The sequence below is a fragment of the Girardinichthys multiradiatus genome, chromosome 24 (assembly GCF_021462225.1).
Source record: "Girardinichthys multiradiatus isolate DD_20200921_A chromosome 24, DD_fGirMul_XY1, whole genome shotgun sequence".
NCBI classification, from domain to species: domain Eukaryota; kingdom Metazoa; phylum Chordata; class Actinopteri; order Cyprinodontiformes; family Goodeidae; genus Girardinichthys; species Girardinichthys multiradiatus.
The window spans coordinates 23905335-23977423 of record NC_061816.1 but is presented as its reverse complement, the minus strand read 5'-3'; the positions used below and the strand labels follow the sequence as shown (position 1 = coordinate 23977423).

The 72089-nt window shown below is 41.8% G+C and overlaps 3 protein-coding genes across 4 annotated transcripts; all 3 read right to left on the bottom strand.

Annotated features, from left to right (window-relative positions):
- Positions 1-22372: 22372 nt before the first annotated feature.
- Positions 22373-24627, bottom strand: LOC124861834 (putative claudin-24). The gene has a single exon (XM_047355781.1). The coding sequence runs from the start codon at positions 24167-24169 to the stop codon at positions 23501-23503; it is 669 nt and encodes a 222-aa protein (XP_047211737.1). The 5' UTR covers positions 24170-24627; the 3' UTR covers positions 22373-23500.
- A 6983-nt stretch (positions 24628-31610) lies between these two features.
- Positions 31611-42661, bottom strand: LOC124861291 (protein downstream neighbor of son homolog). 2 transcript variants are annotated; one of them, XM_047354878.1, is made up of 12 exons: positions 42145-42661; positions 41672-41737; positions 41377-41577; positions 39529-39707; positions 39323-39398; positions 39150-39252; positions 38914-39022; positions 38651-38782; positions 38361-38559; positions 34751-34820; positions 33807-33937; positions 31611-31993 (listed from the first exon to the last, which is right to left on the bottom strand). In XM_047354878.1, exons 1-12 carry the CDS (start codon positions 42475-42477, stop codon positions 31850-31852), a joined length of 1743 nt encoding a protein of 580 aa, XP_047210834.1. In that variant the 5' UTR covers positions 42478-42661; the 3' UTR covers positions 31611-31849. The 2 variants fall into 2 exon arrangements, with proteins under 2 accessions (XP_047210834.1, XP_047210833.1); XM_047354877.1 differs by having other exon boundaries at positions 41672-41740; positions 42145-42660.
- Positions 42662-50254: 7593 nt separating this feature from the next.
- On the bottom strand, positions 50255-68513 carry runx1 (RUNX family transcription factor 1). The gene is made up of 8 exons (XM_047354876.1): positions 68097-68513; positions 65122-65273; positions 64927-65037; positions 62145-62301; positions 58677-58781; positions 55491-55694; positions 51474-51620; positions 50255-51397 (listed from the first exon to the last, which is right to left on the bottom strand). Exons 1-8 carry the CDS (start codon positions 68122-68124, stop codon positions 50850-50852), a joined length of 1452 nt encoding a protein of 483 aa, XP_047210832.1. The 5' UTR covers positions 68125-68513; the 3' UTR covers positions 50255-50849.
- Positions 68514-72089: the final 3576 nt, after the last annotated feature.

Genomic DNA, 72089 nt, shown 5'->3' with positions numbered 1-72089 from the left:
ATTTTGTCTTAATTGAGTCCACAGCAGAAGAACCTGTCTCACAAAGGTAGGATGTGGCAAAAGGGAGAAGTATGGCCAGGGCTCTCTTACCTAGCAGTGGATAATCTTTCTCCACTCCAATCCAAAATGCAGCCAGTGTCTTTGACTTAAACTGTAGCCGCATTGTTGAATTAGAGGTGACATCAATTAACTGTTCCTCCTCTAATGTGCTGAAGTTTGTAGGTGGTTTTGCACAGAAGGGATCACGGATCCATTCATATTCTTTGGAATCCTGCACCAGGAAATACAGGTCCTTCTCAAAATATTAGCATATTGTGATAAAGTTAATTATTTTCCATAATGCCATGATGAAAATTTAACATTCATATATTTTAGATTCATTGCACACTAACTGAAATATTTCAGGTCTTTTATTGTCTTAATACGGATGATTTTGGCATACAGCTCATGAAAACCCAAAATCCCTATCTCACAAAATTAGCATATTTCATCCAACCAATAAAAGAAAAGTGTTTTTAATACAAAAAACGTCAACGTTCAAATAATCATGTACAGTTATGCACTCAATACTTGGTCGGGAATCCTTTTGCAGAAATGACTGCTTCAATGCGGCGTGGCATGGAGGCAATCAGCCTGTGGCACTGCCGAGGTCTTATGGAGGCCCAGGATGCTTCGATAGCGGCCTTTAGCTCATCCAGAGTGTTGGGTCTTGAGTGTCTCAACGTTCTCTTCACAATATCCCACAGATTCTCTATGGGGTTCAGGTCAGGAGAGTTGGCAGGCCAATTGAGCACAGTGATACCATGGTCAGTAAACCATTTACCAGTGGTTTTGGCACTGTGAGCAGGTGCCAGGTCGTGATGAAAAATGACATCTTCATCTCCATAAAGCTTTTCAGCAGATGGAAGCATGAAGTGCTCCAAAATCTCCTGATAGCTAGCTGCATTGACCCTGCCCTTGATAAAACACAGTGGACCAACACCAGCAGCTGACATGGCACCCCAGATCATCACTGACTGTGGCTACTTGACACTGGACTTCTGGCATTTTGGCATTTCCTTCTCCCCAGTCTTCCTCCAGACTCTGGCACCTCGATTTCCGAATGACATGCAGAATTTGCTTTCATCCGAAAAAAGTACTTTGGACCACTGAGCAACAGTCCAGTGCTGCTTCTCTGTAGCCCAGGTCAGGCGCTTCTGCCGCTGTTTCTGGTTCAAAAGTGGCTTGACCTGGGGAATGCGGCACCTGTAGCCCATTTCCTGCACACGCCTGTGCACGGTGGCTCTGGATGTTTCTACTCCAGACTCAGTCCACTGCTTCCGCAGGTCTCCCAAGGTCTGGAATCGGCCCTCCTCCACAATCTTCCTCAGGGTCCGGTCACCTCTTCTCGTTGTGCAGCGTTTTCTGCCACACTTTTTCCTTCCCACAGACTTCCCACTGAGGTGCCTTGATACAGCACTCTGGGAACAGCTTATTCATTCAGAAATTTCTTTCTGTGTCTTACCCTCTTGCTTGAGTGTGTCAATAGTGGTCTTCTGGACAGCAGTCAGGTCGGCAGTCTTACCCATGATTGGGGTTTTGAGTGATGAACCAGGCTGGGAGTTTTAAAGGCCTCAGGAATCTTTTGCAGGTGTTTAGAGTTAACTCGTTGATTCAGATGATTAGGTTCATAGCTCGTTTAGAGACCCTTTTAATGATATGCTAATTTTGTGAGATAGGAATTTTGGGTTTTCATGAGCTGTATGCCAAAATCATCTGTATTAAGACAATAAAAGACCTAAAATATTTCAGTTAGTGTGCAATGAATCTAAAATATATGAATATTAAATTTTCATCATGACATTATGGAAAATAATGAACTTTGTCACAATATGCTAATATTTTGAGAAGGACCTGTATCTCAGGAAATGTTTCTGAAGGGCAGAGATGTGTGCTCGCATGCATGAGATCACTGTGTTCTGCAGCTTGTTGTCTTCAATGAATAATTTCAAGTTCTCAAATGAGTCCACATGAGTCGCTGCTGCCAAATCTCAAGTTTTCTGATGAATGATATGATTTTATCTGCCAGATGTGGGAGGTGTGTGTTTGTGCCATGCATCTGCAAATTCAGTTCATTGACTTTTAAAAACATGTCACTGAGGTATGCAAGTTTCATCAGGAACTTGTTACAGGAAAATTTGTGGGCAGGTCCACAGCCTTCTTCCTTCAAAAAGATGCGGATCTCATCTCGCAGCTCAAAGACCCTGGACAACACTTTCCCACGTGACAACCATCGGGACTCGCTGTGAAACAACACGGCTTTGTTCTCAGAGTCCATTTCCTCACACAGTGCCGAAAAGAGACGGGCTTTGACAGGTCGTGTTTTGATGTAGTTGACTATGGCGATGACATCGGTCATTACTTCATTAAGCTCGGAACTTAGCTGTTTAGACGCCAGTGCTTCGTGGTGTATCATGCAGTGTGTCCACTGCACATTAGCGGAGACGCGCTTGATGAGCGCTTGCAGCCCTCCTCGTTTCCCAGCCATAGCTTGCCCCCCGTCAGTGCAGATCCCCACACAGTCCTCCCATTTCAGATTGGCCTTTTTCAAGTATGAGTCAATGATTTTAAACAGTTCCTCTGCAGTAGCTCTGCCAGGAACTTGTTTGCAGAAAAGCAACTCCTCCCTCATGTCATCTCCATCTATGAATCTGACGTAAGTTATCAGTAAGCAGTCTTTGTTACTGTCGATGGCTTCATCCATCTGCAGAGCAAAGCGGCTGTCACGCACCTTTTCATTAAGTTGCTCCTCTATGTCCTTTGAAATGTCATTAATGCGCCTACCGATAGTATTATTAGACAGAGGAATAGCCCGTAGTTTGCTGGCTGCTGTGTCATCAATCATAGTCGAAACTATGTCCATAGCACAAGGAAGTATTAATTCCTCCGCGATTGTGTGCGGCTTTTTACACTTTGCCACCCGGTAAGCAACTTTATATGAGCTGAGTTGAGCGTTTGCCGGTACATTTGCAGCTTTAGTAAAGAGACATTGCTGGGCACGGCAGTTTACGAGTTTTTGTCGAAACAAATCAACTGCCTTATCTTTGTGCTCTGGATGTTTTGTCTCCAAGTGGCGTCTGAACTTGTTAGGCTTCAAACTGTCACAAGCTAATACTTTAAGACAGACAACACACTCTCCTCATTACCCACCATTGTGCAGGTGAATCCCAAGGCAAGATATGATTTGTCATATTTTCCAACCATTGGCTTTGAAGAAAGTTGTTTTGGAAGCAAATTTGGTGATTCTTCATTTTCTTTTTTACGTTTTTGTGGGAGTCCCGCAACCTGTCCATTATGCTAACAGTGTCCAAGCATTCTTTTTTTCAGTTGCAATGACGCTGAGCCCCCCCTAGGGGGCGCGCCCCCCACTTTGGGAACCTCTGAGCTAGGCTACGTTCCACAGTCAGCACAGAGGTTGAAGGGGCAGCTGCGTCCTTCTTTGCTGATTTTGGTCTTTTCTCCAAGCGGGTCACTTGGTTGGTCTCACTCTTGTGCAGGTAGCATTTTTCATCAGGGTGTGGTTTGATTTTGTTCCCTTGTTGGATTCTTGGTATCTCTAAGTAAGGGGGATATTTCAGCTTCTTCTCATTCATCCTTTCTACTAACGCCAGCTCTCTCTTCCTCCGACTCTCTTGCTGGCTAAGGGAAGTAACAATGACTATTTCAGTCGGTGAGGCATCTGTCAGCAGATTCTTGACTACATGGTGTGCTGTTGCAACGGCTACTTTTTCTGCCGACTCCCATGGCAGGTCATGTGATCTCAGTCTGTCTAGGCATATTGTTACCCTTCTCAGGCCGTGGTTGATGGCAGCATTCAGTCCTTCTTCCAGGACTACCTACATTTTCTCTCTATACTCTTTCAAGTCTTCTCCCTTTTTCTAAGTGGCAATGGGAGAGTGGATGACAGCATAATAAGTGAGGTCGGCCCCACTAGTTAGATGCACTTTGCTTGCTTTGTTCTGGCTCACTTTTCTTCTCAACTCTCGAACATCTTTTTTGAAATCTTCCCCTGCCTGGGCTCTAAACCTTTTCCTGAATTTGGTATTGTGGATCTTAAAGTTGTCATTTGTGAAAACTAACAGTCCGTCTCCCTCTATGTCCCAGGGGTCTCCGATAACTTGGTAGAGTCGGGTCCCATTTTGCAGGGAAATTTGTCTTGCATCTAGTGGCATCGAGTCTAGGACTTTCCTCATCATGTCTCTGTCTGACTTCTGACTAACCTTTCTTGGCTCTTTTTCTTTGACCTCTGTCTTTTTTGTCATTCTGAGTTGGTTACTGGCACTATTTTCTTTGGCTTCTTGTTCACATTGGAAGGTAAGGTCTCTTACTTTACTTTGTGTGGGGTCATGCTCCCTGTGGCTTGGGGTTTTGGCCATACGTTGGAGGGTTTCCCTATGGTGCTCGAGGGCTGCTGATAAGAGGGCTCCCTGCGTGGCAGTCTAGCAATTCTTGTCTGGTCTGAGCAATCCGTTGAAGGATGTCACCCTTCGGCCTTACGATGTAGGAGTAATAATTGGTCCTTGGCTGGGTTCAGCTTCTCTTTGGTCTTGCTCTTGTTCTTACTCATGGCCCTCTTCTTCACTCTCTGTTCCTGCTGTTAAGTCATAAGTTGGTACCTCTGAGTCAGCTCTGTGATTTTTTATTTGCTCCGGTCTGCTATACTCACCACATTCTTCAAGCAAACTATCTTTGTCGTCATCTTGGATGGCTTGCATCTTTTCTTTGAACTGGGTCATTTTTCTGATCTCTTGTTCATAATCTCTCAGTCTTGCAGTGGCTCTGGCAATGGGGTTTGTGAGGTACCCATTCAATCCAGTGTCATTGGCAACCATCTTTACAATCGGGTCATATTTTTCGGATGGACTGTACAGTGAGATCAGCTTCCCCGGTCCCCACTGTTCAAGGAACCCTATCCACCAGCGTAACCATCAATCAATGTCTTCCTTCTTCTGGACTACCTTGGGGCATGGCATCACGACCAGTGTAAATCTATGTTTTATCTCTGAACAATAGTATACTTCATCTCTTTGGAAGTGGTTAGTTAGCTGACTCACCAGTGTTTCTTCTGGTTGCTCTTGGTTGAAACTGAGGAAATTTTTATTTACTGATGAAGCCCATGTTTAATATCCGTCCCCACCTAGCAGCACCTCAGTAGGGAAAAGCAGTGTAGCTCTAACTGTGTTGATGTCGGTTGTTCTGTTGACCGGAGTGGTCCTTCAACTCCCTGCTCCGTCAGTTCCTGCATTTCAATCTCTTCGTCCATCGCTATGTCTTTGTCATCTCGTGTTGTCCGTCTCCAAAGCCTCTCGAGGTACCTTCGAGTAGGGATGGGTTTAGACCATTTGGCTACTAGCTTTACTGTCTGGGTATGGTCAGTCTACCCTCAATAAAGCCCTATCCTCACCTGCACGCTATGCAGTTACTACGAGGGTTGTGACTGATGGCCTTATCAGTCTCAGACAACCTTACTCCCTTTCAGGCTGTCGGTCCAGGGTGCTCAGGCAGACTCTCTGCTGAGCATCCTTCTTCTGGGGCCCCTTTATCTCTTTCAGGGTCCCTGTTTGGGTGCCACCTATCGTTGTCCGATGAGCTAACCCCTCCCTCCTACTTCCCCATGTCTAAAGGGATTGTTCAATCCAGCTCTCCATCTAACGGGTCCGGACTTCCCTAAACCTGAAAAGTCTTACTAAGCAGGTTTACTGAAAGTTCTGTTTAAGCTGGTGTCGGGAAATGACTCGCCTAGCCTCTGACAGCAGTCATCCACACCTTCAACAGTCACTTTTGTTCACGGCTGCTCATTCCCTAATTTACAACTGGCTCTTGGTATATGGGCTAGGTTAATTTTAGTAGCTCAGCACGAGCCCCGAGGGCACTGTTTTAACAAACTTGACTAAGGCAACCTACAAAAAACCTCCTAAAAATATCTTAGAACCAGGCTACAAGACTTTTTACCACCAATGAAAAACCAACAATGCGGTGACTCAAATAATTGAATGTCCACGATTTAACTAGAATTTTATATGCTTTCTTTAATTAGTAATGCTTTTGCAGGGGTCAGTAACAGCTTCAATTCGGCAACATGTAATAATTTCAATAATAGAAATAAATCAATCAATTCAGCCTGTCTTACCGTGATGCTGAAACTAGTGGGTTTGGAGAGGCTTTGAAGACGGAGACTCATCCATGAACCTGATGGAGAAGAATTCTTCTGGTAACAACGAGTGGTTTCTTGAGGAGAATACGACTTAATCTTCAGTTTTCTTCCTTTAAGTGGCAGGTACTGATGCTCCAAACTTTGATGGCTAAACTGGTTCTTTGTTGTTCTTTGTCCCCAAAGGCAGTGGTTTCCAGGGGCTGAAGGGTTGAGGGAAAACCGGAGACGCAAATGAGTTTGATTCAGGACTTCCAGATGCCTGAATCTTGGAGCAATCAGCTGTTCAACGATCAAGTTCACTTCTGTTGTCTGGATAAAAAGCTTTCAGATGAAATCAGATTCTTAATCTTGAGGCACAGTCCTTCAAAGGCAACGGGTTGATTCTCTGTTAAATGCAGTCGATCAGCTAGGCTGTGTCTCTGGTCCTCTGATTCCTCTGTGGCATCTCTCCGATCTTGTTTGCTGGTCTTCTGCGAGGAATACAATTAACTAGTTCCTCTATTCTTGCCCATTTTATATAGAGCATTTCCACCAAACTCTTTGTGCTCATTGGACAGTGGTTGTTGCCATGGCTGTCCCATTGGTCACCCGTGACATAAGGTGATCTTTTTTATTTTCTGGAATTTCCCTCGTGTCCATATCAGACATGCCATCATCACCTCAGTCCTAAGCTGTCTGCTGGCCTCTTCTTTGCCCGGCGCCCCCGGATCAGTCATCAGTCTTGTGCTATAAGCTACAGCTCTCACTTCCCCAATCCCTGAACATCTGCACTATCCCTGTCTCACTCAACGTTACACTTCCTCTTAAACAGAGGCTTTAATTCTTACATGGGTGCTGCTCAAACTTTTAGTTACAGCATTTACTTAATTTACAGTTTAAAACCATTACTTAAACTTCATCCTTTTTATTCATACACCACACATTATCTCTTTCATATATAGCTGATTGAGAATGTCAAACCTTAAAGTTTTTTATTTTTTTATTCTAATTCTCAGTTCTTAACCACATTTCAATCATACATCTTTTAACTTGTTAATCAAAGATTACAAATTTTATTCAATACATGTGAAAGAATATAAAATCATCATACATCATTTCTTTGGATATACTTATTTATATTTTTGCAAAAGATAAGACAGATAACATGTGGCAGATATGTGCCTCCACACAGGCCTCTCCAGTCTCTCAGCTCCAGAATATGAGAACAAGCTTGTTTCACTCTCCACTGCTTCAACTGTGTATTTATAATAATTATTACATGGATTACACATAAGGATATAAGGACATTTATTGTAACTTTTATGGAGTTAACTGTGAACAGTTAATGAATGTTGCATGGATTACATGGAAAGATCTCACCTTATTTTGACAAGGTTATATTAATTTTTTCCTTCCCTCTTCGGATTCATGCAGCGTGTTAATTTACACTGTACCTTATATCAGGTCCTGACAAAAACTATGACTGGCTTGGTTCTGCAGGTTCTTTTTTTCTCCCTTTGGAGAAGGAAAGGAAACCTAATCAGTTCTATGTTGCATAGGAATATTAAAACACTTGTTTTCAAAGACATCACTGGCTAAAACATTTTCAACTTTTGAGAGTAATTGGTTTTGTTAAACACATTTTCCTTGGTAAAACAAACCTTTAAAATGAGAATGGGAAAAAGTGGGTTATTTTTGAAGGTAAGAAAGAATCTGATTGGACAGTGGTATCACACAAAAAATTTAAACAGATCTAAGCCAATGATGGGTTCCAGTCATTTGGTGGCTTTGAAATGCAATAATACTCAAAATTTCTACTCTGGGGGACACAGATTGGGGCTGAAGAGGTTTGTTTTGGAACCAAGGTTAGGATTTTCATAACGGAATAAAGACAAGTAAAATCCTTCATTTTAGGAAAAGAAAAAAAATAAAGGCCCTCTCAACACTAAAGAGGATGGTCGGCTCAAACTCCAGTCTACTTGTTTCATTTCTTAGGGTTTAAAGATTAAAAGAATACATGGGAGTACAAAGGTACACAAGGTAATTTCAGATTACTAAATTATAAAATATTGGAACATTTATCAGCATTTGGATTATTAAAGAGGGGTTCTAGTAATATGTTTCTCCCCAACTCTCAAAATTTAAATAGCCAAATTAAGGAAAATTATATGTGTCCTCCTTTTGAAACGCTATGTGGAAAAAAGTCCAGTTTGGAGTCAAGTTTCTTAAGTCAAACACTGCAGTTTTTGTTTGTTTGGCTATACCATAAAAATGTCAATGCCGGCTTAAAATACTTCTTTGCATTTAACCTGAGCAGAGAAATTCTGGAATACAGCTGCAATCAAATTGAACCAAACAAAAAGAGAACTATAACAACAACTCTCAGGGTTGTAGTTATTATTATTACAGAATACAAAGAATTGACAAAAGGTTTCAGCATCAGGGAATTTGGATTCATTTAAGAAGAAACTGTTGCTGTGCTTCTAAATAGTTTGAGATCTCTTTGGATTATGTGCACTCATCTTAAAAAGGATCCTGACGATTGTCATAACAAAATTGATCAATTACATCATTAAAAGATATGGCTAAGAAAACATATTCTGAAAACAGATTGTTAAAAATTTCTTTGAATTCTTGAAGCTTCAAATTTGGCCATTTGTCTGTCTTTGATGTTTTGTCTTTGTTTTGTTGGAATGAATGTTTGTTTATATGTTGCATGACACAATAATCCATGTTTAGAATAATGTTTCTAAATCCCAGATTGATTAAAACCTCGAGTTTCCAGGAGAGTTAAGAAGCAGCTTGTTTCTGAGGTAGGTGCATGTTAACAGTTTTGCAGTTTAAGGTTCACTAAGATGGGTTGGAATGAAGAAACTGTGGGTCCGCCATCAGAGGTTAGTGCTGCCTGACTCGGCCCACCTACCAGGTTGGTTCATGCCTTTGCTCCCATGGAAATGCTCAGCACCTCCCTTCCTAAGTTTTCACACTGTTTAAGAGACAAAAGAATCAAAATGCTTGTAGTGATTGTTGCCTTAAAAACATGTTTTTTTTTTGTATTATGATAAAGGATGTAGCATGACATTTAGATGTATGTGTTTTACCATTAAAAGGTTAATGAAATAGTTAAAACTTTTTTTTTTTATTATTAGTTTTGCATACAGAATCATTGGTGATTTATTAGATTGAAAGTTTTCCCTGGTGCCATTAAGCTAACTGACAGTCCAAGATATGCCAAAAGTAAGGAATATATTTTTGATAAACAATCAGAGTTATGATTTCATACTTGACAGGAATTATTTATTAGATTAAATTTGTAGAGTGTATGCATCAAAATTACATTAGATTTCCATTAATCTAATACTTATCTTCATACAAGACTAATCAGGATGATATGTGACTTAATTCTAAGTAAGATATTGATGAACTGTACAACGACTGAAGTTTTGTTTTGTTGTTAATGGAACTGAATTGCAGTTAAAAACATCTGGATTTTATTTATGTTGTTTTCGTTAAATTCATAGGGACACATAGTTATGTCAGAATTCATTTCTTTGGTTCTATGTAATGTGATCTTGGTTACTAGAACATTTTTGTTTAAACCTTTTGCTGGATTGTCGCATGGGTTGGACCCTGCGCCAGAAGGGGGGAATGTCAGAATAAAGTAACATGGGGATATTGCCAAGATCATTTTTTTCCACATCTTTGTGTGAAGATAGGATGTTGTTTTACTGTCAAAACATGTCCACTGTGTTTTCTCAAGTTTCACAGACGGTGAAGGCTGCATTACCAGAAACAGCCACTTCCACCCTCCAGTCCTTTATTCCTGGCGACTGGATTCTGATCAGAGAATCTAGGAGAAAACAATGGAATTCCAGGCGCTGGAATGGCCCATAACAGATCCTACTAGTCACCCAGGACACAAGTCATCTTCCAACTGGATCATCCACGGCCTAAAAGATGTGAGGACAGCGGACCACCACAAAACAAAGAACTGTAAGCTGATCACTGGCGAGTGATTGAAGAGGTGGTTGAAGAACACTGTTCTTACAGGGGCACGATCTCTTGGGCAGTGCAACGTCGTCTCAGAGTCTACTTAAGGCCATCGCATTGCCTGAAAGTTGGAAATCATAAGGTCATTTGCCTCACTGCACACACACCACAGTGAGAGACTGTGGAGATATATTATGTGTGTGCATTATTATTATGTTCATAACCAGTGTGGGAAATGAAATGTATAACCTGTGTTAGTATAAGACATTGTGGCCTGCGGAATTGTTATTGCACAAAACTTGGCCTTGAGTGTGATGAAGCAGAAAATACGGAGAGCTGAAGGAGTGTGTGAAAAAGTAGAGACTGACTTATTCCCTGCTTATATCAGTAGATACGAGTGCAGGTGCTGGGAGACAGTAAAATGTCCTAATATGGTAGGCAGAAAAATGTGTGTACGCAACTATATGTGAGAAAAAACTGTAAACAGGGCGATGCCCATTTTCATGTGTTTTCATAAAAGCCATGTGCCCAGTGAGAAGCTCCGAAGTCGTCTCGGTGTGTGTTCTGATCACATGAGAGAGCTTCCCTGGTCCAGGTACTTTTGAATTCAATATAACGGTGTCTGAGTGTATTATTTCAATAGGTGTGAATTCTTTCAGCTTACGGTGAATAAACGAACACGCTGAAGACCTCTCGGAGGGGGTGCTTCAACAAGACACATAGGAAACATACAGGGAAGACCTCTACACATCGCACATAACCTTTCTCTCGATGATGGACTGGCGACGTCTGCAACAGAGAGACAGTCAAACATGCACCATGATGCTTATTCTCCTTAATTTCTTAACATTTGTGGCTACTAGGCGCTCCTTTGCCTGGACAGCAAGGGTCAGCCAAATTCTTTTCTCCCACTTTGACAGCGAAACTGACTCTGAGGAGGAAATCTCGGATGCTTTTATCTAACTTTCATGTTTATTGCTTGATATCTATCATTATGGTATAAATTTGAAATGTGTTCATTTCCACCGTTGTTTAGTTGGACTATGGAAGCCTAACTTCCAGCAGGTTAGAGTTCCTGTTTCTAAACATATTTCTAGAGGAGCTTCCTACGACCGCTCACCTGTACCAGACTGGTAACAGGGCAGCTTAAAGCACAGAAGCCACTCAGGAGAAGCAGCAGGATTTTTGAGTTTTGTTTATGATTTGTTTGCTTTGAAAAAATAAAAACTGTTTGCTTTCAGTACCAGAAGAAAGGACATTCCACTTCAAGGTCATGATGCAGCTACATGGAAGATGGTGTGTTCTGATGCTAATGATTGGTATTGCAAGTATTTTTATTACTCTTGTGTTCATTTGGGGAAGGGTACAGCAAAGATAATTTGTGGCTAATCTGAGTAATTACACCAATAGTACTCATCAGCTGATTCGAATAAAGATTAATCACTTCTCTGACTACCATGATCATGCTGAAAATGTCTGGTGGCAACTGATGCATCAAACCATGAGGAAGATAAGAAATGACAGTTGCTATGTTTGTTGTTTGATTTCACGTGCTATTAATGATCAACCATTTTTAGTACATGTTCCTATTGATACTACTTTCTTTTCAAATAGGCAACATAACCAGCTGGTGGAGGTTATTTTTCCTTGGGTGAGGAATTATATTTTAAGGCAAAGCAGAAATGTTAGTAGATTTTCTAGTGAGACTAATTTAATATGTGCTACTACAGGAATTCGTTATAGATTTTGGGGTAATAGGAATCAATTGGATATCCAGATATAGGTACAGATATTTGTATCGCACAGGAGGAAAACACACCTTATTTCCTTGGGAAGACAGAAGGTTGCAAAACTATTATATCTGTTTCATGTGCTTTAATAAACAGACATAAATTTGAGTCATGTCCTATCAGAACTGCTGCTTATACTATTTCAGGATCTTTGGTCCCAGATCCCTTTGTGTTAACTCTTAATCTTACAGCCTTACCGAATGGAAGTCAATTGTATGGCATGGCAGGTAAATTAACCAGGGTTCTTGTTACTTTTCCTAGTAGAGATGGGTACTCATGTCCTAAGAACATGGTTTGGAAGTGTGGAAATAGATCATATCTGTATCTGCCTGCTAATTGGTCTGGAGTATGTTATCTAGCTCATTTACTACCTACAGTCACAACTTATAATTCAATCAGCCCATTATTAGAGAGGAAGGGTTCACTGTTCTGACCTAGGAGCAGCAAGCTCTTAGGACATGAGTTTGCAAAGTAGAATGGCTTTGGATTATCTGTTAGCTGAGAGGGGTGATGGTTTTGAAGAATTTTCCTTTTAATTGTGATTACCTTGTAATCAGAAGAAAGGAGTTGTAATGGAAATCCTTATATAAAGTGTTCTAAGGTGTTCCAGAGTGTATGACCTTTAGATTACCTCTCTTTCTTCAGAACATCTGTGTTAGAGGAGGAAGCTGTAAAAACCAGTATCAGACGTTTAATGGTTAAAACCCATTCCTTTTGGGTGATGTCTCAGGAAAAGCAGATGGTCTGTTACCCCTGACCCGAGGAGAGTCTAGGCCATAAAGCACAAACTCTTTTAAGTTGAGATAACACCCACACACTCTTTAAATACTGTGTGTAAATGTTGACACCACACTGAACCCAAAGACAGATGACTATGATGACACAGAAAAGGTTTATTTTACCGAGCTACAAAATAAAGACCACTACTCCATGACATGAACAAGGCTTGTTTTAATTCTTTTACTTTTATTACATTTTGTTTTCTTTGATTTATTACAGGTCCTTCTCAAAAAATTAGCATATTGTGATAAAGTTCATTATTTTCCATAATGTCATGATGAAAATTTTACATTCATATATTTTAGATTCATTGCACACTAACTGAAATATTTCAGGTCTTTTATTGTCTTAATACGGATGATTTTGGCATATAGCTCATGAAAACCCAAAATTCCTATCTCACAAAATTAGCATATCATTAAAAGGGTCTCTAAACGAGCTATGAACCTAATCATCTGAATCAACGAGTTAACTCTAAACACCTGCAAAAGATTCCTGAGGCCTTTAAAACTCCCAGCCTGGTTCATCACTCAAAACCCCAATCATGGGTAAGACTGCCGAACTGACTGCTGTCCAGAAGGCCACTATTGACACCCTCAAGCAAGAGGGTAAGACACAGAAAGAAATTTCTGAACGAATAGGCTGTTTCCAGAGTGCTGTATCAAGGCACCTCAGTGGAAAGTCTGTGGGAAGGAAAACGTGTGGCAGAAAACGCTGCACAACGAGAAGAGGTGACCGGACCCTGAGGAAGATTGTGGACAAGGGCCGATTCCAGACCTTGGGGGACCTGCGGAACCAGTGGACTGAGTCTGGAGTAGAAACATCCAGAGCCACCGTGCACAGGCGTGTGCAGGAAATGGGCTACAGGTGCCGCATTCCCCAGACCTGGGCTACAGAGAAGCAGCACTGGACTGTTGCTCAGTGGTCCAAAGTACTTTTTTCGGATGAAAGCAAATTCTGCAAGTCATTCGGAAATCAAGGTGCCAGAGTCTGGAGGAAGACTGGGGAGAAGGAAATGCCAAAATGCCAGAAGTCCAGTGTCAAGTACCCACAGTCAGTGATGGTCTGGGGTGCCGTGTCAGCTGCTGGTGTTGGTCCACTGTGTTTTATCAAGGGCAGGGTCAATGCAGCTAGCTATCAGGAGATTTTGGAGCACTTCATGCTTCCATCTGCTGAAAAGCTTTATGGAGATGAAGATTTCATTTTTCAGCACGACCTGGCACCTGCTCACAGTGCCAGAACCACTGGTAAATGGTTTACTAACCATGGTATCACTGTGCTCAATTGGCCTGCCAACTCTCCTGACCTGAACCCCATAGAGAATCCGTGGGATATTGTGAAGAGAACGTTGAGAGACTCAAGACCCAACACTCTGGATGAGCTAAAGGCCGCGATCGAAGCATCCTGGGCCTCCATAAGACCTCAGCAGTGCCACAGGCTGATTGCCTCCATGCCACGCCGCATTGAAGCAGTCATTTCTGCAAAAGGATTCCCGACCAAGTATTGAGTGCATAACTGTACATGATTATTTGAAGGTTGACGTTTTTTGTATTAAAAACACTTTTCTTTTATTGGTCGGATGAAATATGCTAATTTTGTGAGATAGGAATTTTGGGTTTTCATGAGATGTATGCCAAAATCATCCGTATAAAGACAATAAAAGACCTGAAATATTTCAGTTAGTGTGCAATGAATCTAAAATATATTAATATTAAATTTTCATCATTACATTATAGAAAATAATGAACTTTATCACAATATGCTAATTTTTTGAGAAGGACCTGTATATTATTATTGTACTCTGAGTATTTTTCCCACAATATAATCTGCTTACCGCCCGTGGGTTTTTCGCTCACACAAAGTGTTTTCTTTTATATGTATTTAATCATGACTTATTCGTGATAAAAAAGGGGGGACTGTTAGGGTTTGAAAACTTTTGTATTGTTTATCACTCATGTCTGCTCTAAGTGCCTTTCCCTTCTACATGCCACAGGAAGGGAGATGGGGACAGGAGTGAGCTATGCTTTTATCAGCAGCATCTAAGGGCTGCTCAACCAAGTCCCATTCTAACCCTCTGTTTAATATCAAGACACATGAACCCTAACTTTTCTGACCCCACACACACACACACACACACACACACACACACACACACTGAATGTTTGTTGAACTGTGTGTGAACCAGCATGTATAAATAAAGAGAGAGGGGTGCCAACACTTTGTAGTCTGCACTGCAAAAGTGAGCTACCCTTGCTGCAAGTAAATCTGACTCTGTATCGTTCTTGGCTCTGAGTTGACTAATTAATACCTAACATTAACCACCTTCTCTAATATTTTATAAAGGAAGGGCAAATACAGGCTAAAGTTAGACAGAACATTAGGATATATGTTGTTTATCTTGAGAAGAGGTTAGTTCTCAGCTGGGTAATAAGGATGTGAGATGCCATGTGCAGTCGTACATGAGCAGTAGATCTTACAGGTACAGTAGTCCTACTGGTACAATAGCGTGCTTAAAGGCAGCTGGGACACAACCTGAGAATATAGAGGTGTCAATTAAATTAACAATAACTGCACCCACAGAATAGAAAACCTCCTTTAGCAGTCTAGCAGGAATACTATCAGCTGGACAATATAAAGGCTTCAGGTGCTTTCCGAGTTCTGGGTGATGTATCCAGGTTCAAACTGATTTAAAACAGCAGCAGACACAGGGGTATAGCAGGATCTGGGGTAGAATGTGAGGGAGGAACCAGCCAGAATGCATCACATGGATACAGGAGAAACTTAAGTGATTTTTTTAAAAACTTGAGGATTGTTGGCGTTTTCAGACACAATATTAGAAATGAACTGAGCCTATGTGTTTTTGACAGCAGCCTCATACTCCATGGAAACATGAAGCCTGCCCTTCTTCCATTTCTTTTCAGGGTGCCAGCATGTGCGTCTGAGGGTGCAGGTGTCATTAAGCCATGGTTCTTTTAGTTTTAAAAAGGCGTGACAACATCAAGAATGTCCGTATAGACAGTGTTAGTCATCAACAAGGTGGTCAACATTTATATCCTGGCAATCCTCCAATAAGGAAAGCAGGGTTTGAGAAAACCGCAGTAAACTGTGAGGCTGTCGATGCATTGATCAGCTTACAGGCGCGTGCGGAGGTGAGCAGGTTAAATGCAGAAGATAAAAGGCAAAAATCTAATAAAACTGGGAGCGATCAGAAGTGATCAGAAAAACCAGAGTCACATATCTCAGTACCATGGCTATCCAAACCAAAAGTTATAACCGAGTCTAGCTCACTAGCTGAGTTAAAAGAACAAAAGTTACGTATGTAACTACGGTTCTATGAATCCCGGATGACCGCCAGAGGTGGTGCTTCAAGCACTGAATGATCATTCTTGCGCATGCGCAGGTCGAGAAATTAATAACAACATGGTCACATGTGACCTACCGGTGGCTCACGTGAGTCTATATAGTCACATGACACCGGAAGTCCAGTCCCGACAATCTTCTCGCGAGCACGTGGAGACCGAGGGACCGAGCACTCTGGCGGTCATCCGGGATTCATAGAACCGTAGTTACATACGTAACTTTCATTCTATTTCATCCCTACTGACCACCAGAGGCGGTGCTTCAAGCACTGGATGACGCATACCAACAGGTTCCCGAGGGATCCTACGGAGGCCCCAAGGAACACAGCAACACCACTAACCTCAGCGGGACGCAGAAGGTGGTTGCTCCAGTATTCCCTGCAGGGGATGCGGCGTGGCGACGTTCACCCTGTAAAACCTGGCAAAGGTGCTTGGCGCCGTCCAGGAAGCAGATTCACAAATGGCCTCCAGAGGCACCCCGGTCATGGCAGCTCACGAGGTGGAGAGGCGCCTAGTGGAGTGACAGCGCACACCGCTTGGCAGGGGCTGATCCTGCAAGGAGTAAGCCACAAAGATCATCTCCACAATCCAACGTGCCAACCGCTGTCTAGAAAGGGCCTGACCCTTCCGAGAGCCAGCATAACAAACGAAGAGACAGTCAGTCCGATGAATGGGTGCCGTGGAGCGGACATACGCCTCAAGCGCTCGGACAGGGCAAAGAGGCTCAGAGGGGGCACCAGGATTAAATCGGGAAAGCCGGAGAGGCAGCACACTGCCAGCCACTGCAGGCACCTTTGGCACAAAGGAAGCATTAGTCCACAGTGTAACAACGGAGCCATCCGGGTTCCACCGACAACATGATTCAGACACAGACAGAGCATGCAATTCCCCCACCCGAAGCAATGGCCAACAGGAAGGCGGTTTTCAGGGAGAGCCACTTGAGATCCGCCCCTGTAACGGGCTCAAAACGGGGGAACTGAAGAGCCGCAAGCACTAGCGACAAATCCCACGTAGGGGCCACAGGGCGCCTGGGCGGACACAAGCGCCTGGCACCCTTCAGGAACAGCGCGACATCCCCATGCCGGCCAACAGAGCAACCACCAAACCCAACATGCCAACGGGAAATGGCTGCTACATACACCTTCAAGGTGGAAGGGGATCGCCCTAGATCCAGCAACTCCTGAAGAAGGACAGCAAATGGGAAACAGGACAGCGAATAGGGTCCAGTCCCTTACCACGCACCAGCCGGCATAGACTGCCCATTTAGCACCATAGGCGGCCCGCGTGGATGGTGCCCATGCACCAGTCATGGTCTGTCCAACCCTGCCTCCATAATGGGAGAAGGCAGAGCCTGCACCTGTAGAGGCCAAAGCCAGAGTTTCAGGCGGCCCGGATTGGGATGGAGAATCCGGCCTCCCATCTGGGAGAGGAGGTCTCTCCTGAATGGGAGGCGCATCGGCAAGCTGGAGCAGAGCCTGCGCAGCAGAGGAAACCAGGTCCTCCCTGGCCAAAAGGGGGCTACCAGCAGAAGCTTGTGCCTGTCCTGAAGAACCCTCAGAAGCATCTGGGGGTTCAGGGGAAACGGGGGAAAGGCGTAGAGAAGGGTCCGGGGCCACTCGTGCGCCAGTGCGTCGTAGCCCAGAGGACTGGCATTGTCCATCAGGGAAAACCAGAGGGGACAGTGAACTGCATCTCTGGGGGCAAACAAGTCCACCTCTACCCTGCCGAAGGTGGCCCAAACCCAAACACTCCCCTGGAAGTGGCCCCTGCTGAGACAAGTCCGCGGAGACATTCTGCAGACGCAGAATATGGTTTGCCCTGAGGCTGGCAAGGCGTGGCACCGCCCAGACCAGGAGCCGCCGGGCCAGGGACAGTAGTCTCAGAGACCTGGACCCCCCTTGGTGATTTATATGGAAGACAACCGTGGTGTTGTCCGACCGGACTAACACATGTCGTCCCAGCAGCCCTGGAAGGAAAGCACGGAGCGCCAGGAACACAGCCATCAGCTCCAGAACATTGATATGGACCCCGCACTGCCGCGGGGACCACACCCCCTGAGCCGCACGGTCTTGCCAGGTTGCTCCCCAACCCTTGGAGGAAGCATCCGTATGGACGACTTCCCTCCGACACGGAAGGGGGCTGAGCGGGACACCCGCCATGATGTAGGACCCGTTCTGCCACTGGGACAGAGACTGTAGGCACCGAGGCACAACCTGAAGCCGTCTGAGCCGGTGAGTACGCCACATCTGCAGGGGCCGAAATGAAAGAAGCCCCAGAGGCAACACGCTGGACGCAGAAGTGAGTATGCCCAGAAGAAGCAGCCACTCCACACACTGTGGAGCCCTGCCAAGACGGAAGCATGGCCAGGATACCGCCGACGCGCCGAGGAGAAGGACAGGCAATCATGGAACCAGAATCTAGAACCATGCCTAAGAAAATAGTCACCTGGGAGGGGAGCAGGCTGCTCTTCTCCAGGTTCACCCTCAAAACCAGCTGACATATGTGGGCGAGCACCGTCCGGGTGTCTCGGATCGCCTGATCGCGGGTTGCAGCACAAATGAGCCACTCATCCAAATAGGGCAGGATCCGCAGTCCCTGTGCCCGCAGGGGGGAAAGGGCCGCTGCCACACACCGGGTGAACACCTGACGAGAAAGGGAAAGACCAAAGGGAAGAACCCGGAACTGGAAGTGCCTCCCGTGAAAGGCAAAGCGGAGAAAATGCCAATGGTCGGGAGCAATGGGGACATGAAAATAGGCGTCTTTCAGGTCGATAGCCATGAACCAGTCTCCTGGGGAGACCGCCTGCAGAACCTCCCGGGTGGTCAACATATGGAAAGGCAGAACCTTGAAAAAAGTGTTCAGACTCCGAAGGTCCAGAATTGGACGAAGACCGCTGGTCTTCTTGGGAACCAGAAAATAAACTGGATAAAAACCCCCGGGATCCCGCTGGGGGTCCACCGGAACAATCGCACCCTTGTCCAACAAGGTGCAGATCTCCCGGTCCAGGGCCCCAGCCTTCATCGGGTCACGTATGACCATCATCTCGGCCCGGCTGGGGGTAGGGGGCCGGCAGCGGAACTGAAGACGGTATCCTCTGGACAGGGTGGACAACACCCACGAGTCCGGGGCGTGAACAGCCCAATAACTGAGCTGGTCTGGGGAGACCATGGTCCCTTTGGGCCCTAGTCGGTCTCGGTCTAGGAGCCGTGCTTGTGGACCCCAAGAAAGGGACAGGAGGGGGGAGGGAACCCCGGAACGAGTCCCTAGCTGCCCCAGCAACAACTGGCCGGCGGGGAGGTCTATGGAGACCCGCCAGCTGCTGCCGTGTTCTTGAGGCCTGGGCTGTATGCTTCAAGGCCTCCAGCGCGGCGGAACCAAAGAGTTCCCCCGGAACCACAGGAAGAGCCCTCAGCGTTCTCCTGCAGCCACACCTGGCACTGGACATGGACCAATGTAGAGAGCGTGCGTCAAAGCTCACGTGTCATCAGGGCGAAGGCCTGCAGAGAGGCGTCCAACAAGCCCTGAGTTGACTGGTCCAAGGGAACCGACTCCAACGAAGAGGAGAGGCCCAACATCAGATGGGAGAGTGAGTTCCCCATGCGGCCCATCCGGGCACCTAAGTCGTAGGCCCTACACAGCAAATCGTCCATGACACGGCATTGCGGTCGTGGACAACGGGCATTAGTCCTCAACGCCTTATCGGGAGGAACGATGAGGGAGGCAATGGCAGACTCGACAGGGGGCATGCAGCCCAAACCAAACTTGGGTGCCTCGTGCATGGCAGCTAGTGCCCTGCCATCCGCTGTCGGGCGGGAAAAGGCCCTGCAAGCATGCAGCTCCTGGACATATTCTGCTGAGGGAGGAACAACATCACGGCGCCTAAAGAAGGCGCTAGATGGAGCAGGCTGGGCCAGGGGAACGTCCAGCTGCAAACGGCCCAGAGCCGTTTTAATAGCTGCAGACACCGGCTCCCCCGCACCTCCCAGGGAGGCACCGGAGCCCGAACCTGAGGTCCAGGAGCACCGTTCTGGAAAGGCCTCTCGAAAGAGGCCACAACTGAAATAACATCATCCTCGCAATGCGAGGACCCGGCCTGTTCAGGAGGGGAAGGCTCACTGCAGTCACCATCCCCCCGGAGAGACTGAAGGAGGTCCATTCTAGAGGACAGTCCTGGGGGCCCTCGCCGCTTGGCTCTCCTCCCAGACGCCAAGGGCACATCCTCAGCAGACCGTTTCGTGGAGGCCGCACCTTGTCCAAGCGACAACGGATCCTGCTGGACAGAGACCGTCCAGTCAACAGGCTGTTCCACCAAGGATAGCTGGGCCAACCGCACCGCTCGGGGCAGAATGCTGCAATTAGAGCAGGCATGATCTGAAAGCGCCTCCCTGAGATGGTCAACACCAAGGCTGGAAGGGCACATGTCATGACCGTCCTCCGGCTGTAGGGTAGCCAAACAGGACGCACAACAAAGATTGTCCATGTACCTAGTGGACAGATGGGGTCGAACGGGCAGAAAAAACGCCGTCAAGACTCTGTCACAGCAACAAGCCGTAGGACTCAGCACGAGCAGAAAACGCCACTGGCGAGCCAAATCAAAGCGAGCAGCAATACTGCCGAAGAAAGTAAATAGACTCAGCACGAGCATAAAACGCTACCGGCGAGTCAGACAATCAGGAATAGCAACGTATAAGTGAATGAACGGACTCAGCACGAGCAGAAAACGCCACTGGTGAGCCAAATCAAAGCGAGCAGCAAAACCACTGCCGAAGAAAATAAATAGACTCAGCACGAGCAGAAAACGCTACCGGCGAGTCAGACAATCAGGAATAGAAACGTATAAGTGAATGAACGGACTCAGCACGAGCAGAAAACGTTACCGGCGGGCCGAACAAACTTACCAGAAACCCTGGAAAAAAAAGCAGCTTGCGCAGCCTCTGGAGGGCAGAATCATCCGCAGCTTCGATCATAACGATCACGAGGCTCCCAGCAGCAAGCAGCAAGAGGAACGAGGAACAAACAAACACAAGTCAACACCTGCATTCATCAGAAGAAGAAAGAAGGGACTGGGCTCCCGGTGTCATGTGACTATATAGACTCACGTGAGCCACCGGTAGGTCACATGTGACCATGTTGTTATTAATTTCTCGACCTGCGCATGTGCAAGAATGATCATTCAGTACTTGAAGCACTGCCTCTGGCGGTCAGTAGGGATGAAATAGAACTGATCATGTTTAAAAAGTCTCTGGCGAATGGCTTGGTATGCACAGCAAACATAAATAATAATTCACCCACAATTAAAATCCAGTCATAAATAAAAATAATCCCAGACAAAACGTTTGCAACATCCGGAAGAGATTCCCATTTCATCTTCACAAGTTGAAGATCAAAACAAGAAAAACTGTCAGTTGGAAGCTGCAGACACTGAAACCAGGATCCGTAACCAGTGTGACTTGTCTGCCTTTACCTTAACTCTGAGGAAAACTGAAAAACCTGCAGCGAAAGATGTTCAAAAACGGGCATAAAGTCCAGCATGAAGCCCACTCTTCATCAAAAACATGAAATCTAAGTTCCGCAAAGTGAAGAAAAAATTTATTAAGAAATAATTAATTTGTTTGAGAGGCAGTTACTATTCTATTCTGTCCTATTCTACTACTGTTTTCACCCACAATCATCTAATGGTTGCAAGGATGATGATCAGAAAAATAGAAGAAACAGTGATTTGCTGATGTGTGGATAAAAATACTTTGTTAATCTCAGAGGTCAGTTGCTCAAATAGCCACTTGTTACAACCAAGGTATGCAGGAAAACCATCTTTGAATGCACAACATATCAAACCTTGATGCAGATGGCATGCAGGAACAAACGATCACCTGTGGGTGTTTACATGGCAGGACACTCTGAATTAAAATTCAAAATTCTACAGCAAAATTTCTATTTCAGCCTCTCTTGACTAGTTCTGGAACAACAAAGACAACAAGGAGGTTTTCTGATAAGAATAAAAGTGAACATGTTATAAGTCTATTTAGTATGGATTATGTAGTTTCCAAATGGTCCCTGAATGTGCCATCCTGGCCTGTTCAAGAAAAGCATTTAAAAATACAGAAAATAGTGGCAGGGAACAGAAATTTAGGATGGAAAACTGCTCTCTGCTTCCATAGGTTTGTCATATTTATACAGTACAAACAGTTTAGGGCCCAACAGTAAACCTTAGGGTATCCCACAGATAGGTTACTTCGGACAAATCAGTCAACATTATTTATTTGCACATATTTATATTTATTTGTCAAAGGATGTGCCAACCAGCTTTCAACATATATCTTAAGCTATTTCATCAGCAATATATAATGTATTTTGTCAAAAAGCAATGAACATTTGTGCTCTTTGTGATGTATTGCATTAATTGTATGTTCTACTAGTTGCACTACAGACATTAAATCGAATTGTACTGGAAATGAGTCAAACTGTATTTCACATTTTCTTAAGTACAATGTTGCAGAACACAAGCAGTAGAGACACTGGCTGGGAATTGAACTCCAAGAGTTTATCCTAATTTTGATATATTAAAGTGATAAATATTTTTTAAGTTTGTTGACATGCAGTAATGGGGCTACAACAATAACCTCTGGAGAATCAGAATAAAACTGAATAAGTTCAAAGTTTGTTAAAGCAATATCATGTTGAACTCATCAGTTAAAGAGAGGATTTAAAGCAGTTCAATTTATCATTTAATCTGGTGACATTTAAACATTTTATTTGATTTCAGAACTGGACAAAAAAAACAAACAAACCCCCTTCTACTCAAAATTATTTATTGACTCTTGGACTAAAATATGGACTCTTTATTGATAATTTGTGTCCCTCTTGTGGTGAAACAAACATTAGACTAATTTTAATAATATTAAAATTAGTCTAGTAAACCTGGATGGATGTTTTTTTAATATGACTCCAGTACTAATTATTAAAGACAACTGTTAACAAGGCTGATCTATAGTGATTTGTGTATTATTTTCCTTTTCTGTTTTTCACTCATGCCCATCTTCTATGTTCCCAGGACTGATCTGCAGTTGGACATCAAACATATCTTCCAAGGTCAAAAAGGGGGTGAAAGCATCGTTGTACCTGCCGATCAATGCTGCTGATTAAACTTTCCAATTACACCACAATGTCCACATAATAGCTAGAGAGTGCTAAATGTCGTTAAAAATCTTGGTCAGGTGAATGGCAGAAAACAGGAAATAGCAGCTTTTTGTTTCTTTGGCTCCAACAAACTACAGATATTTCCACATGACATTTGATAGGACGTTAAGATGTGAAATAAGTCCACCTCTGTTCAAACCTTCACATCAACTCAGATTTCCAACCATGTGAAAGTTAAAAACTTTCTCCTGGTGGGTGCTCCAGATGTGTTCTCAGATGTATTCAGTTCTGATTCTGATGGATCGCTGTCTCTGCGACACTGGGACCAGCGGGATGTGGACAGGTAGGTTCTGGTTCTGCTCCTGCAGATACAAAGAAGAAATCAGCAGCAGCGTTCCAGCCAGCAGGTGCAGGACTCCAGCTGTCCAGCCACAGAACAGAGAATCACCAAACTCCCAGCGAGAAACCACATCCGGCACTGACTTATCAAAGAATCGCACCACAGTCAGATGAGCTATGTAGGAGACTGGGACCAGGACCAGGATCCCAGCTGCCAGGCTTAGCATCCCTCCTGCTGCTTTCAGGACCTTCTTGAGGCTTAGCTCATCCATCTGGCGGCAGCAGCTGTTGATCAGGTTTAGGCCCATGATGGCCAGCACCAAGCCCACCAGCCCAAAGCCCAGAGCAGCACACATCAGAATGCGGGCCAGTTTGATGTCTGGTGGCAGACCCAGTAGGCTGTTGTATGGCCGACATTCCTGGAGACCCAGGTCCTGGACAACACATGACTTCCACAGTCCCACTTCCAAACTCTCAGTGGGGAGCAGGTCTGTGGATAGGGTAAGCCAGAAGGGCATCATAGTAGTGCACAGAGAGCAAAGCCAACCCACTGCATATAACAGGGCCCCCAGCAGTTCTAGAGTCTCAACACTCTGGTCCATGATGGTCTCAGCTGCCAGCTGTCATGGAAAGGTTTTGGTCAGACATCAGCCCCTCTTGGAAAGGAACGCCACCATCCAGAGCGACTGAAAGTGTCAGCTGCACCCCATACCAGTCAGAGAGGACTCAGTGATTGGTTGAATGATAACAACAGTGTGGCTGTGAGGTGGCCTGCAGGCAGCAGACAGGATGGTACATCTCTGACTGAAAAGCATTTGAAGTCCCCCCTCCTCACCCGCTGCAGCGTCACCAGGCACGCCGATCATTTGCCACAGTGTCTGTTGACTCTTTGTTCTTGGAGAAAACAGGAAACAAGGACAGACAACAGGCAGCCTGATGGAGCAGACAGATTCAGGTTCACCAGTTTTTCTGGATACATTAGTTTAAGGTTTCCAAGCACCATTTTTACTGAGCTTAGCTCAACATCATTTGAGAAAGCTTTGAGGAATAAAATGACATGTTTCTGCTTCACAAACCTTTTAAGAAGATCAAATAAAATAAAAACCTTATATGATTTATTAGAAAAGAGATCAGAAAATACAGCTTCAACATGTTCCATCAAAATGAGATTTCTCCAGGTCACTTTCTGTTGTCTCTGAAAAGACTGTTTGACTACATCTGATTAACAGTAATTGGTAAAAATCCATCACTGATTACTAGTTCCTTTCAGTTCAGTTTTATTTATATAGCGCCAATTCATAACATATGTCATCTCAAGGCACTTCACAAAGTCAATTCAGTGGAATCATAAAGATTTCATATCAGGTAAATACATTCCAATTAATCCCAACTATTATACGGTGCAGTCGTATTATTCAAATTGGTTAAAAGGTTTTCTATTTAACGAAACCCAGCAGATTGCATCGAGTCAGTGACTTGCAGCGTTCACTCCTCCTGGATGAGCATATAGAGACAGCGGACAGTCACTGGCGTTGACTTTGCAGCAATCCCTCATACTGAGCATGCATGTAGCGACAATGGAGAGGAAAACTCCCTTTTAACAGGAAGAAACCTCCAACAGAACCAGAACCAGGCTCAATGTGAGCGGCCATCTGCCATGACCGACTTGGGGTTTGAGAGAACAGAGCAGAGACACAAAAAGAACACAGACGCACTGATCCAGGAGTACAGGTCCTTCTCAAAATATTAGCATATTGTGATAAAGTTCATTATTTTCCATAATGTCATGATGGAAATTTAACATTCATATATTTTAGATTCATTGCACACTAACTGAAATATTTCAGGTCTTTTATTGTCTTAATACGGATGATTGTGGCATACAGCTCATGAAAACCCAAAATTCCTATCTCACAAAATTAGCATATTTCATCCGACCAATAAAAGAAAATTGTTTTTAATACAAAAAACGTCAACCTTCAAATAATCATGTACAGTTATGCACTCAATACTTGGTCGGGAATCCTTTTGCAGAAATGACTGCTTCAATCCGGCGTGGCATGGAGGCAATCAGCCTGTGGCACTGCTGAGGTCTTATGGAGGCCCAGGATGCTTCGATAGCGGCCTTTAGCTCATCCAGAGTGTTGGGTCTTGAGTCTCTCAACGTTCTTTTCACAGATTCTCTATGGGGTTCAGGTCAGGAGAGTTGGCAGGCCAATTGAGCACAGTGATACCATGGTCAGTAAACCATTTACCAGTGGTTTTGGCACTGTGAGCAGGTGCCAGGTCGTGCTGAAAAATGAAATCTTCATCTCCATAAAGCTTTTCAGCAAATGGAAGCATGAAGTGCTCCAAAATCTCCTGATAGCTAGCTGCATTGACCCTGCTCTTGATAAAACACAGTGGACCAACACCAGCAGCTGACACGGCACCCCAGACCATCACTGACTGTGGGTACTTGACACTGGACTTCTGGCATTTTGGCATTTCCTTCTCCCCAGTTTTCCTCCAGACTCTGGCACCTTGATTTCCGAATGACATGCAGAATTTGCTTTCATCCGAAAAAAGTACTTTGGACCACTGAGCAACAGTCCAGTGCTGCTTCTCTGTAGCCCAGGTCAGGCGCTTCTGCCGCTGTTTCTAGTTCAAAAGTGGCTTGACCTTGGGAATGCGGCACCTGTAGCCCATTTCCTGCACACGCCTGTGCACAGTGGCTCTGGATGTTTCTACTCCAGACTCAGTCCACTGCCTCCGCAGGTCCCCCAAGGTCTGGAATCGGCCCTTCTCCACAATCTTCCTCAGGGTCCGGTCACCTTTTCTTGTTGTACAGCGTTTTCTGCCACACTTTTTCCTTCCCACAGACTTACCACTGAGGTGCCTTGGTACAGCACTCTGGGAACAGCCTATTCGTTCAGAAATTTCTTTCTGTGTCTTACCCTCTTGCTTGAGGGTGTCAATAGTGGCCTTCTGGACAGCAGTCAGGTCGGCAGTCTTACCCATGATTGGGGTTTTGAGTGATGAACCAGGCTGGGAGTTTTAAAGGCCTCAGGAATCTTTTGCAGGTGTTTAGAGTTAACTCGTTGATTCAGATGATTAGGTTCATAGCTCGTTTAGAGACCCTTTTAATGATATGCTAATTTTGTGAGATAGGAATTTTGGGTTTTCATGAGCTGTATGCCACAATCATCCGTATTAAGACAATAAAAGACCTAAAATATTTCAGTTAGTGTGCAATGAATCTAAAATATATGAATGTTAAATTTTCATCATGACATTATGGAAAATAATGAACTTTATCACAATATGCTAATATTTTGAGAAGGACCTGTACTTTCTATGGGAAAGGAAAGTGAAACATTAATGGTGATAGCTCCTTTAGAGGCTTCATCTAGGAGAGAAAGACAACTAAGGAGATGAACTCTGAGCCAGTTTTTAAGTCTAGAGTATGAAAAAGAGCACATTCAGTTAGTTACAGTAGAAGCTCAGACAGTAGCTAGGTTTAGGAGAGACAGGGTTAAACACTGAAAGACAGGGCCAAGTGGATCATCTGTAGAAGGTGAGTATTAAGTTTTTGGCAGCAGCAGCTTGGCCCATGTCCCCCTCCAGGAAGGTGTCACAGCTAAACACAGAACCAGGTCAGGCAGCTTGTAGAAAGAGAAAAATCAGAGAATAATGCAAAATTGGAGGGTAGTATGAGAATGTAGCGAAGAGAGTGAAAGTGGTCATTATGTCCTCCAGCAGTCTAAGCCTATAGCAGCATATCTACAGAACCAGCTCAGGATAACCTAAGCCACTCTAACTATAAGCTTTATCAAAAAGGAAAGTTTTAAGCCTAGTCTTAAAAGTAGACAGGGTGTCTGCCTCACGGACTAAAACTGGGAGCCGGTTCCACAGGAGGGGAGCCTGATAACTAAAGGCTCTGCCTCCCATTCTACTTCTAGAGACTCTAGGAACCACCAGTAAACCTGCAGTCTAAGAACGAAGTGCTCCGTTAGGAACATATGGAACAATCAGATCTCTGATGTATGATGGAGCTACAGGGGTTGGACAATGAAACTGAAACACCTGGTTTTAGACCACAATAATTTGTTAGTATGGTGGAGGGCCTCCTTTTGCAGCCAATACAGCGTCAATTCGTCTTGGGAATGACATATACAAGTCCTGCACAGTGGTCAGAGGGATTTTAAGCCATTCTTCTTGCAGGATAGTGGCCAGGTCACTATGTGATACTGGTGGAGGAAAACGTTTCCTGACTCGCTCCTCCAAAACACCCCAAAGTGGCTCAATAATATTTAGATCTGGTGACTGTGCAGGCCATGGGAGATGTTCAACTTCACTTTCATGTTCATCAAACCAATCTTTCACCAGTCTTGCTGTGTGTATTGGTGCATTGTCATCCTGATACACGGCACCGCCTTCAGGATACAATGTTTGAACCATTGGATGCACATGGTCCTCAAGAATGGTTCGGTAGTCCTTGGCAGTGACACACCCATCTAGCACAAGTATTAGGCCAAGGGAATGCCATGATATGGCAGTCCAAACCATCAATCTGGGCATGCAACAGTCTGGGTGGTTCGCTTCTTTGGGGCTTCTCCACACCGTAACTCTCCCGGATGTTGGGAAAACAGTAACAGTTTGGCTATAGCAGCCCGGCCGTGTATATTGACCCTGTCCCGACGGACAGTTCTGGTGGAAACAGGAGAGTTGAGGTGCACATTTAATTCTGCTGCGATTTGGGCAGCCGTGGTTTTATGTTTTTTAGATACAATCCGGGTTAGCACCCGAACATCCCTTTCAGACAGCTTCCTCTTGCGTCCACAGTTAATCCTGTTGGATGTGGTTCGTCCTTCTTGGTGGTGTGCTGACATTACCCTGGCTCTTGATACATCACAAAGACTTGCTGTCTTGGTCACTGATGCGCCAGCAAGACGTGGACCAACAATTTGTCCTCTTTTGAACTCTGGTATGTCACCCATAATGTTGTGTGCATTTCATTATTCTGAGCAAAACTGTGCTCTTACCCTGCTAATTGAACCTTCACACTCTGCTCTTACTGGTGCAATGTGCAATCAATGAAGACTGGCTACCAGGCTGGTCCAATTTAGCCATGAAACCTCCCACACTAAAGTGACAGGTGTTTCAGTTTCATTGTCCAACCCCTGTAGATCATTAAGGGCTTTATATGTGAGGAGGAGAATTTTAAATTCTATTCTGGATTTAAAAGGGAGCCAATGAAGGGAAGCTAAAATAGGAGAAATATGATCTCTCTTTTTTCTTAATTTTCATCAGAACTCTTGCTTCAGCATTTTGGATCAGCTGAAGGTTTTTAAATGCATTTGTGGATATCCTGATAGTAAAGAATTACAATAGTCCAGCCTTGAAGTAACAAATGCATGGACTAGTTTTTCAGTGTCACAGGTTATTTCTAATTTTGGCAATGTTCCGGAGGTGAAAGAAGGAAATCCTAGAAACCTGTTTAATATGGGATTTAAATGACATGTCCTGGTCAAAAATAACACCAAGGTGTTTTACTCTATTACAGGAGGTCAATTTAATACTGCCCACCTTAATTAATTAAGCAGTTTCTTTTTCAAAGATTCTGGTCCAATGACGACAACTTTTGTCTTGTCTGAATTTAGAAGCACATTTAAAGTCATCCAAGTTTTTATGTCTTCAAGACATACTTGTAGTCTAACTGGTTGGGCTCATCAAGATTCATGGATAAGTAAAGCTGAGTATCATCAGCATAACAGTGAAAATTTATCCTATGCTGCCTGATAATTTGACCTATTGGAAGCATATACATAGTAAAGAGAATTGACCCAAGTACTGAACCCTGTGGTACTCCACAATTAACCCTGGAGTTTGAAGATGATTTATCATTTACATGAACAAACTGGAATCTGTCAGACAAATAAGATTTAAACCAGCCTAGCGCTGTTCCCCTGATCCCTACAGCATATTCCAGCCTTTCTAAGAGAATATTGTGATCAACTGTATCAAATGGAGCACTGAGATCTAACAGGACAAGTACAGACACAAATCCATTAATAAATGTCCTGTTTACTGTTATTATTCTCTTTGCAATTAGAGAAAGTAAGTGCAATATAAATATTTGGTTTGAATTGAATATCTCTACCAGTGAAGCTGCAAAAAAATAACATTGTAGAGGAAAATCCTTTCAATTTGTTTCCTTTCTTCAAAATTCAGTTCAAATCAGAATTTATTAAGTTGGGTGTTTTTTCTTTGTTTGTTGAGCTTGCCTAATGTGCATTATTTTTGTGGCACTCAGTTTGTCCTTAATTATTAAAGAAATCTCAAAAAAATTAAAATCAACTGAGTGGAAAGAGAAATATATCCAGTCTGTTGTTGTCTTGTTTCTGTTAAACTGGAGAGCAAAGTATTTTGCAGACAGCCTTTGACTCTTGTCTAACCCAAAGTATTTTGCAGACAGCCTTTGACTCTTGTCAATATGATTGTTACTAAAATCTGCATTTTAGTCTGTGCATTTTAGTCTGCACAGACTGAAAATCTTATTCAGTCTGTGCATTTCCACTGAAGCAGAGCCAAAACTCTTGCTCCATGAATCTTGTAGATAATGCGGACAAATCAGGAGCTTTTTTTCCCTCTGACTACAGAACTCGTCACTTTAGCTAAATCCATTTTCAGGTTTAGATCAGAAAAATTGACTCTAGATTAATGTTTTTGAACAAAGAAACCTAAGCAGTGTAAATCTGGGTGCTGCAGTGTATATCTTTGACCACTAGAGGTTGCCAAACTCATCTCAGTAACGTTCCCTCCACAGTGGTATAAAGTAGAAGAACAGTACAGTGGAAAATTGGCCCGGTTCTTAATTAACCCGGATATACTCAGAACATTTTACCCCTATCCCCACAACCTAAAACAAAAACCCTATTCCCTCACACCAGTTATTTACATACAGTGTATAAAAGGACCCTGAATAAAATCAGGCAAAGCTTCTCCTGTTTAATGTCAGTTATAAAAAAAAACAAAAAACTAAATTTGTTCTATTTGCTAAATGCCAGAGCAACGACAGAGAATTTTTTAGACAATGCGGTCTTACTTTCAGGGACGTACACACATTCATCTCTGGGACATAGAACCCAAATCCTTGCTGTCATGATCACAGCAGCAGTGATGTAGACACTCAGGAAAGGGATGCAGCAGCAGCGGCGGCATCCACACAGGGTCAGGGTCAACGGACAAAACTGGATGGTGCTTGCAGAGGTGTGACCCATTGCAGGGGGGTGGGATTTCCAGAATCGGCTTCCATCTGAGCTGAGAGCATTCTGAGATGCTTTAGCACTCGTTTCATTGATCCATCTGGAGTTGCTGTTATTGGGAGTAAAAGTGCAACAAGCATCTGCAAACATACATGAACTACCTAAAAAATTAAAATAACGTCCAACGATTAAGCAAAATTAACAGTAAATCTTTAGATAATCCATTTCACATTCTTCGGTAAAAGTGAGAAATCATAATGAACTTGTGGAATAGAACAAACGATCAGAAAATCCTCAATTCAAGAAAATTATAAATTTCTTTTTTTTTTTTTTGGATTAAAGTAATTTAACATGAAGCTGAATTATTTTTGTAAAACAAAATTCAAATATTTTGGAAAATCACTGTTTGTGTTTATTCTGTGTGTGCAGAGCTTGCCAGTGCATGAATTCCCTCTTTCATTGACTGTTCTATCTCACTGCCACACTGGGCTGGTATTCCCTGACACACTGGAAGTTGTTTGGCTAAATTAACTATTCAAACTTGGTTAATGACTTTGCACATGGGTTTGTGCTAAAGTGGGAAAATATCTTTAACTTCATTGACTAGCACACCAGCATGGATTTCTCCTGCTGTCTGAATGCATAAATCCTGTCCTAGTTTTCCTCAGTTTGGTGGTGGTCTCATTAGACACGCTTTGTTCCCGTTTTAGTTTCAGAACAATGAAAAACATTTCAGAGGCGAGAAAACATCTAAAAGTGATGACTTGAGTAACAGCTGTGAAGGGGAAAAAAAAAATCACAGTAATCAATGCATATTTTAATCACAATCCTACAATTACAATTAATACAATTAAGGCACAAAACACTGATAAGTGAAATGACTGAAAACCAAAAACGTCAATAAAATGATTTGCATATATAAGATTTATTAACATTCTCTAAAAAAAAACTGCAAAAAATATATCTATGCTTGATAAAAAGAAAAGGACTTGAAAGCAGTGACATGGGATGTGTGATGGTATCAGACATGCTGTTTTATCCACTCTTCCAGGTGTAGCTGTGGTTGTTCATTGCAATGTGTGTCAGAGCAGTCTTGCCCAGTGTGGAGGGCATCTGGAGCCAATTAACTGAAGCAGGAGGAAGACCACAATGAGCCAGGTTTCCCACTGCCTTGTTACGCTGTAATAACCCAGAGACACAACAGTGAGTGTATTTTTAGATAAGCAGTCTGAATATATAATATAGTTCCGGTTAAGATGCAGATTTTTGTTTTAATTTAATACTTTTCCATTAGTTACAGAAAAGGAGAAAACTAAACAGAATTACTAATACTGGACCTGGTATAACAAAAAAAATAATAATTCAGCAGAGTTGAACAGAACACAATAGTAGCAGTTTTGAGGCTAATTTGAATTCAAGATGACATCTCATGCAAAGATCCAGGTACTGTGCAAGATTTCTACTCCTCTGGATGAAAAGTTTAATATCTTTCCACATTACAGTTATTTTCCTCTTTGTTATTAGGAAACGTATCCGCAAGATACATCTTTGGTTTGAATTGAATATCAGGGAAAATCTTCTCAATCTGTTTAACTTTTCTTAAATGAGCAAATGCAGAAACTTTGAGTGGTCTTTTATTTTCTCCGACGTAACTAAGGTTCATTCACACAGAAAATGCCAAAAGTTGTTTCTAATCAAACTCTTTCTATAATTGACTATTAATCCTGTTATGCCAGTTTCAACTCCTTTCAGATATCATCCTGAATTACAATTTTTAATTCAGATCCATTTCGTTTTTTGTGGTCCACATTTTGTGAGATATTGATTAAAAACCTACTGTACATGTGTGATACAACTTTTTTGGTTGAGAAGCCTTTGACTATAAGGCTGGTGAATTTTATTTTCCATATTAATCAGGGTTTTGTCAACCAATCCTCTTTCTTTATGAGTTGTCAATAAAGTTAAGAAATGTATTCTGGTTTTCCTCCATTAAATAAAAAAATATTCTATTTTATTTGTTAGTATATCTTATGAATCTACTTCTGGCATGGCCCTTGACAGATAATCTTCCACCGATTGTTTTCTAGTCACTGGCCAGCTGTGTTTTATGCATTTGTGCAAATAGAAGGTACCAGTGATAGAGATGTATCGTTAAATGAGTTTTGTTCTATTTGTATCCTTCCTGTTTCCAGACCATTTCTAATGCGTTTTACGGTTGCATTTTACTGTGCTGCCCTAGTATTTATGTTTGGCGGACCAAGACGTTGCTTATTTTTTAGAAAGATGTAAAATTATTTGTCTTATGGTAGGTCTCCTGTTTTGCAAAACACACTGTGTGATTAATTTATTTATTATATTAAAGGTAGTGTTGAGAACTCTTGTCAGTATAGAATGGAAAAACAGTCAGGGAAAGTGAAAAGAAAAGGAAAGAATCTCCCATTGTGCCCGCTAATTTAAATCAACGCCTACAATGTTTCATTAACTATTTATGCTGAGATTACACCGCAGTCCTTTACACACTCGAGCAATAAGGACGGAGAGTAGTGGTTTCTCTTATGAAAAGTGAAATAGCATCTGCAAAAACACAGCGGTTTCACAGGTTCTCCTTCCACCATGCTTTGAATCTCTAAGTTCTGACGGAAGGCTTCTGCCAAAGGCTCATTATTAGTTGCACAATAATGGATGACAGAGTCTCCCAGTTTTACTCTTTTTCCACCTTAAGAGAATTTGAGCAGAATTGATTTACACACAAAATTAATTCAAGCAATGATATTCAAATCTTATCAGATGTGCCTGTACTAGAGTGAACCCTATCATGGTATTAAAGTGGCCGGTTCTGAAAAAAGGTTTTAAAAGTTTCAATAAAAAAGTCCTGAACACTGTGCAACCAGAACAGAGCCAAGTATACAGACACAAAAACCACATCAGAACATGTAAATGAACATGTGAAGCTAGTGTGTCAATATATTTTACTTATCCATAAATATCTTACCTGTTCCTGACAGGTCTCTATGTTCATGACAGCAGTAGGGGTATGTGTATAAAGGGCAGCAGAGAAATTGCCTTTTTGTGCAGTTTGAAGAAGAGCTGTGATGGCATGAAGAGATGAAGGAAGGATGGGTCCTACAGTAAAGAAAGAACAAAGGTCACCTGAAGCCACTTTATAAGAAACATAGATCTAATCCATTTCCCACTGACATCACATCAGTCATTCCAAATCATAATGTAATGTAACAGACAGCAGTTCAATTCAGTTTATAGTGTTATCTACCATAACTGACTCAACAACACAATCCCTACACATACACTCTCTATTATCTTCCCACACACACGTCAGCAGAAGACAAGAAGTGATGAAGGTAAAACAAGGTGGAGTAGAGGCGTTCTTCCACCGCGTGGTCATCTGGGATTGGCTGATGCAGGAGACGAGGAGAGCCAAGAGGTTGGGACCAACCTGTGCCCCAATGATGGGGGTGATTCCCCACCTTTTACAACCAATCGCTGTAGTTTAGTGTATAAACTGAATGTATGGACTGAATGATTGTCTTCCCTTGGAAACTATGAGCAGGGATTCACTTTAATGTTACACTCATTAGGTTCAATACATGATCTCAAAAGAGCTGAAAAAACTACATGTAAATCCCATGAAGGGTAGAACGGTTTCGCTGTAGGCTGCTACATCTCGTCCACTAAGCCCACTAATCTGACTGCATGATTGTATAAGCTACTGCCCCCCAACCATCTGCCTTCAAAAGTGTGTGTGTCATTTATTCTCGTTATAAATGCAGCTGTTCTGTTTCTGGCCTCACAGGTTTGTTAGAGAAAGTTAGAGAACAAAGCATCGTGGAGACCAAGGAACACAGTTCAGGGAGAACATTGACCTTCAAATCAACTTTTTCATGCATTTAGGCTGATGTAGTGCTGGTGGTTCTGTACCTGTGAGCTCCAGACTGCTTGAGTGCTGGTAGGTACAATCAACCAAGTTCTTCACGCTCACGCTGCGACCCTGGAGAACACACCATCAAACAGATGCTGATCTGCTCATTTCACATTTGCATGTGTTTGCAAAGGAGTTCTAAAATGCCTATTTTTTTAATTTTTGGACAAATAATAAGAATAATAATTATTTTTCTAAAAAGGGTTTCCTCTATTTGATACAATTAGAATCTTGTAAAAGGCACTTCAAAACATACAAGAAGTAAGATGATAGAAAATCACTTAGTCACGCTCCAGGAAATGGTGTTATTAGGGGTGCACTGATTGATCGGCCGACCGATCTTATCTACTTGTCTAACCTATTGTGCAGGTTTTGTTCGTTCGTTCGTTCGTCGTCTTCCGCTTATCCAGGACCGGGTCGCGGGGGCAGCAGACTCAGCAGAGACGCCCAGACGTCCCTCTCTCCAGACACCTCCTCCAGGGGGAGCCCAAGGCGTTCCCAGGCCAGCCGAGAGACATAGTCCCTCCAGCGTGTCCTGGGCCGTCCCCTGGGCCTCCTCCCGGTGGGACGTGCCTGGAACACCTCCCGAGGAAGGCGTCCAGGAGGCATCCGGTATAGATGCCCGAGCCACCTCAATTGGCTCCTCTCGATGTGGAGGAGCAGCGGCTCTACTCCGAGCTCCTCCCGGATGGCCGAGCTCCTCACCCTATCTCTAAGGGAGTGCCCGGCCACCTTACGGAGGAAGCTCATTTCAGCCGCTTGTATCCGTGATCTCGTTCTTTCGGTCATGACCCAAAGTTCATGGCCATAGGTGAGGGTAGGAACGTAGACCGACCAGTAAATTGAGAGCTTTGCTTTTCGGCTCAGCTCTCTCTTCACCACAATGGACCGGCACAGCGCCTCCTGAAGCCGAGGTTCGACTATCGGTCGGACTCTCCTCTCCAATACCCTGGCGTAGGCCTTACCAGGGAGGCTGAGGAGTGTGATCCCCCTGTAGTTGGAACACACCCTCCGGTCCCCCTTCTTATAAAGGGGGACCACCACCCCAGTCTGCCAGTCCAGAGGCACTGTCCCCGACCGCCACGCAATGTTGAAGAGGCGTGTCAACCATGACAGCCATACAACATCCAGACACTTGAGGTACTCAGGGCGGATCTCATCCACCCCCGAAGCCTTGCCACCGCGGAGCTTTTTAACCACCTCGGTGACTTCAGCCTGGGTGATGAAAGAGTCCAACCCCGAGTCCCCAGCCTCTGTTTCCACCACGGAATGCGTGATGGCAGGATTGAGGAGATCCTCGAAGTACTCTTTCCACCGCCCGATAATGTCCTCAGTCGAGGTCAGCAGCCTCCCGCCCCCACTATAAACAGTGTTGGCTAAGCACTGCTTCCCCCTCCTGAGGCGCCGGACGGTTTGCCAGAATCGCTTCGAGGCCAACCGGTAGTCCTTCTCCTTGGCCTCACCGAACTCTTCCCAGGCCCGAGTTTTTGCCTCTGCCACAGCCCGGGCCGCAGCACGCTTGGCCTCACGGTACCCGTCAGCCGCCTCAGGAGTCCCACAAGCCAACCACAGCCGATAGGACTCCTTCTTCAGCTTAACAGCATCCCTTACTGCCGGTGTCCACCACCGGGTTCTGGGATTGCCGCCACGACAGGCACCGCAGACCTTACGGCCGCAGCTATGGGCAGCAGCATCGACAATAGATGCAGAGAACATGGTCCACTCGGACTTTATGTCTCCAACATCCCCCGGGATCTGGTCGGAGCTCTCCCGGAGGTGGGAGTTGAATACATCCCTGGCCGAGGGCTCCGCCAGGCGTTCCCAGCAGACCCTCACTATGCGCTTGGGCCTGCCAAGTCTGTCTGGCTTTCTCCTCCTCCAGCGGATCCAACTCACCACCAGGTGATGATCAGTGGACAGCTCAGCCCCTCTCTTCACCCGAGTGTCCAAAACATGCGGCCGAAGGTCTGATGATACGACAACAAAGTCGATCATCGACCTCCTGCCTAGGGTGTCCTGGTGCCAAGTGCACTGATGGACACCCTTATGTTTGAACATGGTGTTCGTTATGGACAATCCGTGACTAGCACAGAAGTCCAATAACAAAACACCACTCGGATTCAGATCGGGGAGGCCATTCCTCCCGATCACGCCTCTCCAGGTGTCACTGTCGTTCCCCACGTGGGCGTTGAAGTCCCCCAGCAGAATAATGGAGTCCCCGGGAGGGGCACTATCCAGCACCCCTGACAGGGACGCCAAGAAGGCAGGGTACTCTGCACTACCACTCGCCCCGTAGGCTGAAATGATAGTCAGAGACCTCTCCCCAACCCGAAGGCGCAGGGATACAACCCTCTCATCCACTGGGGTAAACCCCAACACGAGACGGCTGATCTGGGGGGCAACAAGCAAACCCACACCAGCCCGCCGCCTCTACCCGTGGGCCACTCCAGAGTAGAAGAGAGTCCAACCCCTCTCAAGGAGATGGGTTCCAGAGCCCACGCTGTGCGTGGAGGCGAGCCCGACTATTTCTAGTCAATATCTCTCGACCTCCCGCACAAGCTCAGGCTTCTTCCCCCCCAGCGAGGTGACATTCCACGTCCCTAGAGCCAGCCTAAGCATCCGGGGATCGGGCCGCTGAGGTCTCCACCTTCGTCTGCCACCCAATCCTCTTTGCACCAGTCCCTCACGGTTCCCCCTGCAGATGGTGGGCCCACTGGGGGATGGCCTCGCGTCTCTCGTTCGGGCTTGGCCCGGCCGGGTCCCACGAGGAGCAACCCGGCCACCAGGCGCTCTCCGACGAGTCCTGACCCCAGGCCTGGCTCCAGGGTGGGACCCCGGCTCCGCCGTACCGGGCGACGTCACGTGCCTCGATATTTTGTTCTTCATGAGGGGTTCTTGAACCATTCTTTGTCTGACCCATCACCTAGAGCCTGTTTGCCATGGGAGACCCTACCAGGGGCATTTAGGCCCCAGACAACATAGCCTCTAGGATCATTTGAGCACTCAAACCCCTCCACCACGTTAAGGTGACGGTTCAAGGAGGGGTGCAGGTTTTGTTTCTTTTTAAAATGTGAAAAATGAAAGATGTAAGGAACAGCAATACTCTAAATGTTTCATTTCTATTTCACGTTTGTATTGTTTCACAGGTCTCGTTCAATGTAAAATTGGAACACTGAAGGAGTATTATGACATTATAACACGTGTCAGTTATAAAAAATAAAAATAATTGGTATCTGACAAAAATCGGAATTGGCAGGCTTTTTAAAGATTGGTAAATCTGCCAGAAAACTGTGACCGGTATACCTCTGGGTGTAATGTTTGTTCAGTGGAAGATTCCTCATCAATGCGATAAATAATTATAATGATTTATTACCAGATAACGCCAGAAACTTATACAAATGCATAACTGCTACCGTTTTACCTACTGGCAGGTTTTCTTCACTGTTCTGACTTAAAAACTGCTGAAAATACTTCAATAAACCTGCAGGATCTTCTTCCATGATGCACACTAAATGAATTCACATACTGGGAAATCAACCCAGTTAAACTGAAACTGTTCAGGTTTTAGACGAAGCCTTTCTCCGAGCATTGAGAAGGACTATCCCCTACCTTCAGCACATTCATGGTAGCCCCTCTGAAGGCAGTGGGAGCCAGCAGGGTTGGTGGTAGACCAGTCTGAGAACCAGCTGCAGCCACCACACTCTTACAGTTGATGAGGAAGTTGATGAGGTTGAAGGAGTGTGATCCCTCCACACAAACAGCAGATTCTGGTTTATGGTCCAAAGATAGAGTCGGACCTTCTTTTTGTCTATACAAGTGGTCAAGGAGCCTTCAGTGTTTACTGGTTTTGTACTGAATAGGAACAAATATCACAAAAACAAGGAGCAGGAGGAGGATACAGCTGTATGTTAATGCTTTCAGGCTTCCTTATTTGGTCCTGAATTCCCATCTCCTTTAGCCAAGACAAGCTGTCATCGTTATCTCGGCTGAGTCCTTCATCCTCTTTCTGACACTCTTCATCCCCTCGCAACCTACAACATTTACATTTTAAATTATCCCACAGTCAAATCCGGGAAGTGTACAGTATAACATAACACATGCCTGTTCAGGTTTGTCATGTCTTAAATCTACAATGCACACAGAGAAAAAGAGAAAAGCTCACAAATCCCTGTCCTGGTCTTCCTCCTCTTCCTCTACTCTCTGGTGAACAGCATCGTGCTGCTTACGGATCCTCCTGCTTTCCTTCAGCAGGGGAAGACTGAACTCTACACCTTAAGAAAGACACGAATCAGACATGAAGCCCAGCAGTACCAGGAATGACGCTCTGATTGTTCAGGATAGTTGATACAAAACTGATAAAAATAAATATTCTCAGGTTGGATGGAATTGAAGCCTTACCTTCAGTCCTCATTGCTTCTCTGAGACCTCGAGTTGTAGGAGAAATTAGGGCGGTTATGCACTCTGACCCGGCAAGCCCTGCTGCCCTGAACAACACTGTGAACTGAGGCACAGCAGAGGCAATTAGGGAAAGAAAACCAGGAGGGATTAAACACTGAAGCAGGTTAATGTACCTGATAGGAGCAAACATAGAAGTATGGGCAGAGCCCTGCCTTTAACAGACTGTAGAGAGATGACAAACTGACTGACCTAAAGAGAAGAAAACAGCTTTCATTGGTTGCTGTGGTCAGACACCTGCCTCCTTTTACAGGAGCAGACCTCCAGGAGAGAGTGTTTATTGCTGATCAGCACCAGAGAGCAGACAGTCACACAGCCTCACCATTCCTTCATGAGACTCTCCTGTACAGCAATGTCCTGAGTCCAAGGGCTGTTCTTCCCAGAGAAGCTTTTTTCAGCATTGATCCTGGGGAACAGTGACAGCCAGGGAAGAGACGGGTGCTGCCAGTACACCAGGCACTGCTGGAAGGCAGAACGGACCTCAGACCAGTACCTGGGCTCCTGCAATCCACACAAAGCACTACATTCACTGGGGGGAGGAACCAAAAATAAAAATCAATGATTACATTTTCATTTCACAGAGAGCAGACATAGGTATGCAGGTAACCAGCATAAAGGGCTACGAAAGAAAGAACCAGAGGTTTCCTGGCTGTATGGAGCATAGATCAACATACTGCCACCCGTCACCTGCTGCTGCACACTGCTGGTCAGCTGGAAGAGAAGATTACTAAAGTTTGCCACCTAAAAGAAAGAAATTTGGCAGTCTGGACATTTTTTTGAACGGTGATGTTGTGAAAACCAAAAAGCACCACCCATCACTCTGATTATAGTAACAGTTTAGATAACAAGCTACAAACAGCACATCTGCACAGACGCTGACTCTACCAAAGCAAACAGCCTGACAAATAAACCAGCTAATATCAGCTGCTCAGACTGATAGTACTCTATAAAGAGAGAATCACACAAAGTGCTGCTCTATAAAACACCTTCATCATATATCAGATAACATTTATCATAAGATCAGTCTCTCTCATCAATATCTGCTCCATAAACGCAAGAACATCAAACAAACACAGCAAGTATGGTTAGGCCAACTTGGTAACACCACCAAGATGGACCCTGCAACCCATGACATACTGTAACTAGTAAGTATAGTCACTATCTGAAACATGCTTAACAACCATGAAATTCCTCATCAACTCCCCAGGCTGCCTACAAAGGTTCTGATGACTCAGCCATACTCGACTGGGAAGACCAAGGAGCTGGTGGTGGATTTCCGCAGACCACACTGACACCAGTGGACATCCAGGAAACATCCTAGGTAACTGTGTGTTCACCTGAACAGTAAATCAGACTGGTGTCACTGATGGGTCAGAGCAGACTCCACCTGCTCTTTAGGACCTTTTTTGACCCTGTGGTGGCATTAGCCATCTTCTAAGGTGTAGTATGTTGGAACCCCAACTGGAAGCGGTTTGCTGGAAAAGTGAGGTTTAAAAACGAAGTCAGAGGATGCACAGAGATGTAAGCAGCTTTTAAAAAAGAAATTATGTTTGGATGGAGCCACATCTAGACATGTCTGTGGTTCATCCAGCATGCAACAGGGCAGGAGAGAGCAAGACTTTCAGCAGGTAACAGGACGGCTAAGCAGAGTTTTAACCTTTTGACTTTTCAGCCTTTATCGGTTGTGGAAGAAGCTGGACTAGGAAATGCTACCTTTTGGAATTGAGATAAGATCAGATAGACTGCTGTTCAGTTATGCTATCTGTGCGCTAAAATAAGATGTTACAGTCAAACTAAAATGACAGGTCCATAATCATTTTTCTCATATTTACAGTTTCTTAAGAGAATCTGGGAGTTTTACAAACTGATCGGAGATCGAAACAAACCTCTCACTGTGTTTCCCTACTTTGGGCCAGTTTCAGTAAAAACCCAGAACCACTCGGGTTCTGTAATATCCTCAAGTAAGTTTTAGCTAACAGTGTGTAGGATGGGTAGTCTCAGTTGCTGCTTTAGCATTTCGATAACATCCTCATATTTCCCTCCTCCTGTGTCTCCTGCATCGATTGGAGGTCGGTCTTTCCCTGAACTCAACAGGAAGGTCTATATGAGGTCTAATTAAGTAAGAGTGCACTCTTACTGAAGTAAGAGGTGAGTTAATAACATGAACTACCTGCAGATTGGGTGGCAGAGTGCTAAATTGAGCTCTGCAGCTGTTGCTGAGCCCCAGAGCTTCTTCCTGGGCTTTTGGTTGCTCTGTCCATGTCAAGGAGACTGGAGAGGTGAAGAGCACCCGAGTTTTCAAGCTCCAGTCAGCTGGATACTCTGTACTTCTAATGGGAGCAATGGAGACAGGAGCAACTGCCAGTGGGTCCTAAAACAGAAACAATGAGGACATATGAGCACGTTTAAGGCATTAAGGTACAGTTTTTGTAGCAATACATCTACATCAGTTAAAAAAAGCCCACCTCGATCAGCAGACTATTACCATGTTGCTCCTCTATTTCCAACAGAGAATCATCTTCAGAAGGATTCTTCTACAACAAAACACACTCAAGTTTATAATCAGCAGGTCAAAGGTGAGTTTGTGCTTTAGAATGGAACTAATATTCAGTCATCTCGGGATGACTGTTTTTTTTTTTCAGGTTATGATCAGGTTCAAATATATAAACATTGTTGCAGGCGATCCAGCAGAGACGAGCTGACTTTCCTCTCAAATTGTTTATTAATTTACATAATTACAGATTTTTCCAGCTGATGAGCTGAAACAGAGTCAGTTTTATTAAAGAGGATCATGGTGGTGTTTTAACTCCTTCTTGATTAGAACTAACTTTTTGCTTGAGCTGTGACCTTAGTTAGTGCATTTTGATCTGGCTGAAATCAATGTAGAACTGTTATAACACTCTAACACGCAGGCGCAGTTTAGATTTAATGATTCTACCTCCGCTAAGCTGTCTCTTGTTGGAGGGTCCCCTGATTTCCTCTCTGTGGACATCAGTTTCATCAAAACGCCCACATCTTCACCGTCCTCGTCTTCAACTAAAACTTTCTTCGGACGACTGGGCGCGTTGTCCCAAGTCACAAAAGGATTTCTGCGGTTCCCTCTGCTCCTGGACTGGCTGTGGAGGCTGGGAGGCGCGGTGGGGGCAACAGTAGCCGTGGAGGAGTCGCTCTCTCCAGGACGCTCAGCAGCATTTCGGGGTCTTTTTCTCCTCAGCCGAACGAGCTCAGCAGGCCGCTTACAGATGGACCAGGAGGCGGACTGCTGAGTCATGCTGGAGGTTTCAATCGACACAACTAACGAACAGAACTAAAAATAAAACAAATAATTCAAACACAGTATCACACACTATTTGATTGTTGCGCCTTCCACACTGGGTAAACGCCCCTCTTCTTCTTTTCATATTTTTCGCGTTTGGCAACCGTCGTGAAGTTGCATTACCGCCATCTACCGGACTGGAGTGTAAGACACACACAAAAAAACAAAAACAAACAAAAAAAAAAAACACAACAAATATTATTTTCTATTGACCTGGGATATTTAAATATCTAACAAATAAACATAGTCTATGATTGTTTCCCCCGTAAATTGTTTAAAGTCAAGTTTTTCTTGTTTCCTCTGTTGCAACATTTCTGTTCCTTCTAAGCTGTTATGGATGCACACTACTGGATGATTGCAAGAAAAACATGGTCCAGTTTGATGTTTACCTATTTTATAAATTGTGTTGTTTAACTATTCTAAGTGGAGTTTATGACGTTTTCTTCCTTCCTTTTTCTAACCCATGTTTGTCTTTTACCAACATTTTGAGTATTATTAAATCACCTTCCATTATGAATAATATCCAAATATTCTTGCCAAACTATATTAACGTATTCTTTGGTGAGGGTCTTGACTTGTGCTTTGGATAACATCATTTCTGTGCAGTGTGTGTTGTTTAGGTTCTCTGTGATTGTTTAGCTAAAATATTGACCTTACCATCTATATCTAGATGAGCCACATAAATGAAAGGCAAGCCTTTAATATGTATCTGGGTTTGCATGTGATATATTTTCCATAAAATGCCTGGTCTGCACAATGTGTTTCCTGTTTTTATATTTTGGAGAACTGAAAAGGTGTCAGAAGCTATTGATATATTTTTCTTATTATTGCTTTTTATATTGCTATAAATTATGTTGTTTCTACTGCTAAATGATCATTTGTTCTGGTTTTTACTGCTATGTTGTAAGTTGTTATTAAGTCTTTTACATCTTAACTCATTTCAGTGATAATGTTTTTTTCGCTTCTATTTCCCACACTGTTCCTTGTATCTCCAGGTTCCTTCTGTTTATGATAATATTAAATTAATAATAATACATTTATTTGTATAGCCTTATAAAATAACCAATAGCTTAACCAAAGTGCTTTTCAATGAGTAAAATTGTCAGAACAAGAAATAAAACAATGTTGGGATAATAGAAAAATAAAAATAAATCCTACTACTAGGTATTAAAGCCATCCTAAATATCTCAGGTCAGAGATACATCTTAATTCAGCCAGGAATCTATTGCAAAGTCTAGGAACTGCCACAGAAAAGGCTCAGTCACCCCAATGCTTATATTTAGACCTGGGCTCCTCCAACAGGCGTCGATTTTAGGCCCTCAAGACTCGGCCATGCATGAACAGTTAATAGATCACACAAATGCAATCATGGCAAACCATTTAGAACTTTAAAAACAAACATCAAAATTTCAAAACTCTAAACCCAATGGGGCACCAGTGAAGGGATTTAAGTATTGGCGTGATGTGATCCTGTTTGATAGTGTTTGTATTGAAATGGGCAGCAGCATTATGGATGGTTTGGAGGTGACTCAATAAAAACTGGTTTATACCAAAGTACAGGGAATTGCAGTAGTCCAAACGCAAAGTTATGAAAGCGTGGGCAGCCTTTTAAAGGTCATTACGACTTAAAAACTATTTGGCTTAGGCCAGGTGCCACATGTGAAAGAGGCTCATCCTAACCACATTGTTTATTTTTTTGTCAAATCTGAGTCAAAGAGCATACCAAGACTTCCCACATTAGGGGTACAGAATCAAGGCTAGCTACTCTTCTGTTCAGTTTTATCCTTTAGATGTAAAAAAATGACCCACCCACTGCTTAATATCTGAGATACAGCCAGACAAAGAAGTAGTAGCTTCATCCCTGCCCGAATTTACAGGCATATATATTTGTGTCATCTGCACAGCAGTGAAAGGACAGGTTGTGTTTTACAGTGATTCATCCAAGTGGTCAATGCCAAGGATGGAGCCTTGACAAGAAAGAGGGGAAGTAGAAGAAGACATGTTACCAATCAGAGAGAAACATCTCTCTGTTCAGTATGAAGCAAACCATTCAAGTGCTGTGTCTCGAGTGCCAACATTGTGACTTAGATGTGACAGGAGGACTAAATGGTCCACCATATGAAACGCTGCCGTGAGGTCAAGTGGGACAGTTGGGCATCCAGGAAAAACACAGACCGCGCAATCACTGTGGACTCAAACAACAGTCTCAGTGCTGTGATGAGATCTAAAACCAGACTGAAACTTTCAAAAAATAAGGCTAGTTTCTGCAATTGATTAAAAAACACCTTTTTCCATGTTTCTGTAAAGAAAGAGCTAGTGAGAAACTGTTCTAAAAGTTGAAAGTACAGAGGGGTCCAAATGGCCTTTTGAGTAGAGGCCATGTTTAAAAGGGGCAGAGATGACACCTAATAAAATACACATAAAAACTGCCTTCTTGTGTTATTCATGCCCCAATACATCTGCCATACTGTCCAGATATGATTGTTAAGTAGTGGTTTCATCTCAGCTATATGGGAATGTAAAATTCAACTGCTTTGGATTTTAATGTTTACTTTGCTTTCAAGGTCTTGTACAGTGTCTCTAATGAACCCATATGTGTTTGGGCTGACTGTCCAATGACACGGCTCTTCTAGGCTTTTTAGACTGGACTGGAAAACTGAATCTAAAGGACAAAATCGTTGTAATTTTTGAAGTCATGCTGTGAGGAACAGTGATCAGACATTTTGTCCTTTCAGAGTTTAGCCAGAGCTAATGTTTAATAACCAGGTTTGAAAATGTGTGTAAGGCAGTCTTTAATAAACAGTACGACTGCATGTGTTGACATCACTTATTCCCTTTCCAAGAGGGAAAGATAATAAAGTGGTGGTAGGACATAAAGCCTAACATCATAGCTCATATTGGATGGTAATCACTGTTCCTTAAATCTAGTCATAACAGATGTCTCCTTGCTGCTTTCAGGTGTCACCTCAGATATTTTTGCTCCCTTCAGGTTTTACCTTTATGTGATCACCTGTCCTGAGGTAGCCATGCCTGAAATACTCCTGTCACCATTTGTTTGTTTTCAACCATCAAATATTGCACGCTTTTCCACTCTATGTTAATCAGTCATGTTGATTTACCCTGTTAAACGTTTTAAGATATTCAGCAAAAACACCTCCTGGTTTCCTTCAGATGTTGCCTCAGCAGACCTCTGTTAACTATCCTTGATAACTTGAAAAATAATTCCTGTATTTTGAGCTCATCATCCTCCTCAAATGTTCTTTATTTTCTGCAAAATGCAAGTTTCACTAATACCCTTTGCATAACCATGTTTCCCTGTTTTCTTAGTGTTTTATTTAATGCACTGTAACCTGACCTGAGCCTAGAAAACACCACGCCCTCTCTCCTGGGTCAACTCCTATTTCTTAAAGATCATACAAATGCCTTCCTTTCTGATCTTTATCCCATCTCTGTTGCCAGTTTTTACTCGTCACGCACATTTCTTTAATTTTTCTTTAAATTCTGTTTAGCTAAAATATCTCTCTCTCATTTATCTTGACTTTTATATTTGTCCTGACTATCCCAGCTTGTCTTTTTCTACTAATAATTTAATTATTCAAGCAATAAATCTTGCTTACTGAAAGATTGTGCACAAACTGATGACACTCTTGAGAATAAAAGCTAAACAAAGACAGAAGGCAACCTATTACCAAGAAAAAGCAGTTAATAGAGCAGAGGTCAGTAGTTATGGAGGCAACACTTTCAGTATCATCATAAAAGTGCAATTCTTCTTCTGGCTCCTTTCACCGAACATCTCAAACACATAAGTCATTATCTTCCATCAGTTGAGCTCAGTTTGAGCTTCTGACACTGGAAAGTACTGGATGGCCTTAAACCTACCATGGACAGCAGCAACACTGCCCTGGAAAAGTATATTTTACCTTTGAAATTGTTCACATTACAACCATAGACGTTTATGTATTTTATTAGAGATTTACTGTATGTTACAGACCAACACAAGGCAGTGCATAATTGTGAAGTGGAAGGAAAATAATACAGGAGTTGTCTATGGTGCTGGAAGGTGAACCTCCATCCCAGTCTTAGGCCCTTTGCAGCCTCTAACAGGTTTTTGTTCAGGATTTAACCAAGTTTATTCCCATAGCACATCCAAAACAACCACAGCTGACCAAAGTACTTCACACAGTAGAAGATCATCAACTCATACAAAGCATGTAAATAATTCAAAGGCAGATTTTCAAAGGCAGTTTTTAGTTTGGTTCTAGGGGTGTCCAAGAGCCACTGACCGGTGGTTTTAAGAACCTTGGCTGGATTGTGAAAGTGAAGATGATCAGACAGGTAGTGGAATGCCAAGCAATTACTAATATGGGGCTTTGTGATTGTGCTTTTTGCTTCCAGTGAGAAGGTAAGCTTCTGCATTTTGTACAACCTACTCTATCCATCCTCCAATACTCTGTAGGAATGCTGTGTTCAAGGAGGTACTCCACCATACATATGGTTCTGCACATAGGCTAAAAAGTTCTGTCTTGTTTAAATATAGCATGTTCTTCCACATGTTGTTGCAAACTGCAAACAGGACTTCTTATGGATTTCTTCTAACAATGGCTTTCTTCTTACCAGTCCTCCCTTAAGGCCAGATTTATGGAGAGAAGGATTAATAGGTGTCCTCTCAACCTGAGCTGTGGATTTCTGCAGCTCCTCCAGAGTTACCATGGGCCTCTTAGCGGCCTCTCTGGTTGATGCTCTCTTTCCCCAGTTGATGGCAATGTCTTGGTAGGTTTGCAGATTGTCTGTATTTACTAATATCAGCCCGGTTCACTATTAGCATTAAAATCCATCCTGAGAGATCAGAACACAGAGACTCGGTGGACATGCAGTCACAGTGTGTCATGGCTTGGTGTTTATCACAGGTTCATTAATTAAACTGAACTATCTTTTTATGCAGACATTAATAGAGCTCAAAGTCATCTGAGTTGCACCTTTATGGAGTTATTCCAGTAAAGACTCTAAATCTTCCATGTGAAGCTCATTAGACCAGATCACAGAACAGAGGGGGAGAATAAATAATGTGGGGCTTTTTTAAGCTCAGCATATCTAAGTGGTTCTCATTTTAAACCAGGCTTATGTTTCTGAGTGTAAGTTTGTCACAATTTTGATTCACATAGAAACTAATTAAAAATGGACCTGTTACAGTGACACTATAGTGTATGTAAGTAGTTGTAGTATGTAAGAATACCATTTAAAATACTTCAATAAAATTGTATTTTACTTACAACAGCTGCTGGTATATTCAAGAAAATACAGCAAATGGTTGCAGTTCAGTTTCTTTTACTACAGTAATATACAGTAACATTGATGACAGTTTGACTGTATAATAAGTTTATTCTTACTCTGCAGTCATGGCCAAAGGTTTTAAGAGTGACAGAAATCTGCTTCCCTTTTTACTCTGGCATCAGTCTAGATTGCCATGGACAGCGGTTTAATGATGTGAAAATAAATTTACGTTTATGAGAACTAACAAAAACATAATTTGCACTGTGTTTAAGTCTTTCTATATCAAATGACCTGCCAGCATCATTCTAACGAACTTAAAAAGTTGGCTCAGAGGAAACATTAATGAGAACAGGTCAGCTGATATCACTGTGTCCTTCTGACTGAATTAGAACAGAACAGTTGCTTTAAATAGGAGAGAAGCTTAAAGTCATATTTTTCACCATGGTTACCTCCAAAGAAATAAGTGCCAGTAAGACCGCAACCAAATCGGTCTATGATCGAACCATCAACAAGCAGGCCCGGTCGCCTGGACGGACGAAAGCTTCAGCTGCTCTGCAGAAAGGTTCAGCGTGTGCAAGAAACACCAGGCAGTGTAAGGACCATCTGGTTGTAAACACTGCAGCGCTTGTTCAGGGATGGCAGCAGACAGGTGTGAGTGTTTCTGAGACTTCCGGATGCTGGCCTGGTGTCAAGAAGGGCCGAACAAAAGTCTCAACGACTGAAATTCCGAAGAACTTATCAGGATTGGATCAAAGAAAAACTGTATAAAAGGAATTTTCTTAGATGAAGAACCCCTTCGGACTGTTATGGACATCTGGAAAAATAACTTTCTGGAGAAGAAAAGGTGAACGCTACCATGTCAGGTGTTAAGTTACCAAAACATCCTCCAAGACCAGTTTTGCTCAAAGCAAAACTTTAGCAAAATGGTGATGAACCAAGCTTTTTTCAAGCATGATAGAGCACCATGTCATCATGTTTGATGACTGAGTGCCTTAAGCATAATTGAACACTGCAGCTTCATGGCCAGAAAACTACATAGGTCTTAATCCTATCAAAACCCTGTGGTCATTCTCAAAATACAGTTGACATATAAAAATAAGAATGGAAGTTAAGGATGGGTCACTGTTGGTCAGGATTTAGTACTGAAGCTGACATCTAGCATGCCAGGATAATTCTTCAGAGGTCTTAAAAAAAGAGAATATTAACACTTTCATAAACTAATTCATTTGTCAATAAAAGCTTATGACTCATGGAATGTTTATTATCAAACATCAGCATACCAAACACCAGACCATAAAATGTAACAACAATGAAGCAATAAAGTTTACAAAATTTGTGGTAGGATCAAATCTTTTGGGAAAAATAAATCCATAGGAGTAATGTTGGGAGATGTAGGAACTAATTAAAAGAAAGGCGGAAAATTTTGAGGTAAAGAGCCGATATTGTTAAGGTTTTCATTAGGAGTTAACAAACTGAAGAAGAGAAAATCCGGAGGACAGCTCAGGTTGAGACAAAAATACAGAGGCAAGGGTTGCAGAGTTTGGACAAGTGCAAAGGAATTAGTGCATTTATTGCACAATGGATGTTAAATATGGAGCTACTAGGGATGAAGATAAGGCTGCAGAGAAGATCTATAGATAAAGTGAAGGAAGGTATGCAGAGTTGGTGTGACGGAGGAGGATGCCTGATCTAGTGTGAGATGGGGATATATAATCTGCTGTGGCGTGATCAGGAGGGGATGGTAATTTAAAGAAGAGAAATATGATGATTCATTGTTTTGTTCAGTCTGGAAAATCCAATGTGCATCTTGCCTTTTGGAAATAAGGTCAACACTAAGGATATTTGTGTAATCACAGTATTTGTAGGCTGCATGATGGTGCAGTTGGTAGCACTGTTGCCTTGCAGCAAGAAGGTCCTGGGTTCAATTCCCATCTGGGGTCTTTCTGCATGGAGTTTGCATGTTCTCCCCATGCATGTGTGGGTTCTCACTGGGTACTCCAGCTTCCTCCCACAGTCCAAAGACATGCCTGTTAGGTTAATTGGTCTCTCTAAACTGCCCTTAGGTGTATGAATGAGTGTGTGCATGGTTGTTTGTGTGTTGCCCTGCAATGGACTGGCAACCTGTCCAGGGTGTACCCTGCCTCTTGCCCATAGACTGCTGGAGATAGGCACCAGCTTCCCCGTGACCCACTATGGAATAAGCAGTAGAAAATGACTGACTGACAATATTTGTGTATTCTTGATTTGGAAGGACTCCTACTTTGCTGCTCTATTACATTTGGGTAGACAAATTAAACAAACTAAGGTGTTAAATTCTAGTTAGCTAGCATGAAATAAAAGTCTGCATACTTTAAACCTTTTTTATTGACATCCAATGTTGACATCCAATATAAATGATGCCTTTTACCTCTTTGTCAGTAACTGTGTATGTGTGGAGATTTGAGACAGTGGATATCATATGTTTGTGAAGTAGAGCTCCTTTATTGTCTGAGCAAAACTCTAAAACACTTCATTTTGTGACTATGTTGCACAAGCTGACATGTTGCATCATTTATACAAAAACATACACTATACTGTAGGTGATCTGCATTCACAGTCCTACTGCAATGTGTTCCATCTTTAGAACCAATTGTAATCCTTCATTCCTGAAAAACAGACACAAAATAGACACCAAAAGAGTCCATTTTCTAAATCCTACAGAAAATGAAAAATTTTCTGGATAGGTCTAGGCTCTTTTTAAGGAAAAGAAAATACATTACTAGTAACCTTTCAAGATTTCTTGAGATAGAGATGTTGAAGGAAGATGGAAGAGTATATCTGGTGCTTGTAGTAAAACAAATCAGGAAGCCAGAAACCTTTAAAAGATTAATTAATGGATTCCAATTTCCATGGTGTAAGACTTTGGCTTTGCTCCCTCTATTGAACAACTTAAATGATGTGACGATAAGACTTAGTCCTCAAGTTGTCACTATTGAAAATATACTCCTTTCAGGTGAATCCACTCTAGGCAGTATTGCCGTGATAAGAGTAGAAAATCTTTTACCATCTCAGGTGACTCAATATGGTCTCCATACAGCTTCAGCAGCAGCCATGTTTGTTGGTGAGCTACTGTGGCTGGATTCCACCTCCACACCTACTCCCTCGTTCTGATTGGGCAAAGAAGGGTGTAGAAGAGAAGAACCTGTGGAAGCAGTGGTGCAAGGTGGGAGGATACGAGGTGGAGAGTGTGGGTCACTGCTGCCTCCTCCCCCACCCATCATAGAGAACTGGTATGAGCCAGTGGTGGTGGAGTAGTACAGATGATATGGAGATGAAGTGGATTGGAACGGCCCATTCTGACCTTGGTGAGGGTTGTTTGCAGGGTAAGGTGGAGGCAAATATGTGTGATACCGTCCTGTTTGGGTGGTTGCCATGGCTGTCGCCATTGTGATGCTAATAGCACCATTAGAGACTGGATTATGGGTTGGGGTGTACGTGAATGCTGCTCCTGTAGGAGGGTAGTGCACCCGAGGGTTAGAGAAACGAGAGTCGGGCAGGGAAGGAAGGGAACTAAAAGGCCGCTCCAAAGCCATCCTGGGGTCACCAAAGGCTGTAAGGTCAGGGCCTAAAAAAAAACAAAGGTCAACAATTACCATCTGGTTCAGTCAAATTTAAGCTCAAGGGGTATATTCATGTTTTACCTGTGAGCCTTGAGGACAGGTCACCGAGAGAAGAGCGACCAGGTGAAAGTGGACCAGCTGTATGAACACTTGGAGTAGATATCTGGCCAAGGTAGGGATATGACTGATCATAGGACCAAGATGGAGAAGACTGTATCTGTCTGGAATCTGAGAGAAAGAGAGAAAGAAAGAAAAGATAAATAATAAATCCTAACTTTATATGTAAAGTATTGTAGCAGAGCAGCATGATATCAGAAAAACAGAAATTGTGACATGATTCTTGAAAACTGAAATCAATTGTAATTAATTTACGATAATTTAATTCTTCTTTTTCTTTTCCATCAACATGATGTCTCTATCACTCACTGAGAATTAGCACCTCAGTCACTGAGATCTACATCAAGTTTGGGCAAGAAGGAGAGTAAAGGTCAGTCCAACAGCCAAAGTAGTTTCTCTGGAAATAGTATAAATGGTAGAATCTACCAAATATTGCATTCTTATCAACTGTTATTGCAATATTGTACACACTGATATTGTGCTGATCATTATTACCTGACACATTGTGCAGTTCTTTTAGGTAGCATGTTTCCTCCCTGTTCCTCAGTGACTCAATGGCATTCTTCGATCCATCCATGTACTCAGTTGGACGGCTGTGTCTCAGTAAGAATAGTCATCTTGCTATCAAAAACCTGAAGGTTTGATTTCTGCTTCCTTTTGTGACATGTATCTATGTCTCCATGGTTAAGGCACTTAAGTTGAAACTGGCGTATTGGTGTACAAACTAAGTAGGTATGAAGTGAAAAAGACACCGCTTTTCATTTTCACAGTCATGTCTCAAGTTGCCACAACAGTCTATCTGTCCGGGTCAAATCTTCTCTTTAGTTTGATGAAAGTTCTTGTGTTTCTCAGGTTTGATGATAACTTTAAGAACATTTTGGGTTGCAGTCATTTTCACATCATTTATGACACCTGCCATTACACTATCCTCTTTCAGTGCCATTACACGTCGTATCAAAATATTTATATACTCGACTGAGGTCATTAGAGCCAAATAGCACTTCAGAGCAATGTAGACTGGACAGTGGTTTTGCCTTGAATACCTGGTTATGAAGACTTGCTCCTTTGCTATACAGGTCCTTCTCAAAATATTAGCATATTGTGATAAAGTTCATTATTTTCCATAATGTCATGATGAAAATTTAACATTCATATATTTTAGATTCATTGCACACTAACTGAAATATTTCAGGTCTTTTATTGTCTTAATACGGATGATTTTGGCATACAGCTCATGAAAACCCAAAATTCCTATCTCACAAAATTAGCATATTTAATCCGACCAATAAAAGAAAAGTGTTTTTAATACAAAAAACGTCAACCTTCAAATAATCATGTACAGTTATGCACTCAATACTTGGTCAGGAATTCTTTTGCAGAAATGACTGCTTCAATGCGGTGTGGCATGGAGGCAATCAGCCTGTGGCACTGCTGAGGTCTTATGGAGGCCCAGGATGCTTCGATAGCGGCCTTTAGCTCATCCAGAGTGTTGGGTCTTGAGTCTCTCAACGTTCTCTTCACAATATCCCACAGATTCTCTATGGGGTTCAGGTCAGGAGAGTTGGCAAGCCAATTGAGCACAGTGATACCATGGTCAGTAAACCATTTACCAGTGGTTTTGGCACTGTGAGCAGGTGCCAGGTCGTGCTGAAAAATGAAATCTTCATCTCCATAAAGCTTTTCAGCAGATGGAAGCATGAAGTGCTCCAAAATCTCCTGATATCTAGCTGCATTGACCCTGCCCTTGATAAAACACAGTGTACCAACACCAGCAGCTGACACGGCACCCCAGACCATCACTGACTGTGGGTACTTGACACTGGACTTCTGGCATTTTGGCATTTCCTTCTCCCCAGTCTTCCTCCAGACTCTGGCACCTTGATTTCCGAATGACATGCAGAATTTGCTTTCATCCGAAAAAAGTACTTTGGACCACTGAGCAACAGTCCAGTGCTGCTTCTCTGTAGCCCAAGTCAGGTGCTTCTGCCGCTGTTTCTGGTTCAAAAGTGGCTTGACCTGGGTAATGCGGCACCTGTAGCCCATTTCCTGCACACGCCTGTGCACGGTACGGTGGCTCTGGATGTTTCTACTCCAGACTCAGTCCACTGCTTCCGCAGGTCCCCCATGGTCTGGAATCGGCCCTTCTCCCCAATCTTCCTCAGGGTCCGGTCACCTCTTCTCGTTGTGCAGCGCTTTCTGCCACACTTTTTCCTTCCCACAGACTTCCCACTGAGGTGCTTTGATACAGCACTCTGGGAACAGCCTATTCGTTCAGAAATGTCTTTCTGTGTCTAACCCTCTTGCTTGAGGGTGTCAATAGTGGCCTTCTGGACAGCAGTCGGGTCGGCAGTCTTACCCATGATTGGGGTTTTGAGTGATGAACCAGGCTGGGAGTTTTAAAGGCCTCAGGAATATTTTGCAGGTGTTTAGAGTTAACTCGTTGATTCAGATGATTAGGTTCATAGCTCGTTTAGAGACCCTTTTAATGATATGCTAATTTTGTGAGATAGGGATTTTGGGTTTTCATGAGCTGTATGCCAAAATCATCCGTATTAAGACAATAAAAGACCTGAAATATTTCAGTTAGTGTGCAATGAATCTAAAATATATGAATGTTAAATTTTCATCATGACATTATGGAAAATAATAAACTTTTTCACAATATGCTAATATTTTGAGAAGGACCTGTAGCTATGACCTCTTGGTCATTACTAGGTCTTCTTGTCCTTTCCAGCACAGAAATTAAGTTTGTGTACAATGTGGTACAACACTGGATTGCTTTTTTTCTGCCTACACCATCTGGCTTGACACAAGCCTAAAATGTTTATGATGACGTCTCTACAGCCGAAAAGTGAGTGGAACAGCTTCTTACGTTTACCTCCTGAAGAACAAAATCCAGCGAGTGATTAAAGCAGTGCACGTACAGTCAGAACCCGGGAAAAAAATCGGCGGGACATTTTGTGGGCACCATCAAAGCAATATTCATGCAGGTGAGCTAGAGGAATGTTTGGACTCACAAAAAAAGTCTTTCAAACGTGAAAAATCTCTGAGTTAGTATTGAGGCATTTCTAAAATCCCAAAGATTCATAATACATCTGAAGTTCACTGTCCACATATTAAAGAGATCAAGAAAACTGCTCTGGAGTCCTGATTAATCTATCAGCTGTCAGACATAAATATTGAAGCCTGAGGCAAACCAAACATCTGTCCTTTGAATAAAATGAGCACAAATGTTGGATGTTGGATTACTTTTGCAATAATCAATTCTTTGGTCAAACTGATTACTGCAATAGTGTCTTAAGAGGTCTGCTGCAGCTGCCCCCTGCTCACAAGAGCTAACCCCCACATCACCTTAGTTCAAAAATCCTTACACCGACTCCCTGTACCTCAGAGAATAGACTTTAAAATACTTCTGTTAGTTTATAACCAAAATATATTAAAGATTTGTTGTCGTTGTATCAACCTTCCAGACCAATCAGGTCCTCTGGTTCAAGTTTACTCTGCATCCCCCAGAATCAGAACCAAACATGGAGAAGCAGCATTCAGTTCTTCTGCTCCACTAATTTGGAACAAACTTTTGGAAAACTGAAACACTGGGTTCTTTTAAATCAAGGTTAAAAATCCACATGTTTAGAGTTGTCTTTGACTGTTAAACATAATTGATTATAACCTGCATCCAACCTACAGAGTTCTCCCTGAAGCATTCCACAGCAACATCATTTAAAAACAATGAGACAACAGCTATTCCTATGGGTAATGTACAGTAGTTTAGCAATAATACACTGCATTCAAGAGGAGCTGAAAGTTGCTTTAGCAGAAAGGGAGGAAAGCAAGCAAGTTGGATAAGGTTTCTTTTGAAGAGATGGATCAAATATATTGAGGATCCTGTGTGTTTAAATAAATAACGTTCATCTGGTAATTTAACCTGACTAAGGTGGATTAGTTTGAAATGCTGCACATGACTTAGTTTCACTGTCTTACCAGCTGTTAGTCCAGAATGTGTGGGGCTGGAAAACGTTGCCGCAGTGAGAACAGCAGATGGGTGGCTGTTTGCTGACGGCTGATGGTGATGATTATGAGGAGGTGTTACTCTGATGGAGCTCCTTCTCAGATGTTCCAGCTCTGAAAGCCTCTCAGAAAAAGCCAGTGAGCCAGGTTTGACCTCGTCCAGCTTCTGACGATGACCTGGAGGTCAAAAGATAAAGCAGCCAGGTTTCATTTTTTGATGGGTCAACAAAGCAAGGTTTGCTTGTAGTCTGACACTACACTGATTTCTTTCAGTCCAACATGACTGCTGATCAGTGATGCTATTTTTTTCCTGGTAATGTTCAAAATTACCATTTCTGTTGAACCAATGCTTTTTGTAACCTTGGTGAGAAAGATGTGACTCTAACAAAGCAAACACTTGCATCTTCTTCATAGTTTTTGTCTTGTACTAGATTAAAGATCTATTTAATCCTATTTTAGGAACCTGGACAGTATTTAACATTCTCTGGTTCAAAATATAAAATACTAACCTCAACCTGATCATTCTAAGCTAAATGAAACTAAATTATTTAAAACAGCTTGATTTATGAAACATTTATTCGGTTTGTTTAAACATGAAAAATATATTTTAAATGTTTTGTTTTCATTAGGACTAACTTTGAGACAAGCATAAAACATAATATCAGTCATTCAGAAAATGCTTAGTAAAATAAAGGAGATTAAATGTTTGCACAGAAGCATTACTGAGTCTGATACTGAATTTAAATGAAATTCAGATGTTCCTCAGATGTTTCCTCCTGTGGCGGGTTTGTTCTTTCATTGTAAAAGGTTGGAAAACTGAGTTTGTTAGGAAAATCCAGATGCGTTGATCATATCTACACATCAACAGGTTTTAAACTTCTGGATTTAAAGGTTTATTCGTCTGTCTGTAGAGTTTTGCCAACTAGTTTTAATACCATATGTTTACCTACAGAGGGCAGAAGCACTCATCAAGCTCTTCAGTAGGAGGGACGTGCTCCAGTCAGGGCATAGCATCCTCTCTATCTTTTATTTCAGCATTCCGCAACTCTTTTTCTTTCCCTAAAACTCCAGAAGAATAATTTTCTGTCAAAAAAAAAAAAATAAATCCCCAAATCTCCATAACTTTTTCTGGACCTTTCAATATAAGAGCATGTAGTTTTTCAAAGTGCTGCTTCTTGACCAGAGAGCGGTCTGAGAACTACAACTCCTTCGGTCTGGCTCCTGATGACCAAGCCTGGTGAACCAAGCACACCCCCTGGAGGGCATCCACGACCTACCAGGCCTGTGAAACCTCATAACAATAAAATAATGAGGGGTCTAAGTTTATTTCTGCCTATTTTAAAACTTTCTGTAGAATTTCAAAACCCTTCTTGGGTCAAATTTTGCTGGTAACCTAGGAACTACACTCACTCAGTTAAATACCTCAGAAGCTGATTCAGTAATTACCAAAATCCTGACTGAAGTTGGTTTATTTAAGTTGATCTAATTTTGGTTCCTCCTCTGCAAATTATTAATAACTTACATGTTTCCTAGCTTTATTATGAGAATGTTCTAGATTAGTGTTCTCTTGTAGACATCTTAAACTATAACAATATGTTTGACTCATTTTGCTTTCTTGTGTTTTGCATCTAACTCGCTCATTAAAATCAGACTTATAATCTCTATTGAAATAATTTTCCATCCAAATCCATATTTTATCTGCCTTTGTGAGAACGTGGTTGATCTGTCCCATTATCCATAATTGTCTGTTAATGCTCTTTGGTTTTGAATGAATGAACAAATGAATTTATTTCAAGCATCATATCCCTTCATACTTGGCCGGTCACTTGTATATGTTTTTGCTTTAACAACAACATGAAAGTTTGCCGTGAATGCAAGCTTTGACTGCTTTTTATAAAGTCTTTATTTTGCTGTGCAGATATTAACCCCATCTCAGAGCACCTTTAAAGCATTGTCTGTTTGGTATGAAGTTTCACCTGACTCTTAGATTTATGATTAATTAGTTAACTTTGAAGGTCCTTGAGAGGCCCAGCTCTAAAAATCCTCCTGTTATTTCTCCTTTTTAAGGTCTTTGAGGCACTAGTGGCTTTTATTCATTAGTAGCTGGACAGAAAAAAGGGCAGAGAGAAGGGAATACATGCGGCAAATCAAATCGGGGACAACTACGTTGAGGACTGTAGCCTCTGCATGTTACGCCTGCTCTACCTCTGAGCCATGAGGCATCCTAAAGACATCAGTTATTTCTTCTCTGAAACTCAAAAATTCTAGACGGGAAAACAATTTAGATTGTAGTGAAAGAGATAAATCTTGGAACTAAGACAACATTTGGAAGCACATTAATAAAGAGTATTTGTGTGAGAACAAGGATAAGTATGTCCTTCTATCTAAGAGATAGAATATTTTAACTATGCTGTGAGCGAGTCATTACTTTCAACAATATTCTGAAGACCTGGTACAATGTTTATTTAACCAGTGTATAACTTTGAACTGAAACTTAATCAAGTTCCCCTGACAATGTAGCTGAGAAATCTTAAAGAATCTCAATAAATGGCACTTTGTCATTCTTAACAGAAAAACAAGAAGAATCTGATTGTCAACACACACATCAGCCTCACCTACAATACTTAATTTGTCCCCATGCTGTTATGATAAGTCATATGTAATATGTTAATTTGAGATGTGAAGATTTACATAAAGTGTAAATCTTTTTTGCAGTTTTTGACCAGTAATGAAAGCATTTTATGTACTGATTTGGATGACCCCTTTAAACATCTTGTAGAAAACCTTCCTTTAACCATAGGGCAGTTATTCAGATGTAGCATAAGCTAATTCAGGTTCTGCTTGGAATGATCTAGAAATCCCCATGAGGACATAAAGAACCTTACTAACCTTGTTTGTAAAACGACGTTGGGCAATAAGCACCAAAGTAGCAAAGAAAAACTGCTTTCACTTGAATGAATGTATATGTTTTATGAACTAATACATCTTATCTTTACACTTCCTTGTCTTAGCAGTGCACCCTTACAACATTCTACTTCAGGGATGCTGATTTATTTTCTCAGCTTGTTTTTCCAAACAAAATAACCAACCTGCTGACAGAGATGGAGTCTGGTCAAAAAAAATGTCAGATAAACTGAGATATAAGTCAGGGTTACTTACGTCGTGGCTCTCTGGGACCATCCACAGTAATTTTGATAGCTCTTTGGTATGTAGCCACTTGGGGAGGGTTGGTAAACACTGTGATCGTGAGAGTGAAACTTTTTCCTAAAAAAGGAAAACAAAAACAAAGAAAATATGGGGAATGAGTAGAGACAGGATAGATAAAGTAGAAGTAAGCGAAAACAAAGAAAAATTTACTACTGCATTTTGATCAGCACATTAAAGGGAACATTTCTCATCAAGCATTGTTTGTCAGAGGCTTCCTATCCCACAGTATTAGTTGCATTGTTTAAGCACACATCTCTGCTATTTCTAATCACAGACGACTAACATGTCTGAAACTCTATGTTAAATGCCATCTGGCCAAAGTACATCACAATCCCAATGCATTAACAATGCAAGCATTAGCTCTCAGTTACTTTAATGATTTCTGGAGATGTGAAGACAACCTCCTCCAGAAAATGAGGCTTTTGAAATTTTCCTATCAGCTGATAAAGTAATATCATGAGTTCTTTAAAACCCAGCTAGGAAAGGTTTCCTAACATTTACACCTTAGAGACATGTGTGTGCAAAGGTAGAGGGCAGTACAGGACTGAAAAGTTTATGTTGGGCTGCAAACTCCCACAACCGCTGCTCAGACCCTCACTGCTATTCTAATAAGGTTTACCTCTGCAGACAGACTCATGTCATCCTCATTCACAGACATACATCGCCTCAAAAAAGTATTCACACCTTTCATCTTTTCACACATTGTCACATTTCAAACTCAAACATCTTTAGATGTTTTTTGGAATAGACCAACACCAAGTGGGGTAACATTGTCAAGTGGAAGGAAAATGATTTCTGCATCTTTACAAATAAAACTTTGGATAGAGTAGGGTTCACTTGTATGGACTCAGGTTTGGTGATTACAATTGCAAGCCACACTTTTAAGAATATAAGATATGCATGAAAACTTTTACATGGCACTGTATATGTGCAGACACACTGCAGCGCCATAAGCTTTAAAGATTGTCACCTGATGAAAGCCTTCCTTACTAACACCCACAGTAGTGTGCAGGTTTAATGATGGCCACAAGGTGGCATCTATAAAGTCTATTACCTCCATTTAAAGCAATTTGTATGCATTTATTTTACACAGCGTACTCTAACACAGTCTATGCTGTGTATTCATTACTGTACAGAAACTACTCAATAGCAATATGTAAATTTAATTTGTAAAAACAATCTTTCCATGCAGAGACTGACAGAGAGGAAGAGAAACAACCGCCAAAGCCATTGTGTCGTGTCCGAAAGACAGCTCGTTACATATCACTCACTACCTTCCCAATTTACAGAGGGGGGTCCCGGTGAGATCTGTCTCACACATCGTTCTTCACCCTCAGACTGTGTATGGATAATAGATGGGTATTTCTGGAGCAGATGAACTAAGTTTTGTCCGTGTGTTTGTGCTTAGATATTGCCATACCAAATAATGACTGTTCTGTTTAAAAGAGGAACTAAGAGTGACACTGAAAACTACTCACAATACACACACAGATACACACAGATGAGTGTAGCATTTGCTGCATTAACAACTTTGTAGATTTCATTAAAGTATTTTATTTTTACGGAAGCTCTGAGTGGATTCTTTATTTTAAGGCTGCAAAACATTGCAGGGATTTTCTCATGACTGGACGGTGATTGTATGGTTGGGTCGTTTACACCCACTGTGGGGCTGATATATACATGAAGAATGTGCAGTGCAGTGTTCTATCACACATTAAGTCAAAAAATGATTCAGTTTTGGCCTCCTCTTAGCTGAGCCTCTTCTTGTACATGTTTGCTGTGTCCTCTACATGGCTTATGGGAAACTGCAAACAGGACTTCTTCTGGCATTCTTTCAATAAGGTCTTTCTTCTTAACATTCTTTTATATAAATATAATTTATAGAGTGCATAATAAATCGTTGTTCTGCCAACAGACTCTCCCACCTGAGCTGTGGATCTCTGCAGCTCCTCCAGATTTACTATGGCTTCCCTGATTAATGCTCTCCTTGCCAGTTGGTCCATCCTCTTTCTATGTCCAGACGATGGATTGAACAGAGATCTGGGAGATGTTGAAAGCTTGGGATATTGTTTTGGAACCTAACCCTGCTTTAAACATCGCCACAACTTTATAATGAACTTGCAGTAAAAGCAGCTTTTCCAGAATGACTGGTCATTAATAAAGGGTTCTTCAAGGTTTTGGGGGTGAAATTATCCATTTTCAATAAATGCTTTCTGATATATGGTAAATGTCCCAAGGGATCATCCAACCTAAATGAAACATACTTCTTACAACCTGTTTTTTATTACCTCATTCTGAACTCCTAACCAGGATGACGGGACAAAGTTTGTTGTTGTTATATTTGCTTCAACTTTCTTTTAAGTTTAGGTACCTAAAAAACCTTGGTGTAGCAGCAACATATTTAGAAACCTGAAGTTAACAATATGACATGAAATTCTGTAGGTGGTTTCAACACAAGGAATGAAAAAATAAACATTTAAAAACATATCCGATCGCAGTGGTAGTGTATTAAAATGCACTTTGTCAGTAACTGCATGAAAAATGCCAATGGAAAGAGAAAACAACGGAAATTTTCTCCCAGAATACACAACCTAACCCAATTCTATACAACTTACACAACAAAAGCTCTGCATATTAAAAACATTAAAAAACACAAAAAATGTCAAGGGACCCAGAAGGGTTAAATTTCCCCATAATTCCCCATAATTCCTAATTTTTTTGTTACTTCCGATCAGACAATCAAGCAATGTTTTGCTACATATCCCAATCACATGTTGCCATGCAACCAACTTCTAGCACTACTGTGGTCAGGTTACTTGCAGTCATGGAGTGATGAACAGTCCTCCAGATCTTTCACTTACATTTCTGTGGAGCTGTAGTAAAGCTCAGAATTGAACCACCTCAGTGTTTTTTTGCATTAAGGGAACTTTGACTTGCAGATAATTTTCAGTAGTACTGGGTTACTCTGTTCCCACAGTTCTGCCTATATTTTCTTCAGGGTTAGGACTAGGCAACACTTTGATCATTCCTGGATGTGTGGAAGTGCTGAAGGCATTTGTGTACACAGGAGTGCTGTTTTAAATAGATAGGTTGGTACATTTGCCTATGGCTGATTTAGAGTAACTGTGGTCCAGTGTGTCCGTTAAAGACAGAAATGGGGAGGGTGTGTCTTGGCCAAGTTGACACTAAATGGAGTTCTAAGAGGAAGTTGAATGAATACTGTTTTTATTCACTTGTACTTCCCCTATTTTATCCATTCAGCACTAAGTGTTTGTTCAAAACATGTTAATAAAATTTCAATGTGGTTGAGGCAAGAAGTGCCCAGATACCCTCTCCAACATTTATCATTTCATCTTTTATACCAAACCATAAAGAAAATGAGCATCCCTCAATTTTGCATGTGTCAACATGTTTCCATACCTCTTCCACTGCGACCAACAAAGCGCAGGTCGTTGAATCTGGCCACTTGGTTCTTGATGACAGCTGTGGCATTGCGAAGCTCTGCTGAGTAGTTCTCGTCATTTCCAGCCATCACTGTTACCAAGGTGCCATCAGCAATGTCACCCAGGGTCACTATCTGGTGACAAAGACCAAGCACAACCGTGACAGAGGAGAAACTTCGGTCTCCTTAGAATTTAATTTTGAATAAATTCCTGCTTGGTGCAGACTGACACATCAGTAATTTTCATCTGTAATCATCCAGACATAATTAGAAAGCATTACCACCCTGTGAACTCTTTCACATTATTTTCTCATTCAACCACAAACTTCACTGGATTCTATTATGGTGTGTGGCAGGCCAACCCAAAGTAGTGCACAATTCAAAATATTTATATTCAAAATTTAGATGCAGTTGTATTTATCTTCCTTTATGCTGAGTGCAACCACCTGTCTTCAGAAGTAAATAAATAAGTAAATGAATGAGTATAAATGCAGCTGTTCTCTGAAGGCATCAGAGGTTTGGGATGAACATTAGTAAACAAACAAGGAGCCCAGCTGACAGGTCAGTGAGAACCTTGTGGAGAAGTTAAAAGCAGGGTTAGGTTCTAAACAGCATCCCAAGTGTTGGACATCCCACAGAGCTCTGTTCAATCATCTTAACATGGAGAGAGGATGGACCAACTGCTGACCTGCTAAGACATGGACGTTAACCTAAACTGACAGACTGGGCAAGGAGAGCATTAATTAGAGAAGCAGCCAAGAGGACCATATTAACTCTGGAGGAGCTGCAGAGAACCATTGCTCAGGAGAGGAAACTGGAGGACAAAGCTGCTACTGTCAGATGAGATCAAATTTTAATTGTTGGCTATGTGTAAAATAAAACCAACACCGTACATCACCCTGAACACACCAACCCCAATGTGAGAAAATCTGATCAGAGCTGATGGGAAGATGGTTGGAGCAAAATCCTGAACAATCCTGGAAAAAAAATTGTTAGGGGCTGCAGAAGACTAGAGACTCGGGGGGAGGTTCCCCTCCCAGCAGGACAACCACCCTAAACTTACAGCCAGAGATACAATGGGATGGTTTAGATCAAAGAAGATAAAAGTGTTAGAGGGGCCTTGTCAAAGTCAAAACTATCAATCGATCGATTGATTAATCAAACTTTATTTATAGATCACGTTTACACAAATTGTAAGACATTTAACAATAATGCACTGCTCTGTACTAGTTTATCACTTGTCAACTGAAGTTTGTGGTCAGCACTGGACAAAATCCGATGAAGTTAATGGGTGTAAATACTTAAGTTTTAATCTAAGGGTTTAGAGTCCATTCCCCTCCTAACACTTGCTGCTATAGCACCTCAGCAAGGCTTATTTTCATATATATGCTAATCTACTCAGACCATCACTGTGCAAATATCAGGGGTAGATATGGACCAATGGATGGCTTCTCTTCTAACATGGAGCTAAGCAAACAACTGCAACCCGTGTTGACTGAAAAGCTGCCATTATTCTGTGAGTTAAATATTGGTTGTAACGTACCAAAATATTCCCATGTTGATGTTTCAGGGAAAACACTACTGTATTATAATTCGTTAAAAGAAATAACAGTAAAAGAGTGGGAAATCAAACGAAGAACAAATGAAACAAAATCAACCATAAAAAGTAATTCTGAGTGTGTGCAGATATGTGTAGAGGAAAGATTTAAATGACCTGTCAGCACACCCATCATGTTTGTGTTAAATATGCACTTTTATGGGTATGCATGATTTGTGCATTTATATGTGCATCACAGCCATTTTCAGTAAGAGGTAGTTACAGCCTCTCATTATGCTCCATAATGATGCATTATGTACCAAATTGACAAACAAGCGGAGAAATGCATGTGGGAAGACTAATGCATAAAACTCAATAAATCAATCTGTTGTGTGTTTTGCAGCTTAGAGATGCTTTTCCATAAATGCATTGAGTCTCAAAGAGCAGAAAAGCTTCTGTCATACATTCACATGTCAGTGAATACACTGGAAACAAATTAAACAGCAGACTGTGCTTTCAGAATGCTGTAAATGAACAAAGAAATGATTGAAGCATTTATGTTTGGCTGGAAGAATTCAAAAGTGATCATGTGGGACTAAGATTTTTGAATACAAATATGAAAAAAAATGTTTGGGGAAAGTATCCCTTATTTTATCAGCAGTGAATGAATTAACAGACTTCTGCACAAACCACACTCCATGAAAATATTCTAAACATAGTCAAACTATTAAGTCATTTCTAAATGGTTATTTTTGGTTGATATCTGCAATAATGAATGTAATCTATCTATCCTAAATAGTTATTTTTGGTTGATATCTGCAATAATGAATGTAATCTATCTATCTATCTATCTATCTATCTATCTATCTATCTATCTATCTATCTATCTATCTATCTATCTATCTATCTATCTATCTATCTATCTATCTATCTATCTATCTATCTATCTATCTATCTATCTATCTATCTATCTATCTATCTATCTATCTATCTATCTATCTATCTATCTATCTATCTATCTATCTATCTATCTATCTATCTATCTATCTATCTATCTATCTATCTATCTATCTATCTATCTATCTATCTATCTATCTATCTATCTATCTATCTATCCATCCATCCATCCATCCATCCATCCATCCATCCATCCATCCATCCATCCATCCATCCATCCATCCATCCATCCATCCATCTAATCAAATATTTTAATTGAAACATACCTTAAAAGCAATGGGAAGAGTCTTATTACACCTCCAGTGAGTCGGCAGCACCGAGCAGAGGAAATTCGGGCTGTCAGTCTTCACCAGCTCTCCTGGATGATCAGAAATCACCTAAAATGATTTAAAAAAGCATCACAATTTTTTTTCTAAATTCTAAATCAAAGCACTTGAATTATTGAGCAGTTTGTTTTGTACTTCAGCCATGCCGTGGTCTGCTATACGGAATTTGCCCATCACAACGGCACCCCCACCAGCCTCCTGGGCTCCTAGAGGCAAAGCCTCGGCCATTTTCCCCCCTGAGGCGAGTGAAGTGGAGGGGGGAGTATATCGCCTGCCGGGGGCTGGATCTGGGAGAGAAATAACACAGTGGTCTAAGTTATACTATGTATAGTGTTTTTAAAATAATGCTAAATATTATTGAAGACAAATAAATGAGAAATCAGCAAAAAATCAGCAGTTTTATAAATAATTTATCTTTATGAGAATATATATAGAAATAACAGCCTTTTAGATTTTTAATGAACATCTGAAGACAATTTATATTCTTATGAATAATTATATGTAACTCATTCCGTTCGTTTTACATGCATACATGTTTGAATACATACATATCAACCCCTTTACTGTGAAAGGCACACCTTGAAAACACACCTTTATTTATTGCAGCAACGTAACATCTAAGATTTAGAATAATCCAACTTGAATCTTCAGTTCAGTGGGCAAAACATATCCCATGTTAATATTTTTTTAAACAAAAATCCACTCAGTCACAAATATTGGCACCCTCAGAGGTTGCTACAGTATAATTGCAACTAAAGGACTTTTATCATTGATACTTTATAAAGTAGATCTAAGCATTAACAAAGTTTTATGTAGCAATTCAAGATTTCCTGTTTGCTGGGGGATGAATATGACGTGACAGATGGGAATGACAAGCGAATGTTTCATTTAAGTGTTGCAAATGTGTGTTCATTTACATAAGACTGGGAACATCTGCAAGAAAACAGCAACTCGCTTTTCTACAGTCAGAGCTATAATTAGAAGGTTACTTTAACAACTGGAACCTTGACACACAAGGCTGGATGAGGACCTGCAGTTAAATCCCAAATTATTCACACCCCTGCCAGATTTTGATTTAAAATCATTTATTTAACTGAGAGGTTTGTTACTGACAGGGAAATGAGATTATGGTTCTAAAACAATGTATGAGGAGTATCAGTTTTGAAAAGAAAAAATATTTTTCAGATTTGATTTACATTTAATTATAAATGGCATGCTGTAAAACATTTAAACCCCTCTCAACAATCAAAAAATCTTCAATGGCATTAAAGTCATGAAACCCTTTGAGTGCTGAACAGCTTTCTGCATGTTTCCTCTGGTAATTTGATGATTTATATTTGGCGATGAGCTCGAAGTCTTTGAGACTGGAAGGCCTCCTTACAGTCACCCAAATCTTTAGCTCCCTCCACAGATCAAGACTGGGCTGCTATGAATCATTTTGGGCTAAATGGCAAATTTATCTTGCCATCATGTACATCCAGGGGCCATATCTCCACAGCTTGAGTAAAATGTATTTATCAGACCTGTGGTACCAAAACTGTGGAGCGCCTCTGGGTCAGCTACAGTATACTTCATTATTGTTTGGACCCAGCCATCAGTTGAGTCAAGGAAACAGTAGCATCCGTTCAGCTTTGAAACTTCAGCCACCCCATGGGAACAGACCCAGAATGTAAATATGAAGATTTCTGCTGAATGTTGCCTAAATACAGCAGTTTCCGGCTGAATTATTTTCAGTAAAATGTAATTGTTGTGCAGCTGTTGTGTGCTTTAAGCAGAAGTTACAGGGTGGCTTATGAAAGCCAAATCTGCAGGGGGCATGAGATATTTGCTCATGCAATCACTAAATTGCACAAATACCTGAATCACTGTTGATGTTATTCTGTCCCAAAAACAAGTGCTAACCCTTCTGCTGCTTTTAGTTTCTATTCCATAATCTATAAACACACATCATCCATCTCAAAATTACAAATTTGTTTACCACAGGTATTACTGAATTCTGCACATTTACACGTGTTATCAGGATGCTCCAGCATGATTCTGGAATTAACTTCTCATTTGGCAGTGTGGTATGAACTAATATAGATCAGCTGTATTTCAATCACTACTGGATCACACACTAAATGCAAATTATTTACAGGACAGTTTGTGGTCTTTAATGTCTTCATTCTGCTTATTAAAATAAAAGATTTTTTTTTTTTTAAGAGTCAAACGTACAGGTTTAACCTGACTGCAGAAAAGTCATATTTCAGAAAGGGACTGAGTTTATTTGTGGGTTATCAGTCAGCAACTTCAAAAACAAAACTAATGGCTAAAAACGTTAAACTCCGCATATAATCTAAAAAACTGAAGTATTAACAGAAACTCAGGTCTTTCTCTATTAGAAAAAGGCAATTTTTCTAGGAATTTTCTCCATACTTAATGTATTTTTTCCTATCTCATCCAGATCTGCTAAACGAGAAAGCAAATTCCCCCAGCCTAGAAGCGCGGAGGGACTCAGCAAATCTAAAAAAATAAATAAGAAATTACAATAAAAAAAGTAAAAAATATTTAAAAAAAAAAAGATCCTTTTTTTTGCTTATTGAAATATTTAAATTAAAATCAGACTGTTTTCATCCAGCCATCAGACTACGTTCACTGCATGCGGGAGTCCACGGACAGCTTGTCAAGAAATTTTTGAGAGAAACGCTACGGATTTTATTTACTGCCAAATAATTTCAACAAAGATAATCAGAAAAAAAATGAGAAAAGTTGCTTCTTCATATTCGAACAGTAAAAGCATCAGCAACAGCAGCAGAATTTCATTGAGTCAGGAAAGGCGACGCTGCCTTCCTCTAATGCAGCTGGAAACCAGGCTGAAAAGTGAAAGACGTCTATTGACGTCTGAATGTGGTTGAAAACTACTTTTCTAGTCTGACATTGGACCGGCACCTCTGGTCTAAAGAAAGGTGCAGTTGTTGACGTGTTTTTCTGTACTGGACTGATGAAGCATAAAAACAGCACTGATGGAAGATCTTTAGCTGTTAAGGTCTTTGCTAGAAATGGTCTCCTGCCCAGTGAAGAAACACGGAGCCTGGCTGTAAGGCAGAGGACAGAAAGCTTTCCAGGCCTACCGTATTTTGCATCCCACAGAAACACCATCTGTGCGCCTCAGTGCCGCAACACGACCTCAGCTCTCCAGGACTTTCACCTGCAGCCCGCAGTTCTTCCACAGTCCTCGGTATCTCTGGGTTCTGCAGTGATGGTGGATGGTCCTCAGCTCCTGGGTTATTCTGGTGTTTGCGTAAAATCCAAGACGCACTGGATGCGTCAGTCTGCCAGCCCCGAGGCTCGGCTTCTCCAAACTGAAAGTGGTTTGTTGAGATCTGTGGTCGATTCAGGAAAAGTGTTTAGCAACTGCTCTTGAGCTAAGACCGAGCTTCCCAACAACCAGGAAGTGAAAGGAGAAGTTGCCGAGAAAAAGGAGATGTGTTGGTATGAAGCGGCTGCGCGCTCTCTCCAGGCTTTAGCCTCTTCAACACATGAATGGTCATTCTGCTGGAGACAACAAGCTTTTACCGGCACTGATCATTATTTGCATACTGACTGCATGGTCCAGCTATCAACCAATCAGGGAGCTGGACACAGGGTTCGGCTAAATGCAACTGACCAATCAGCGCTTCGTCCGTCCGAAACAGTTCAGTGTTGGAGAGATAAACGTAGTTAAACACGTTTATTTAGAGCCTTAAAAATTGAAGCCAAACGTAACGTCTTAAAGGTCAGAAATTCATATAATGCAGTTGACTGAGACCAGAAAGTGGCCATCAGACCTACTGAACTTCATCCAGAAACAAAACCGGTGTGTTTGTAAGGCTGGGCCGCCAGGACAACGCGTCCACGTCACACTTGCTGTACCGGACAGGTCCGGCAGGTGGCAGTGGTACATTTATCACATAAGAAAGGAAAGACTGAAACACAAATCCTTTCAACAAACTCAGCCAAATTCCGCCCGTTCAAATTTAAAAAATACGTAGTTAAACAAGTTCCTTTTATCCATCCTGTGTATTTCAATCAATAAACACAAAATCAATCCAGTTGCATCTAATTTATATAAATCACATTTTTATTTGCTCCAATTTCGGTATAGTATAGTTTTCTATATAATTATTTAAGAATCTTTAACACCAAATCGTGTGATATTTTTTTCCAATTAGGTGACAGTTAATACTTCAATTACTATCTAATTTATCTCAGTTTTATTTATTCAGACATAAATATCTGCTCGTGCTTAGAAAATCTTCTATTTGTGCCGTTTTTCATATTTGTATTCATAACTTAATTACAATGTATTAAAATAATATGTAAAAGCAATGTATTAAAACGTGTTTAAAAAATTGCTATTTTTTGTTATAACTAATAATAATAAAAGGGTGATTTTAGTGTCATTCATACATATTTCAGTATTTTAAAGATCTCAAATTTCCCCCTTTTTTGCATTATAGTTGTAGAAGAATTCAGTATTTGAAGGACAACATGGGATAATCCAATATATTTATTTTACTTTATTTCTACAAATTGATCTCACATAGTCTGTCATATCTTGGCCAACAAACAATGGGGTGTTCCCTGGGAAAATTAGAAACATTGATTAGAAGAAACATCAAATTCTTGGCACAAAAACAACAGAAAATTATTATTATTATTATTATAAATCAGTTCATGTTTAAGTGTTTTACTCTCTAGTTGGGGTGTAAATGACACCACTAAAAATACATTGTCATCTTTAAATTGGCCAGCTGCTAAATTGTAACAGCTGGCCAATGGATGTGATGCACATATTTTTAACAGTTCTCTTTTTTTCACCGGAAAATGACAGAAGCATTTTTCTCGGGAGGCGACATTTAACTGATTTAAGTAAAAGGATGCAGCATTCAAGCATACAATCTAAGTTTCTATCTTAACAATAACTAAAGCTTAAGAACATTTCTCCATTCAACAGGGATGTGTCTGTGGGCTGTTTGCTGGGAAGAAATCTGAAATTATTGCACAGGTGGAAGAAATGTTTCTCTTCCCTTTGAAGTGAAATATTAAACCTTGTGTCCATTCTGTCTATTTAGTTTAAGATAAATGCTACTCTGCCTTTGCATCTTCTGTTGGTAGCCACAGGAAGGACAATCAAAAATCTAAATCCTTCATCTCTTGTCTTGACTAGAGAAGGACATGACATGAATAACAATAAGAAATATCTATAATTTTACATATTTCTAGTATTCTCCTTTATTAGTTGTTCAATAGTTTAAGCAGTAAAATAACATTGATTAATACATTAACTAATGCTTATACTCTGCGAAAGTATTTACATCGGTTAAATTTTTTCTACAAGTTTATCACGTTACAACCGCAAAACCTATTTCTTTAGGTTTTAATTTAACAGACCGACACAAAAACGTTCTGCATTGTAAAGAGAAAGGAAGGGCTGTAGGTCTTTTGGTTTATGTCTCCACCAGCTTAAAACATTTACAGACAGAAAGTTTTCTCCATTCTTCTTTGCTTTCATCTCAGATTGGATGGAGAATATCTTTGAACATTTGTTTCCAAATCTTGCTACAGATTCTCAGTTAGCAGCCTCTGACAGGTTTCACCTCCATGTATCTTCCCCTCAACTCTGACCAGCCTCCATGTCGATGCCGGGGAAAAGCATCCCTCACAGCATAATGCTGCCATCACCATGTTTCTTGGAGGGGATGGTGAATTCCTTGGCAACATGCAGTGTTTCTCCTCCATATACAGCATTTTATTAAGGCCAAAAATTTACGTTTAGGTCTCATCTGAGCAGATCACCTCTTTCACGTGTTTGCTGTGCCCCTAACATGACTGATGGTAAAAGTGTAAACATGACTTATCATGCCTTTCTTCCTGCCACTCTTCCATTAAGGCCAGATTTATGGAGTTATATGGATTAAAAGATATGCTGTTGACTGATTCTCCTACCTGAGCTGTGGATAGCAAACATCAACCCTGAACAGCTAGCTGTCCCTATTAAAGAAAAAACATTCCCATGGCATAATGCTGCCATCACTATGCTACACTGCGGGGTTGATATATACAAGAAGAATGTGCAGTGTTAGTCTTCTACCACACATAAGGGCAAACATATCAGTTCTGGTCTCCTCTTAGCTGAGCATCTTCTTCCATGTTTGCTGAGTCCTCTACATGGCTTGTGGTAAACTGCAAACAGGACTTCTTTAGACTTACTTTCAATAACGTCCTTCTTCTTAATAAATCATTTATAGAATGCATGATCAATAGTTGCTCTGTCAGCAGATTCACCAACCTGAGCTGTGGATCTCTGCAGCTCCTACAGAGTTACCATGTCCTCCAGTTTGCTTCTCTGTTTAATGCTCGCCTTGCCCAGTCTGTCAGTTTAGGTATATGTCGATGTCTTGGTAGGTCTGCAGTCGATCCATCCTCTTTTCATTTTCAGATGATGGATTTAACAGAGCTTTGGGATTTTATTTTGGAACCTAACCCGGCTTTAAACTTCCCCACAATTTTACCCAACTTTCTCCCTGACCTGTCTGTTGTGTTCCTTGGTGTTCATGATGCTGTTTGTTCTCTAATGTTTTCTAACAAACCTTTGAGGCCAGAGACAGAAAAGCTGCATTTAGACTCAGATCAAATAACACACAGCTGGACTCTTTACAAATGAGGGGGACCTTTACAATCTTTACAAATATTTATTTGCAAAAAATCTAAAAGGAAACCATGTAATATTTTTCTTCGACTTCCCAATGATACGCTAAAGTTTGCTAGTATGTCACAGAAAATCCTCCCGGGATTCATAAAGGTTTGTGGCTTTAATGTGACTAAAAGTTAAAGGGATGTGAATACTTTTGTGAGGTGCTGTATACAGACAAGTAACGAAGTCAGTTTCAATGCTTACCAGACTTATTTATCAGCACCATTATTAATAATCAGATTTTCTAATAAATACATAAAAAATGTGTTGGTTGTTAAGAATGTTTACTAAATTAGCATTAAGAGTGCTAAAGCGATTTTAAATATCTGGCATTTTTTGTTTTAGCAGGAAATTATTAGTCAATATTTCTCAAGTCCTTTAAGTGTTA

Excerpts from the sequence above, each read along its gene's own strand:
- LOC124861834 (XM_047355781.1), bottom strand. The coding sequence starts at position 24,169 with ATGGACCAGAGTGTTGAGACTCTAGAACTGCTGGGGGCCCTGTTATAT.
- LOC124861291 (XM_047354877.1), bottom strand. The coding sequence starts at position 42,477 with ATGACTCAGCAGTCCGCCTCCTGGTCCATCTGTAAGCGGCCTGCTGAG. Across the intron at positions 39,708-41,376 it reads CTCTGCCACCCAATCTGCAG|GAGCCCAGGTACTGGTCTGA; the intron begins GTAGTTCATGTT and ends TGTGGATTGCAG. Across the intron at positions 38,783-38,913 it reads GAAGACCAGGACAGGGATTT|GTTGCGAGGGGATGAAGAGT; the intron begins GTGAGCTTTTCT and ends TAAATGTTGTAG.
- runx1 (XM_047354876.1), bottom strand. The coding sequence starts at position 68,124 with ATGGTGTTTCTGTGGGATGCAAAATACG. Across the intron at positions 55,695-58,676 it reads TGGTCCCAGAGAGCCACGAC|GTCATCGTCAGAAGCTGGAC; the intron begins GTAAGTAACCCT and ends TTTGACCTCCAG. Across the intron at positions 51,621-55,490 it reads ACATTCTGGACTAACAGCTG|ATTCCAGACAGATACAGTCT; the intron begins GTAAGACAGTGA and ends TCTTTCTCTCAG.